This window comes from Clarias gariepinus, chromosome 9 (assembly GCF_024256425.1).
Source record: "Clarias gariepinus isolate MV-2021 ecotype Netherlands chromosome 9, CGAR_prim_01v2, whole genome shotgun sequence".
In the NCBI taxonomy this organism is placed as follows: domain Eukaryota; kingdom Metazoa; phylum Chordata; class Actinopteri; order Siluriformes; family Clariidae; genus Clarias; species Clarias gariepinus.
Genome location: NC_071108.1, coordinates 33,198,270 through 33,267,641, shown reverse-complemented (window position 1 = coordinate 33,267,641; position 69,372 = coordinate 33,198,270). Strand labels below are relative to the sequence as shown.

Sequence of the window (69,372 nt, the reverse complement as noted above, 5' to 3'; positions counted from 1 at the left end):
AAGCAAGAAATGTAAATGTAAGTATAAATAAAAGAATTTTATTATATATATATATATATATATATATAAATAAAAGAAAGGTTTTGTCTGTACATTATATTGTTCATTTATATCTTTACGTTTGATCATTGGAAGACCCAAAACCAGCCTTAGAAAAAGTTATGTCTGTCTATTTCTCGGTCCGAACAGATTTTGTTAGAGCATCACACAAAACCGTCTGGACAGAATTTCATGATGCTTTGGCAGTTCTTAGGTTTTTGCCTGCCCTGTAAATAAAATCAAAATGTTGAGTAGAAGCGCAGTAATGAACAGTTTCGTGCCAGATAATAAACCGCAAGTTATGACAGAATATTGCGCTTCTGTTAAACTGTGGGCGCGTCCTAAAAAAAATTAAATGAAACTTTTGCAGTATTCAGAATTCAGCCTGAAGTTTAACCTGCACCATAAGTGAAATCAAAGTGTTGAGTAAAAGTGATGTTATGAACAGTTATGTGTGGAGACTTCGGTGGAGCTTCTCCCCGCAGGCCATACGGTCTCTTAGTCAGTACACCACACAGTACTGATCCACACATATGGTTTTTACACTCACTCTGGACATACTGGACATTCGTTTACACTAGCGGCCACTGCACAACTACACTTCGTGGTCGTTAGTCAAATCACTCTGTCACAAGCCACTTTAAATAAATCACTTTGAAGCATATTTGCACTGCACAAGAGACTTTAAATATGTGGATTGCATTGAACTTTATTCCACAAAAATGACATAATCTACACCAACTTTGTACAGCTGTTTCTTTTGTTCTATATTTCTTCATATATTTTCTAGATTGTGTATTTTTGTTGTACATTTTTTTAATGTTATTTTATTTTAACTTAAATTTTATATTTTATTTTATTCTTTCCCAGTTAAATTTACCTTTTATTTAATTTTTCATATTTATTTCTTATTCATAATCTTTAAGGTCACGAGCAGTTGTCTAAGCATTCCACTGCATATCGTACTGTGTATGTGACAAATAAAATTTGAATTTTATTTAATAATCCACTTTAAAATAATCTACTATCAATGTAAACAAACACCTGCACCAATAGATATTAATTATTAAAGAAATAGATAGATTAAATTATTAATATTTTTACTGGGATTAGTTCATATTGTCACTTTGGCTGAAATAACAGCGCTGAAGTGGTATAAGTGAATTTCAACACGCTGGAGTGGTTTTAAGACAAAACTTCATCTTTATCCAATCTACTTTTTCCATTTCTCATCTGTGATTCACTCTACGATTACCGAACAGGGAGTGTATTTGTCTGACGGTGAAAGAAAGAAGTACAACTAAGTGTAAACAAGGCGTAAGATACTCAACACACAGACATGTACGTGGGCTTCAACCTGAAATAATAATATCGCTGATTACTTTAAAGATCAATCAAAAAAAAATTCTAAAACCTTTTTTGTTAACCGTCTACCATGCCCATGCTTACCAACACTGGTTATAAATAAATGTATAGATACTGGAAGCACCGGAGTAACATAGCAGCCTTTTTTTTTTTTTTTTTTTTTAAGTGGCTTTGTGCCTTTTTCTTTTCCTTCAGACAGGCGTTGATTCTGTATTCAGCTCATGAAAATAAAAATAATACTTTGTTTACTAACTCTTGTATCAGTATCTATGTTTAGGTTGCTGTGGACTGGATTTGGAGTGTAAGGATGTTGGAGTCCTTCAGCTCTCTCAGGTACGTGATGTCTTCAGCGCAGCGCTTTTCTCCGCAGGAAAACATCTCGGCACATCTAGGATGCTTTGTCTCAGCCGCAGTGTGTGCTTTGTGTTTCTCATGTTTGCTCAGACATGATAATAAAACACAGTAGATTCATGCTGCAGATGTTCCGTCATCCTTACGCAGGTTTCTTCCCAACGGCCTCGTCCCGAATCCCTGAGCAAGCGAGGTGCAGCTGAGAGAAATATACGTAGCGTGTAAAAGTTTTCAGATTAGAGTGGAGAACATGTTGCAGTATAGATTTATTATCGGTCACACTGAGACACTTTAATCCAGATTGCATGCTGTTTTTTAAGGGTGCTGGATGAAAATGAATGAGTGTGAATGAGAGAAGAAAGTGCAATAAAATTAGCATCTTAAAAAAATGAAAGAAAGAGGAGGTTTCAAAGCAGTACAAATGAACAGTGAAATGAATAAAATAACATGGAAATGGAAATCAAATTATAATTATTTAATGTCATGTATAAATACAGAATAATATCCACTGGAATATTGTTTCAGACTTCTTGAAAAACATAAAAATCCCAAACAGCCTTGATGAAGATTTCATGTATTTCACCTTTTCTCTGTTTATTAAAAGATATGCATTTTCTTTTGATCACTGATTTATTTCAATATATATTAAATTTCTAACACACGCACACACACACACAAAAAAAACTTTGATTATGTGGTGTGTGTGAAAATGATGCTATCAGGGAAGAAAAACTCCATACAGGGCATCTGGAAAGCATTTACAGCATTTCACTTTTTCCACATTTTGCCATGTCACAGCCTTATTCCAAAATCATTATTTTCCTCCAAATTCTACAAAAAATACCCAATTTGACAACGTAGAAGACATTTGTTTGAAATCTTTGCAAATGTATTAAAAATAAAAAACCAAGAAAAAAAATCACATATACATAAGTTCTCACAGCTCAAAATTGAGCTGAGGTGCTTCGCTTTCCCTTTCCACTGATCATCCTTGAGATGTTTCTACAACTCGACTTGAGTCCACCAGTGGTAAATTCAGTTGATTGGACAAGATTTGGGAAGACACACACCCGTGAAAGCTGTGAAGTCCAAGGAATTGCCTGTAGACCTCTTAGAGACAGGATTATATCAAGGCACATGTATCCCAATGAGCGAAGTGGCCTCCATCATCTGTAAATGGAAGAAGGTTGGAACCACCAGGACTATTTCTAGAGCGGGCCGCCCAGCCAAAATGAGCGATCGGGGGAGAAAGGCCTTACTTTGAAAGGTCCAGCGTTTCTCTGTGGAGAGAGGAGAACCTTCCAGGAGGACAACTACAGTGGTGTGAAAAACTATTTGCCCCCTTCCTGATTTCTTATTCTTTTGCATGTTTGTCACACAAAATGTTTCTGATCATCAAACACATTTTAACTATTAGTCAAAGATAACACAAGTAAACACAAAATGCAGTTTTGAAATGATGGTTTTTATTATTTAGGGAGAAAAAAATCCAAACCTACATGGCCCTGTGTGAAAAAGTAATTGCCCCCTGAACCTAATAACTGGTTGGGCCACCCTTAGCAGCAATAACTGCAATCAAGCGTTTGCGATAACTTGCAACGAGTCTTTTACAGCGCTCTGGAGGAATTTTGGCCCACTCATCTTTGCAGAATTGTTGTAATTCAGCTTTATTTGAGGGTTTTCTAGCATGAACCGCCTTTTTAAGGTCATGCCACAACATCTCAATAGGATTCAGGTCAGGACTTTGACTAGGCCACTCCAAAGTCTTCATTTTGTTTTTCTTCAGCCATTCAGAGGTGGATTTGCTGGTGTGTTTTGGGTCATTGTCCTGCTGCAGCACCCAAGATCGCTTCAGCTTGAGTTGACGAACAGATGGCCGGACATTCTCCTTCAGGATTTTTTGGTAGACAGTAGAATTCATGGTTCCATCTATCACAGCAAGCCTTCCAGGTCCTGAAGCAGCAAAACAACCCCAGACCATCACACTACCACCACTATATTTTACTGTTGGTATGATGTTCTTTTTCTGAAATGCTGTGTTACTTTTACGCCAGATGTAACGGGACACGCACCTTCCAAAAAGTTCAACTTTTGTCTCGTCGGTCCACAAGGTATTTTCCCAAAAGTCTTGGCAATCATTGAGATGTTTTTTAGCAAAATTGAGACGAGCCTTAATGTTCTTTTTGCTTAAAAGTGGTTTGCGCCTTGGAAATCTGCCATGCAGGCCGTTTTTGCCCAGTCTCTTTCTTATGGTGGAGTCGTGAACACTGACCTTAATTGAGGCAAGTGAGGCCTGCAGTTTTTTAGATGTTGTCCTGGGGTCTTTTGTGGCCTTTCGGATGAGTTGTCTCTGCGCTCTTGGGGTAATTTTGGTCGGCCGGCCACTCCTGGGACGGTTCACCACTGTTCCATGTTTTTGCCATTTGTGGATAATGGCTCTCACTGTGGTTCACTGGAGTCCCAAAGCTTTAGAAATGGCTTTATAACCTTTACCAGACTGATAGATCTCAATTACTTTTGTTCTCATTTGTTCCTGAATTTCTTTGGATCTTGGCATGATGTCTAGCTTTTGAGGTGCTTTTGGTCTACTTCTCTGTGTCAGGTATCTCCTATTTAAGTGATTTCTTGATTGAAACAGGTGTGGCAGTAATCAGGCCTGGGGGTGACTACAGAAATTGAACTCAGGTGTGATAAACCACAGTTAAGTTATTTTTTAACAAGGGGGGGCAATCACTTTTTCACACAGGGCCGTGTAGATTTGGAGTTTTTTTTCTCCCTTAATAACGTAAACCTTTATTTAAAAACTGCATTTTGTGTTCAATTATGTTATCTTTGATTAATAGTTAACGGTTTTTGATAAGCAGAAACATTTAAGTGGGACAAACATGCAAAAGAATAAGAAATCAGGAAGGGGGCAAATAGTTTTTCACACCACTGTATCATGTAGCATCATACTCAAAAAGACTTAAGGCTCTATGGTCTGAGAGTCCTTTAGGTGTGTTTTGGCAAACACCAGGTGACTGTTATGTGATACTGTTACTGAGGAGTGGCTTCCGTCTGGCCACTGTACCATGCAGGCCTGATTGGTAAAGTGCTGCACAGATGGTTGTTCTTCCGGGAAGTTCTCCTCAGAGAAACACTGGAGCTGGAGCTCTTTCAGTCTGACCATTGGGTTTGTGGTCCTCACCTCACCTCCCTGACTCAGTTTGGCCAGTCGGCCCGCTCCAGGAAGAGTCCTGGTGCTTAATGGTGACCCCATCCCACATGACCTTTTTCCATCGCACCAAAGTCTAAATTTTATGACTGAGGCCTTTTTTTCCACACTAAAGATGTTTTTCTTATGGACACACAGCTGTTTAGTCTGAATCCTGTGAGTTTTATCACATTGCGTGTGTACGGACATGTTCTTACTTTCACTATATAAGAGCTCTGGTTTCTCATTTTTGCTTTTTTTGAATGCAACATTATCAAGGGTTTAAAAGATCTCTATGCAGGATATTTTCTGAACATATTTCTTCATTTTTCAGCACTATCCAATGTGTTGGACAATTCTTAACTCAATTCCAGTCATTTTAATTTTTTTGTTGCTGGATGCAGGCCAATAATTTAACCTGTTTAAAATGTAGACTCTTTTTTTGTCAGGCGGTGTACATACTTTTTTTTTTTTTTACAAACTGACTCAATAAATTTTCATCTGTTTCAGACCTTGAAAATGGTTTACATTTTTTAACAGCGGTTTATTTCTTCAAAATTGCTCTGTAGGTGATATGTAGTACACTATTTAAGGTATTTAAAAAAAATTATATCAAGCCATATACTGGAAAGCGATTTATATTTTTAATTCCTGCTGAGCTTGACTTGGTAAAAAAAACATATATATATATTTTAAAATTTTCTAAACTATCTCTATGTACATTACAAAAAAACATGGTCAGAGGAAAGTTTTTTTTTTATATTTTTCATAAATTTGTTTAAATTAAAGCACCAAGACACAGGACTTTTTTATATGCACCAGTTCAATGATGAAAATACTAATTCCCTATCCAAAAATATAATAATAATAATGAATGAATTATTAATGAATAACAAACAAAGAAGCGAAGAAAGAAAGTCTCACAAGTACATATAATGTCTCTAGATGCTCTAGATTGAGATTTTGATGTTTTTTTTAGTCTTGGCTGTGTAACCGTACCCGATTACAAAAAAAATAAATAAATAAATAATATAAAAAAGGTTCTAAATAGAAGTATTTTTAGTTCTTCTTTAGCCTTCAGTAATCTCAGAAGTTCATAGAAGTAAAGTCTACAAGTTCTCAGTGCTGTAGGGTATTTAAAGGGGGAAAAAAAGCTCTTTTAGATGCTTAATGGTTCAAGCTTTCAAAAGGGCTTTTGGCATACTTGGATCTTTTCTTCTGTGAGTACATTTACATTGATTCATTTATTAAACGCTTTTATTCAAAATGTGCAAATAGATAAGTGAAGAATTCATACCCTGAAAGAAAGTGGCATGATGGTCAAGGTGGAGAAAAAAAAGAAACCCTTTTCAAAGACACAAGAAAGAATCTGTAATAAAAGGGACAGTGTTATCTTACATAGAGTTTACGACAGAAACATGTTTAGACTTTTGTGGAAGGAATAAAGGCACGAGGTTGTGCACACCAAACATTTAGTGAGTGAGGAACGAGGACGCTTAATCAGCGAGATTTTCTGCTGCAAGAGCGCATTCAGATCTCAGAGAAGTAGCTGCTCAGAACCTGAATCCCTGGCTTGAAGTACCAGTGTGTACTTGTGGTCCCAGCGTATAAACTCTTCATGCTCTCTAACACACCGAGTCCAGTCCATAAAAATGTTTATGGTCGACAAGGTGATGAGCTCGGAAACGAATGATGAACCATTTTCTGCTGGTTTTAATTTTTGTTTTAGAGGCCAAAGGATCTAGGTTGTAGCCATCATTTAATGGCAACAACATTTGCACAGATTGTTCCAGAATCTCTTGAGGAAATAATACCCAATATTTCAAGAGAAAAGACTTTTGATATTTCCTGACATTGCCTGAGCATCACTTTTCCATTAAATACAGAAAATGGTTCCTCAAAGGCTGGTAATGGTTCTAGCTTCCTCAGATGCCTAAAATGTTCTTAGTGATATCTTAGTGGTTAGCACAGTCACCTTGTACCTCCAGGGTTGAGAATTCAATTCCCGCCTCGGGATCTGTGTATGTTCCCTTTTAAAGGCTACACTCAATGCTGCGTGAAAACGCTATGGGAACATCTTGTCATGTTGCCGGTTGTGAAGCATGTGTGGATCAAACACACCAGATTTTGGCTTATATAACCTCGGTCGGGTGACGTCATCTGATGAGACGCACCTGCAGGTTATAAATAGGAGTGAGCCGAAAACATTCCTCAGGTTCTTTGTCTTCACCGACATTGTGCGCATGTGCATGTCAGCATAAAATACATTTAAAACACATTTAAAAGCAGATAAAAGCGTAAAACTCACCAGAAATAATGGCAGAGTTTATAGCTAGATGTCCCTCTCCTTGTAAAAGTTTCCTTTCAGAGGGCGAAAGCTTCACTGCTTTGAATGTTTGGGTGAGAGCCTCGCTCTCGAAGGACTTAGAGGAGAGTGTGAGCACTGTGGTGATCTTCCGATGAAGTTGCTTCGCGTGCGCCTTGCGTTCTTTAAGGAACCACGAGCCACGCTGCACTCTTGGGGATCACAAGTTGATCTGGCTGAGGCACGAGAGACGAGATCATGAAGTCTCTCCTTCCACTTCACGAGCGCACTTTGGTGCGTGGGTGTACAGAAGAGATTCGTTCTCTTGCTTCTGTAGAAATGGAAGAAGCTACCTCAGAACGCTCCTCTAAAGATGATAGAGAGTATGAGGAGTTGCTTGAAGTTATAACACATGCAGTCGAACGACTGCACATTGATTGGCCACAGGAGCAAGCTCACCCAAAACAATCAAAATTAGTGTCGGGTGGCCAGGAGAGGGCGCCACAATGCCGCTCTCTCCCCTTTTTTGATGACCTCCATAACGAATTATCTTGTTCTTGGAATAAATCTTTCTCATCCCGTATTTATGTACCATCGACTTCATTCTATTCGAACATCGTTGATGCAAAAGCACGAGGTTATGTGGTGATGCCCCAGATAGAAGAGATGCTTGTGAGCTACCTCTCTCCTGGAACATCATCCTCATTAAAGAAGCCAACCCCTCCCTCCAAGCCGTGTAGAACTTCTTCTACCCTAGTAGGGAAGGCGTTACAAGCAGCAGGTCAGGCCGGCGGTTTTGCAGGCGTACCAGGCTGATCTGCTGAATGATTTGAGCACGAATAATTTGGCACTGTAAATCAGGAAGCATTCACAGAATTACGCCGGGCTACTGATTTGTCCCTAAACAAACAGCCCGTGCTATTGGCCGTTCTATGGCCTCCTTGGTGTCCGCTAAGAGACACCTATGGCTAAATCTGACAGGCATCAAGGATAAGGATCGAACATTTCTCCTTGATGCCCTTGTCTCACCCTCCGGCCTATTTGGCGACTAGGGTTTTCGAGAGGCTAGGCTATATGAACAGGCTTTTGGGAAATTTCTCCCACACCGTGCTCAAGAGTCGAGACCGTCGGCCACCCAGCCTCGACCAGATCTGATTCTCACCAGGCGAGAGGCGCAGAAGGGGTAGCGCTAGTAGCCAGGCACCCCCCATAAGGACTGGGGTACGGCTCGCCGCCCTTCACAGGCCGCCTCTAAAAGATCAGATCCCCGCGCCAGGAGTCCTAAAGGCTTACGCACCCAGGACCCTATTTGGCGACTAGGGTTTTCGAGAGGCTAGGCTATATGAACAGGCTTTTGGGAAATTTCTCCCACACCGTGCTCAAGAGTCGAGACCGTCGGCCACCCAGCCTCGACCAGATCTGATTCTCACCAGGCGAGAGGCGCAGAAGGGGTAGCGCTAGTAGCCAGGCACCCCCCATAAGGACTGGGGTACGGCTCGCCGCCCTTCACAGGCCGCCTCTAAAAGATCAGATCCCCGCGCCAGGAGTCCTAAAGGCTTACGCACCCAGGACCCTATTTGGCGACTAGGGTTTTCGAGAGGCTAGGCTATATGAACAGGCTTTTGGGAAATTTCTCCCACACCGTGCTCAAGAGTCGAGACCGTCGGCCACCCAGCCTCGACCAGATCTGATTCTCACCAGGCGAGAGGCGCAGAAGGGGTAGCGCTAGTAGCCAGGCACCCCCCATAAGGACTGGGGTACGGCTCGCCGCCCTTCACAGGCCGCCTCTAAAAGATCAGATCCCCGCGCCAGGAGTCCTAAAGGCTTACGCACCCAGGACCGCGTGAAAGCTACTGCCAGACATATCTCCCTGGGTGTTAAGAACTGTAGATAAAGGCTACAGGATTCAGTTTCCACATCGCCCTCCGCGTTTCAACGGCGTGGACTCCACTTCCATGAAACCGGAAAGTGCGCATCTGCTGACAGAAGTTGCGGGGGAATGGGGCCATGGAACATGTTTCCCTACCAGACAGTGAGTCATGCTACTACATTTGGTATTTCTTGGTTCCAAGAGGAACGGGGGGCTGCGTCTAATTTTTATTTTTTGCGGGCTGTACCGCTATCTAAAATAAATAAATACATTTTCAAAATCTTGACTGTCAAAGTGATTGCTCTCAAATGCTACCAAACGATTGATTTGTGACAATCGATTGAAGGACGCTTACTTTCATATAGAAATATTGCCACAACACAGAAGGTTCCTGAGGTTCGCTTTCGGGGGTGAAGCTTACCAGTATCGGGTCCTTCCATTTGGTCTAGCTCTCTCACCCGCACATATATAAAATGCATGGATGTAGTTCTGGCTCTTACGATTCCAGGGCATCCGTATTTGAATTACATAGACGACTGGCTGGCCCAGTCTCAGTAGCTAGCGCTTCAACATCAGCATGTTGTCCTAGCTCATCTTTGTTTCTAGGATTGAAACCTAAAAATCGAATCCATCCTCAACACCCTTAAGAAAATCAAGCTAGACCAAAAAGTGACCATCACTTTCAGAGATCTTAGCGCTCATGGCAGCTGTATCCACGGTGACACCTTTGGGCCTTTTGCACATGAGAGCATTTCAGTTGTGGCTAAGACAGGGGATTTCACTCTAGGGCCAATCCCCAATAAGGGTTACGCGCCAGGTGCTTTGTACCCTTCCTATGTGGTTCAGACCCCAGTTCCTGACTCTGGGTCCCACTCTTAGTTCGTCCTGCCGTCGCAGATGCTAACAACAGACGCTTCCCTCACGGGCTAGGGTGTGATCTTAGATGACCGTCCAGCCCAAGAGAACTGAAGAGGCTTTCTTTTCGGGTGGCACATCAATTGCCTCAAAATGAGGGCTCTATTTCTGTCCCTAAAGCACTTCCTCCAGCAGTTGAGAGGCTACCTTGTCCTAGTGCGGGTGGACAACACTATGGCAGTCTCATATATTAATCGCCAGGGCGAACTGTGCTCGCGCCGCTAGTTAGCTAGTGCACCAGGTTTCTCTCCCTCAAGGCGAGTTACATCCCAGGGCATATGAATGTGGGAGCAGTTGTACTGTCCAGTCAATCTCTGACACACAGGGAATGGAAACCCCACCCCGAAGTAGGCAGTCAATCTGGGAGAGATTTTATGTAGCAGAGGTGAACCTCTTTGCCTTGTAAGATCAGCAAATGTCCCCCCCCGGGTCTGGACACCTTGGCCCGTACGTGGCCAAGGTTACGCCTTTATGCATTTTTCCTGATAGCTCTGCTCCCAGAAGTCTTGGCGCTCAGGCGCAGGAGACGATATTTGTTACAGTTATAGTCTGGATGTTCATGCTACTCCGGCCTCATGGGTCCCTAAGTTAGCTGCCCAGGCATAGTTCTGAGACCTTCTCGGCCGTGTGCACACACGCTACACAACCTTGGGGTCCAGACACTTGCAGTGCTGTGGCGTTGGTACACTCGTTCCCATAGCGTTTTTACGCAGCATTGAGTGTAGCCTTTAAAAGGGAACATCTCGGGTTACTTTCCTGTAACCCTGTTCCCTGAAAAGGCAGGAATGAGGTTCTGCGTCCCAATGCCGCACTGGCTACGTGACCGGACGTCAGTTCAGACAAATCAAAATGAGGAATGTTTCCGGCTCACTCCTATTTATAACCTGCAGGTGCGTCTCATCAGATGACGTCATCCGACCGAGATTATATAAGCCAAAATTTGCCGTGTTTGATACACACATGCTTCACAACCAGCAACACGACAAGATGTTCCCATAGCGTTTCCACGCAGCATCTCGTTCCCGCCTTTTCAGGGAACAGGGTTACAGCAAAGTAAACCAAGACGTTCTCCTTATGCTTGGGGAGATTCATGTTGGATTCTTCCAAGTACGCTGGTTTCCTCCCACAGTCCAGAGACATTTAGATTAGGTTAACTGGTGTTGCCAAGTTGCCCGTAGTGAGAACGTTGACCGGCGGTCCCACCACAGTAAAATAGGAATAAATGGTAATCACCTTTTACCTCCACAGTCCCTAGATGGAATAGAGAGGTTTCTAGATGGATGAATGGAAACAAATAGTTAGATTCAGGTCAGTTTATGAGTAGGAACCAGTCTAGTTTAGAATTTTCAAAAAAAATAAAAAATGGTACATTTAACAGACACATCTGAGAAAGTTAACTGGAGCTAATATCCATAAGCAAAGCAGGTTCCTTAGAGGCCATGAACTAAACAAATTGATGGTTCATCCCTTTTTCATTTATTTCTTACAATAGCAGGCTTTGGCCTGGTGTCCAAGACCAGATGAAGTATGGAACTATGAAAAAGGGCAGCTGAAAGCTATTGGAGTGGAGTTAATGCTCAAGAGGGAAGAGTATAGCGATATTTGCCTACTCCACCAAACACTGTTTGGAACACTGCATGGCTTTGCTGCAAATCCAAAATAAGAATTTGTCCATATCCTGGTTTACCATAGGACAAACAAATGTTAACATTATTTGGATCAAGAAGCCTATTCACCAACTATACACCAAATAGCCAGTGGGGATGTTGAGGACTTGTCACCCAACTTGAGTTTGAATGAAGGTCCTGACTACACCCAGAACTATGACCATGCAAATAATGCTGTGTACAAGACCCTGACCTGAGCTGAACATACTTTACCCCAATTAATATATTTTCTTGACTCTCAATCATAAGTCAGCCTTGCCCATGCGCTGACTAAAACAGCTGAGTCAGAGAGACCCTTCAGAGTGACTCGTCTCTCTCTCTGTCACTGTCTCTCTCTGTTTATTCTGCCGGATGAGGAGAAAATCAACCAAGCAGAGCTATCACTGTACAAACATTCCACGGCCCGGCCTCTTCTGTTGCTGAAGCTGGACTCAGGAGGTGGATTGATGGGGCTCCGTTCCAGAGGCGTCACTCGATGTGTGTTTGTTTATGTGGAAGTGATAAAGCTGTGCCCAATAACAATGTCCATCGAATCCTGGTTATGGACTGGCTGCAAAGTCATATTTATTACATGTCCAGAATTTGCTGACTGGCCTTCTTGACCTATGGCTAAGTCGAAATGATATCAATTTAGCAAGAGGGGTGGTTTGAAAAACACACATAATTGTATTTTATGAGAAGGTTAAAGGTTGGAGAACTCAAAAGAATGACCTAATAAGTCTTCAGAAATTCTATTTGTGAACTCCTCAGTGGACATTCTTAATTAAACAGCACCTCCTGCCATGTCTTCAGGTTCAAATCTGAAGCCAGGACTATCTAAAATACTCAATAGTAAGATTAATGCCAGTATACTCCTTAAAGACAGGCAAGGGTGCCAGTACTTCACTCTTCAGTTAAAACAATGACGGTAAACTGTGATTTAATGACAGCTGCCCACCGAAACGCAGCCCAGGGTGCCAATACTTTCACCTTTGGTGAGCATAATTGTGAAGAATAGTCGAGGGTGCCAATAGTTTAATCTTCAGTGAGGGCAAATAAAAGAAAAAGATGACTGAATCCCATCTGCACAGCAAAACACAGCAGTTAAGGGTGCCAATACTTTTATTTTAAAGAAGAGCCTCACAGAGAAGAAAGTTAGATGGAAAATTTATGTATATAAAATTAAATGTAAACATAATTAAAACCATGAAAAACAGCTCATGATTAGCCATGAACTCTGCTTTATTTGGTGCATGAACTTGTCGTATATTATGTGCTGTTGTTTGAAGCTCAGACGTAATAAAACACTCTCTACATGCAGCTCATCTTGGACCTTGCCTTGAGCCACAAATTTCATTCCACTTCAATCCTATAAGAGTTTTAATTACAGACACGGTCACAAAGCTTTACAGAATTAATCAGCACACAAGAGGCGACAGGATGACGAGAGAGTCCGTGAAGAAACTTTGAGACTTTAAATGGAACTGATCCTCTTCTGATTAACACTAGATTAAAGAGAGACTAACTAGCGTTAGTACGTGGTGTTGACGCATAAAGAGTTTGTAGAAATAGTTTAAAAAAATCAAAGCTAATAATAATCTGCTTATCTTTAATGTCATATTATTATTTCTGGTTGAAGCCCACGTACATTTCTGTCTGTACGGCAGAACTCTCTGTCTAACTTATTAATACGAAGAAATCACATTCTGTAAGGTTGAGTATCATAACATCGCTTTTACTCAAAATTTTTGACTTCACTTATGGTGCAGGTTAAACTTCAGGCAGGTATTCAAGTACTGCAAAAGATTAATTAAATTCAGTCCATTTAAGATGTGCCCACAGTTTGACGCATGCTCAGTACGCTGTCAAAACTTGTGGTTTATAATCTGTCAGATAACTGCTCATAAACGTTTTTATTTCATTCATGAGGCACGTTTAACTTCAGACAAAAGTTCATTAAATTCTCTTCAGCCAGTTTTGTGTGACGCTGTAACAAAATCTGGCAGAGATTACATAGATACAGAGAGAACCTTTTTCCGAGACTGGTTTCTGGTCCTCCAGATTGGGATTGAGGTTGTAGGGTTTTTTTTTCTGAACTCTGGACTGTTTTCCCTGAGAGTCCAGGAATGTTTGGTGTAGAAGTGTAAATGCTGGAATTTAATCAGGGAACCAGCCAGAGGGACTATTTCTTTCCACAACAATTATCTGGGACAATTTTAAAAAAGAACAAAATTGAACAGTTCTGAGAACAGTTCCAGAAGATGGATTTGCACATCTCTGGTTTTCTAAAATCAGATGCCCTCCTGTGTCAAATGGAGAAAGAACAGAGTCAGGACTGGCCCATAGGTGTTAGCGTTAGGAGCTACAATAGTCAGGAAGTACTTGGGTACAAAAGCACACTTTGTAGATGAAGCTTGAATTTTTATACATTTACTTACATTAATTGCTGAAAATGGAAAAAATCCAACTTTACAGAGACTGACAAGCTATATTTTGCTTTCTAATATGGCAATGATTGCTTAATTGGGACGTGTCTCAAATAAAATATTTACTACTAGCATGGAAATGAGTCACGCTCTCATAAGCACGTTTTTAAAAAAAAATGTACAGCGGCATTTATTGAATTTTGGAATGAACAAAAAGTTTTACGTTACCATAAAGTGCACGGAATGAAGGCGTGAGATCGCGTTTATTAAGTAAATTTCAATTGCAGTCATAAGCACGTATTAATTTTTTTTTACAGTGCCACATGTGAAATTTTGAAAAGAATTAATGATTTTTGTTACCAAGGTTGATTTTTTTATGATATAAGGAAATTTTCCATTTAAATCAATTAATTAATGTAGTATATTTTCTCTTCCTGTGGATTAATTGCAATCAAACAAAGCCTACTGTATATGTCACCTCAAGCTCTCTGAAAACTTCATTAAAATTCATTCAGTAGTTTTTGTGATGTGTGCACAAACAAACAGACAGACAAAAATTCCAGAAACCATCTTGACGTGTTCTATTACTCATCTTATGTCCTCAGATTTTTTTTTTTTTACAAATATCTTCAAATGTACAGAACTTTAGACTTTTATTATATTTCATAATAAATAATTAATAGAGTAGAGGAATAATCCTACAGTAGAGGATTAGGGCTACTATAGAAATGTATTTTAAATCTGAATAATTTCTTAGTATTCTGACATTAATCTCACAATTTTGACTTCAGTCTCAGAATTCTGAATTATAAAAATTTAATGTCAAAACCTGGATGTTAGTCTTATAATTCTGTATTTTGACTTTTTCCTCTGAATTCAGACTTTACTATCATAATCCTGACCTTAATGCCAAAATTCAACGTCAATCTCAGCATTTTGATGTGCCTTTGATGTCAAATGTTGATGATAAAAATATATTTTTTCATAGTAGTCCAAATCATCTACTGTACAATTTAACTATCAGTGAAACAATAAAAATGTCAAAAAAATTGTTTTTGTCTTTCTTCCAAAATTCTGACTTTAAGCTCATAATTCTTTATGACTTTTTTTTCTCGGAAGGAGATTTATGTCAGAATTCTAAGGAAAAAGTCAGAACACAAATTGTTACAGTGGCCCTAATCCTCTACTGTAAAATTACTAGCTTTGTTTTGGCATCTATTTTTATTAGTTGATAAAAATTCCAAACACCATCTTGATGTGGTCTATTACTCATCTCACAAATTTTCACCCCCAATTCTTCAATGTACAGACTTTACACTTTTATTATATGTATACAGTAAATACAGAAAAAAAACACTTGTCTGGCTAATCACTGGTTAGTACTAGTACTGAATTAGAGTATAGAATAGTGCATGTGAGTATGTGATTTGAGACATGATGATAGTTTGGTTAATCAGTTGAGACGTAGTAAGACATGGTGCTTTGCTACCTCCATTACCTACGATGCACACGGCATGTCCACACAGACACAGAAAACGCTCAAGTCACATCACCACTGAGCTCAGGATCTTCTGCACATGTACTGAATACAGTATTTAGGACGAATCACAAGGACAAAAAAATTCCAAGCATGAACCAAGAAGGTCTGTAGAGCTGAGGGAGAGAGACAGAGAGAGACAGAGAGAAAGAGAGAGAGACAGAGGGAGAGAGAGACAGAGAGAAAGAAAAAAAAGGGAGAGAGACAGACAGAGAGAGACAGACGAAGAGAGAGAAAGAGAGAGACAGAGGGAGAGACAGACAGAGAGAGAGACAGACAGAGAGAGAGACAGAGAGAAAGAGAGAGACAGACAGAGAGAGAGAGAGACAGAGGGAGAGACAGAGAGAAAGAAAGAGAGACAGACAGAGAGAAAGACAGAGACAGAGAGAATAGACACAGAGAGACAGAGACAATGGAGGGAAAGAGACGCCATAGAAGCCATAACACTGGAGTTGGCAAGAATTTCAACCCTCTGCTCTTTACAGTCTTTATCACCTGCTGCATTTTTCTCTCAATTTTTTTTCTTCACATACTCTTTTTTTTTTTTTTTTGGAGGGATTGAAGGGGACGTTTCTCACCATTAAAGAAATACTTTAAGTTTTTGAAGTATTTCTGGTGTGAAATGTTCGGTCAAGACGCGACTCAGGATCGAGAACATAACACACGCACACGTGTTTCACAGTTGCATAAGATTCACATTTATTTGGTTTCAAGTCCTAAAACATTCTACACATGCTTTCATAACACGTATGGGTCACATTTTCTTTTCACAGGTAGTTAAAGTAAGAGTTGCGGATGAGAGAGGTTTGAGACGTAGCTTAGGAAAAGCACCTTAGACAGCACACAAGCTCCGTGTGTGTGTGTGCGTGATGTCGGTATGACTACGGGCCGAATCGGTTTCCCTCCATAGGGAGTGAATGATTTGATGATAAGTGAGAAGTGAAACATAGCTGTGTTTAAGTGTTTAAGTATTTTTGTTTTAAAAAAAAAAAAGTGTGACGTATTGCATGATGTTACAGAGCTGTAGTGTTGGTGAAGAAGCTGAGCTTCGTAAAGTTAATTACTTAAATCATCAGCACATCACATAGTTTTATTTAAAGTAGTTTTTAAAAAATGTTTTCCTAGAAGTGGCTTAAATTAGCAAACAAAGCAACTTTATATAGCGCTAAGAAAGTCCTTCAAAGAAATAAAAAAACAGAAAAGGCTAAAACAAAATAAGAAAAATTCATAAAATTCTCATAAACACTGTAAACATGGGAAATGTTTCTAATATTTCTAAAAACTGTTTTTTTATACCATTTTTACCGCTTGTAAACAGCAGTCATAACGTCTTATAACGAAAGTTATAAGTCTGTATTTTGACTTTTTCCTCCAAATTCTGACTTTACTATTATAATTCGGACCTTGATGCCAAAATTTTACGTTTTACGAATCTTTAATGTAAAATGTTAATGACTTTAATGTCAAAATTGAGGGGTTTTTTTTCTTTAAAAATTGTGACTTTATTTTAGAATTCTAACTTTAATGTCTAAATTCTTTTTTCTTTTTTTTTCTGAGCATCAAAATTCTGACTTTTTTCTTAAAATACGATTAAAGTCAGAATTTTAAGGGAAAACCATTGTCACGGTGGGTCAAATCCTCTACTGTAAAATTGAAAGCTTTTTTTTTATTAGTTGTTTTCACGTCATCGGCCACATAAACAGAGACTCTTTAATGTGTTGAAAGTTCCATCTGAACGCACGAACACAGCTTGTGTTTTTACAGCGCGTGTCTATTCCCTGAGACAGCAGCTACACGCAGAACCACTTCATCCGCCTTCGTTTCTTTTTCTTTCTTTTTTCATTTTTATTTTATATAAGCCCCAACATTCACCGTTGTGTCTTGCATTAAGGTTTCAAGTGTGTAAAACTGATAGCACTTTTGATAGTCGTGATGGACCAATCAGCATATACCCGTAACCATCGCATCGAAGAAGAAAAAAAAAAGAAGCTGATTGGCCCAAAAAGTGTCACAGCATAATAATGATTACACGGGTAAACAACGACACAGGAAGAAAAAAACATAATAAAAATAGTACAAAGCTTGTAAACAGCAGTCATTGAAATAATGCCAGCTATGACAAGAATTACATTCTTAATGAAAAGAATTTCACAAACAAAACAGTGTTTACAACAACAAATATAATACTGGTTATTTTAAAGCACGGAGTCATCATTGCACTGAGAAAATGTAGCGTAGAAAACGGAGCGGTGAAACATCTCGAGGAATCGAGCGGACGTTACTGAAGGAAACGCGTGTGCTGGTACAACCGCATAAGAGACACACAAAGAAACGGTCCGATGGTGCCATGAAACCAATAAATAAAGAGGTTGTTTTGTTTTTTTTTATAAATGAAAGTACGCAACATGATGACACACAAAAAAGAGGTAGTTTCAATGTAGAGAAATTGGATCAAAAGGGGGAGAAAACGTACAAACAATAAACAAACACAATCTGTGAGGACAACTCGAAAAAATATCTAAAAGTAAAACTTTCGAAAGAAAAAAAAAAAACGTTTTAGAGGGCAGATACCGGTTTAGCGGTTTAACAGTTTAACGGTTTAACAGTTTAACGCACGAGAGCAGTAAAAGAGGAAAAAAAAGAGAGAGAGAAAAAAAATCATAGGCTTCACTCGGGAGAGCGCGCTTTGTGAGAAAGGCCTTTGGCAGCGGGAAATTCAATGCCGCTAAACAATGCGCCCGTCGCTTATGGAGAACTTTCGAAGCTCTAAATGAATCACAGATGGCCTCTCTTATTGAGTCGTACAAGAGACGTAACATCAATCAACAAAGACGCAGAGGTTACAAAGGGGCTCACAAAGGGTCTTGGTACAGGGGTCTGTATGAAGTGAAGCATCTCTGAATTAAAAAAAAATAAAAATCCCTGAGCTTCAGAGAATCCTCACGAGGTTCATGAACCTACATCTCAACCTCGGCTGCCGGGAGGAATTTGTCGAATAGACCTCTGAGACACGTGTTCGAGAGTTCGACAGCACTTAAAAGCTAAAAGCTGGTGTGTGTGTGTGTATATGTGTGTGTGTGTGTGTGTGTGTGTGTAGTCCAAGATGTTAAAAAAAAAAATTATCTTGTTGAACGGTCCCTTGACAGAGCATCATGTATTCCTCAGCTCAGTCTCAAATTCAAACACACACACACACACACACACACACACACACACACACACACACACACACACACAAACACACACACGAAAGGAAAAAAAAAAGGGAAAAGTTCAGCCTGACCTCTGATAATGAGATGTCAAGACTAAGCCACAGGTCTTCACCCTATAACAAACACCAAAACCAAAAACCAAAAAAACTAACAAAAAAATAAAAGTGTCTACAAGAGTAAACACAGCATAAAGTAAACCCACCTAAAAGTCAAAAATAAAATGACTGAAGTAATGAATGAATCTGCTCTTCCCAAGCAATAAGTGAGAACATCTGGACTGAAGCTCTTCCTAAGCAATAAGTGAGAACATCTGGACTGAAGCTCTTCCCAAGCAATAAGTGAGAACATCTGGACTGAAGCTCTTCCCAAGCAATAAGTGAGAACATCTGGACTGAAGCTCTTCCTATGCAGTAAGTGAGAACATCTGGACTGAAGCTCTTCCTACGCAATAAGTGGGAACATCTGGACTGAAGCTCTTCCTATGCAGTAAGTGAGAACATCTGGACTGAAGCTCTTCCTATGCAGTAAGTGAGAACATCTGGACTGAAGCTCTTCCTACGCAATAAGTGGGAACATCTGGACTGAAGCTCTTCCTAAGCAATAAGTGGGAACATCTGGACTGAAGCTCTTTCTAAGCAATAAGTCTGGACTAAAACACTAAGCGGTGTTGTTACTTTAATCGTGTCTTTTTTTTTTTTCCTCTTTCAATCCTCTTTCTTATATCCCTGATTACTTTTGCTCCATTACCACTGAGGTTTAGCTGGGCCCGAGAGGCCTTGAGACAGAGGACGGGTATCTCCGGGCATCACCTTCGCCCGTCTTCTCTGTGACCCTCTGCTCGTCATTGTCTGCTGCAAAATTATGTAAACATTAGTCTGACTTTTTTATTTCTTTCCTTTTTTTAAACCATTTTTGGAATGTCTCGACTGTTAGCAACAAAACATCAAGGACGCCGCTCCGGCTAACCATCAGGTCTACGTGGCTGATATTTCACATCATCTGACAAACGCTCTGCCATAAAAATAAAAATAAAAAATAAGAAAAGATAAAAGAAAAAAAATATATTTAAAGAAAACAATCCATTCTTTGCTTTATAAAATAAAAAAGTCCCTTAAAGAAAAAAAAAGCTACTACAAACTACAACCTTACTACACCTACATTGTTGTCATATCTGAGCTTGAGTGACACCTTAAAAAAAAAAAGACTTTTTTTTTTTTACCCTGTTTTTAAATATTTTGTCCAGCATGAAAAAGGAGAGCAGGGCTGGTCGAGGACGCTGGTGGGAGACACTGGTGCACTTTCTCTTTAAGAGGTCCTCTTTTTTTAGTTACATTCACTCAGCTGAACAGTTTGCTCACTCCCTGCCAACCTTACATATATGTAAATATATATACACACACACACACACACACGTACATGTATATACATACACAGACATGGGGCGTTCGACTCAAACCAGGAAATTCCGGGTGAATAAAGGCGTAACAGTGGTCGACATTTACAGAAGACTTCAATCAAGCGCAGGTCGGTGATGAGACTCTTAGCCGCGGTAAAACATTTGAACAGTGCAAACGTTTTTTTTTAAAGAAGGTCGTACGTCCGTGAATGATGATGTCACTGACTGGCGAAAGAGACGCATCTGTCTGTGTGATCTGTACACACACTCATTCACCAACACCGCTTGCGCGTTACAGGAACTCGGCTCCGAGCCTTTTCCCACATGTAAGGGAGTTCCTGGGAGGCCAGTGTTTAAGATGTAACTTTCTACCTTGATGAGATCCAAGCACTAGTGCAACACTGTGATGAGTGCAGTAGTGGAGCAGGGGATTATATAGAGACATAAAGGGAGATTTTACGCTCAAAAGATTCCTGGTTTGACTCGAACGCCCCATGTGCATGCCTATGTGCGTATATTATATATATAAACTTGTAAAGCTGTCAGGTGAAAATCTTTCCCTCCTCACGTCACCACTTCCCACTAATGTTTAGAAACTCCACGGAGCAGGCTAGGCAAAGGAAGGCGCGGCCACCGTGCTCTAGCATCAGATTCACTGTTGTCTTGTGATTTCTGACACCATGACACAAGGAAGGATAAAAAGTACGCCACGACGGTAGCCGAATTTCATTCTTCCATGCTTTACAGTGTGTGATGGACATTAGAGAAAGCGAGAGAGAGAGAGAGCGAGAGAGAGAGAGAGCGCTCTACCTGAGATTCTCACACACACACACACACACACACACACACTAAATCACCCATATATCTTTGTACGTCTGTTTCTATCAGCAACCCAAAAAAAAGTGAACTATTTTAAAAACTCCTAACCCTAGCAGTGGGAGAACACATTCTGCAGTCGGACGAGCGAGTGGAAACTCCGCCGCGGAGTTTGTGCATTTTGCGTACGAGCAGCAGCGATCGTGTGCAGTGTACATCAGAATACATTCAGCTCTGTCTGGTAATAAATAGAGAGAGGGGGAAAAAATTTAAACGTATAAAATAGCTGTTCAAATCACATTCATCATTTCTTTCTTTCTTTTTTCTCCTTTTTTTTTTTTTTTTTTTTAATAAACGGAGGTGAAACAACCCGAGTGACACCACAAGACAAAAAAAAAAAAAAAAAAAAAGAAAAGAAAAGAAAAAAACGTCTTCCCCTTGTGCATCGTTAGGAGACGAGAGTCGGGTCTTTCAGTTGGCAGGGGCGGAGCCTTTCGTCACGCTGGGGGAGGAGTTTGACCTGTAGGTGCTCAGGCTGGACTTACAGGAGTGCAGGACCGCCTTGAACAGCAGGGGGAGCTGCTCCAACGGAACGTTCACCAACTTCCCTAAGGGGGGGAAAAAAAAAGACAGAAAGAGAGAGAAGTTTTACAAATATTATCAGGTTTTCACCAGGAGTGTAGCGCAAGAAAAGCACATCCATCATGTAGGAAAAATAACAGCGTTTAGAACGTGGCGCATCATTACTGCACTTTTACACCAGGCTGTATGGCTAGAACATGTCCAGAGGTGACCTTGGGAAACGTGGCTGTATAGTGAATAGTGAATAGATTGTAGTTGAAATTTTGCTGCTTATGACTCAGACACAGTGTGTGTGTGTGTGTGTGTGTGTTGGGGGGGGTTATTACCAGCAATGCAGCGTATTTCAGGAAGACACATCATGATCTCTGGAAAGCGTTTGGGTTGGTGAGGGTATTTGTACTCGGTGTAATCCTGGCACACGTACCAATACCGCTTATTCAACTGCTCCAACTGTGTCACGTTAGTCAAACCTCGAATATCTACACACACACACACACACACACACACACACACAGAGAGAGAGTGGGAACAAGAAAAATGAGAGAAGGAAAGACAGACAAATAGAACAGTGTGTGCACAAGAGAGAGAAAGACAACATAAAGAGATAGAAGGACACAAAACAGAGAATATATATATAGAGAGAGAGAGTGTGGGAGAGAAAGAGAAAGATAAACAATGTAGAGAGAAAAAAAGTTGATTAGCCAACTCTAACAAGTATAAAGCAAGTAACTCTACAATAAATTTACACAGTTCTGTACAACATCTGTTCCCTAATGTATTGTGTTTCCTCTAAAACATACTACAGCACTGTTCCCCTAACGCATTGTGTTTCCTCTATACCGTACTACAGCACTTTCCCATAATGCCTTGTGTTTTTTCTATACCGCACTACAGCAGTGTTCCCCTAACACATTGTGTTTCTCTTTATACTGTACTACAGCACTGTTCCCCTAACACATTGGGTTTCCTCTATACTGTACTACAGCACTGTTCCCCTAACACACTGCGTTTCCTCTATACTGTACTACAGCACTGTTCCCCTAACACACTGCGTTTCCTCTATACTGTACTACAGCACTGTTCCCCTAACACACTGCGTTTCCTCTATACTGTACTACAGCACTGTTCCCCTAACACATTGTGTTTCTCTTTATACTGTACTACAGCACTGTTCCCCTAACACACTGCGTTTCCTCTATACTGTACTACAGCACTGTTCCCCTAACACACTGCGTTTCCTCTATACTGTACTACAGCACTGTTCCCCTAACACATTGTGTTTCTCTCTATACTGTACTACAGCACTGTTCCCCTAACACACTGCGTTTCCTCTATACTGTACTACAGCAGTGTTCCCCTAACACATTGTGTTTCTCTCTATACTGTACTACAGCACTGTTCCCCTAACACACTGCGTTTCCTCTATACTGTACTACAGCACTGTTCCCCTAACACATTGGGTTTCCTCTATACTGTACTACAGCACTGTTCCCCTAACACACTGCGTTTCCTCTATACTGTACTACAGCACTGTTCCCCTAACACACTGCGTTTCCTCTATACTGTACAACAGCACTGTTCCCCTAACACACTGCGTTTCCTCTATACTGTACTACAGCACTGTTCCCCTAACACACTGCGTTTCCTCTATACTGTACTACAGCACTGTTCCCCTAACACATTGTGTTTCCCTCTATACTGTACTACAGCACTGTTCCCCTAACACATTGCGTTTCCTCTATACTGTACTACAGCACTGTTCCCCTAACACATTGCGTTTTCTCTATACTGTACAACAGCACTGTTCCCCTAACACATTGTGTTTCCCTTTATACCCAACTACAGCACTGTTCCCCTAACACACTGCGTTTCCTCTATACTGTACAACAGCACTGTTCCCCTAACACATTGTGTTTCCCTCTATACTGTACTACAGCACTGTTCCCCTAACACATTGCGTTTCCTCTATACTGTACTACAGCACTGTTCCCCTAACACATTGCGTTTCCTCTATACTGTACAACAGCACTGTTCCCCTAACACACTGCGTTTCCTCTATACTGTACTACAGCACTGTTCCCCTAACACATTGTGTTTCCCTTTATACCCAACTACAGCACTGTTCCCCTAACACACTGCGTTTCCTCTATACTGTACAACAGCACTGTTCCCCTAACACACTGCGTTTCCTCTATACTGTACTACAGCACTGTTCCCCTAACACATTGTGTTTCCCTTTATACCCAACTACAGCACTGTTCCCCTAACACACTGCGTTTCCTCTATACTGTACAACAGCACTGTTCCCCTAACACACTGCGTTTCCTCTATACTGTACTACAGCACTGTTCCCCTAACACACTGTGTTTCTCTCTATACTGTACTACAGCACTGTTCCCCTAACACATTGCGTTTCCTCTATACTGTACTACAGCACTGTTCCCCTAACACACTGCGTTTCCTCTATACTGTACAACAGCACTGTTCCCCTAACACACTGCGTTTCCTCTATACTGTACAACAGCACTGTTCCCCTAACACATTGTGTTTCCCTTTATACCCAACTACAGCACTGTTCCCCTAACACACTGCGTTTCCTCTATACTGTACTACAGCACTGTTCCCCTAACACATTGCGTTTCCTCTATACTGTACAACAGCACTGTTCCCCTAACACACTGCGTTTCCTCTATACTGTACTACAGCACTGTTCCCCTAACACATTGTGTTTCCCTTTATACCCAACTACAGCACTGTTCCCCTAACACACTGCGTTTCCTCTATACTGTACAACAGCACTGTTCCCCTAACACACTGCGTTTCCTCTATACTGTACTACAGCACTGTTCCCCTAACACACTGCGTTTCCTCTATACTGTACAACAGCACTGTTCCCCTAACACACTGCGTTTCCTCTATACTGTACTACAGCACTGTTCCCCTAACACACTGCGTTTCCTCTATACTGTACAACAGCACTGTTCCCCTAACACACTGCGTTTCCTCTATACTGTACAACAGCACTGTTCCCCTAACACACTGCGTTTCCTCTATACTGTACTACAGCACTGTTCCCCTAACACACTGCGTTTCCTCTATACTGTACTACAGCACTGTTCCCCTAACACACTGCGTTTCCTCTATACTGTACAACAGCACTGTTCCCCTAACACACTGCGTTTCCTCTATACTGTACTACAGCACTGTTCCCCTAACACACTGCGTTTCCTCTATACTGTACTACAGCACTGTTCCCCTAACACACTGCGTTTCCTCTATACTGTACAACAGCACTGTTCCCCTAACACATTGCGTTTCCTCTATACTGTACAACAGCACTGTTCCCCTAACACACTGCGTTTCCTCTATACTGTACTACAGCACTGTTCCCCTAACACATTGTGTTTCCCTTTATACCCAACTACAGCACTGTTCCCCTAACACATTGCGTTTCCTCTGTAACTCTTGCACAATCCTGTTGCCCTGATGGCTAATGAGCTAATGGCTAATGCTAACGAGCTGCTGCTGGTTACCTTGGTTCAGGAAGTTGATGGCCTTCATGCAGGCATACTCTTCATTGCTGACCTTCAGCTGGTGGAACTTACGGAACAGATAGATTAGCTTCTCCATCACCTCCATGCCATCCTCGCTGAACCTGCACACACACACACTTCACTTTTCAAAATGTTTTAAATAATCTATCCTGTGCAAATTTTGCTGTACGTGCTATAACAGGAGCTAACTTGAAACAACATCAAACAGAATTCGAAACTTGTAAGGTATGACGTCGTTCTTTAATCAATAAAAACTGTCGCTGTAGTAAAAAGAGAATAAAGCACTTTTGAGCGTTCTGTTAGGAGTTTTTCTATTAAAGCATGACACCTGGTATATTGTACTGCACCAAGCCAAATTTGATGCTAATTACACAATTTCCATCACGGCCAGCGGATGGCGCTATAACTACAAACAGCCTCTTTAATCTACTTGTATCACTTTAAATGCTGATTATTCGTCGATACACAGAATGTCTTTTTGTAAAGTGTCCTAAGAAAAGCACCAAACCGGCTTGCTCCATGCTGACGGAGTAACAGCTGAGCCACGCCAATTCATCCTTATTAAGTTGGCTTGAGAAAGCCAACTTACTGATATCCGACTTAAACTTATTATTATTATTATTATTAAGTTGGCTTGAGAAAGCCAACTTACTGATATCCGACTTAAACTTATTATTATTATTATTATTATTATTATTCTGAGACTAAATTTGTAAACTCTATCTCCTCCTAGAGCTTTAACTCCACTAACTCCAAACTCGGCCCAGACCTTCAGACTGATCTCACGGGGTGTGCTATATCTTTTCTAACTGATCGGACTTACTAATTGCCCCGCAGGGGCAATTAACCGCCCCAAAAATCCCATTGACTTAACATTGAGAGAATTTTGACGGTTTGTTGCGCAGAGAGGGAATTTTGTAGAAACGTTAAATTAACCCTATTTGAAGATGTTTGCAGCCTTTGTCAAAAGATACCATGCACAAGGGTATAAGTTTTACCCCCGGGGCAAGAGAGGTCCCCAATTTGCCCCATTGACATATAATGGGGATTTTGGCGATGAACTAGTCCCGCACCATTTATCGTAGACCCATGAGTGAGGTGTCAAAGCGTGCAGAATATTCGGGAATATTTTTTATATGACTTTACTAAGGGGTGGGCGGTTAATTGCCCCCGCAGGGGGCAATTAACCGTCCCATTGACTTATAATGGGGATTTTAGCGAATTATAACTGGTCCCGCACCGTTCATCGTAAACCAACAAATGAGGTGTCAAACCGTGCGCCTTATCCGGGAATGGGGTGCCGTGACCTTTCAAAGGGGTGGGTGGTTAATTGCCCCCGCAGGGGGCAATTAACCACCCACAGACTTAACATTGAGACCAACATTGCCCGAGTCCCATGAGTGAGGTGTTAAACCGTGCGCCTTATTCGGGGATCGGGTGCTGTGACTCTTCTAAGGGGTGGGTGGTTAATTGCCCCCGCAGGGGGCAATTAACCACCCACAGACTTAACATTGAGACCAACATTGCCCGAGTCCCATGAGTGAGGTGTTAAACCGTGCGCCTTATTCGGGGATCGGGTGCTGTGACTCTTCTAAGGGGTGGGTGGTTAATTGCCCCCGCAGGGGGCAATTAACCACCCACAGAATTAACATTAAAACCAACTTTGACCGAAACCCATGAGTAAGGTGTCAAACCATGCGCCTTATTCGGGAATGGGGTGCTGTGACTGTTTGAAGGGGTGGGTGGTTAATTGCCCCCGCAGGGGGCAATTAACCACCCACAGACTTAACATTGAGACCAACATTGCCCGAGTCCCATGAGTGAGGTGTTAAATCGTGCGCCTTATTCGGGGATCGGATGCTGTGACTCTTCTAAGGGGTGGGTGGTTAATTGCCCCCGCAGGGGGCAATTAACCACCCACAGAATTAACATTAAAACCAACTTTGACCGAAACCCATGAGTGAGGTGTCAAACCGTGCGCCTTATTCGGGAATGGGGTGCTGTGACTTTTCTAAGGGGTGGGTGATCAATTGCCCTCGCAGGGGGCAATTAACCCCCCACAGACTTAACATTGAGACTAACTTTGCCCGAGTGCCATGAGTGAGGTGTCAAACCGTGCGCCTTTTTCGGGAATGGTGTGCTATGACTTTTGGTAGGGATCCGTCGCACGGTTTTCCCGAAATTCCCAAATAACCACCCCATTTTCCCCTATTCATTTCAATGGGAAATGGCCCGAAAAAGGGTGAAAACATGGGTCACTTTGAAAGCTTACCGTTCGGCCATAATTCGTCGTAGAAACATCATTCAAAGTTTAAACGGGTCACAAGACTTTGGACCTTTATGGATTGGGTCCATGTTTTGATAACTTTCATGGTTGCTTCTCGAGAGCAGTTTAAGTTTGATGAAAATTTAGATTTTTCACCATGCGTGCCACTGTCAACTGCCATATTCACAGAGTGTGAATCGGAGGGTGTCTTTACACTGTCACCACGTCAATATAATACACTCTACGGGCATAAGGATTCAATATGTCGTAGTCAGGAAGTTCCTGCCACTCACGGTGAAAGAATTTTTGCGATCGGACCTACGGTTCTCGGTTGGGAAGCGTTTGTTTGAGAGCTTAATTATTACAGTTTGCGGTTCTCTGGGTCTGCCACAGAAGAGTGTGCGTGCGCATGCATGACCCATCCTCCACACCACCGACTTGCTAATGCCAATTAGACTCAATCAAACTTCTCTTCTATGTACTATTTCTAACCCATTCAAACTCATCTATCTATCTATCTATCTATCTATCTATCTGTAATCTGATTATTTCTATCTATCTATAGACTTCCCTTCTATGTACTATTTCTAACACATTTTAACTCATTCAAACTTATCTAACTTTTCTAATCTATCTATCATCTGACTATTTTAACTAATCTATCTATCTATCTATCTATCTATCTATCTATCTATCTATCTATCATCTGACTATTTATAACTAATCTATCTATCTATCTATCTATCTATCTATCTATTATCTGACTATTTCTAACTAATCTATCTATCTATCTATGTATCTATCTATCATCTGACTATTTCTAACTAATCTATCTATCTATCTATCTATCTATCTATCTATATATCTATCTATCATCTGACTATTTCTATCTATCTATCTATATATCTATCTATCATCTGACTATTTCTATCTATCTATCTATCTATCTATCTATCTATCTATCTATCTATCTAACTGTAATCTGACTATTTCTATCTATCTATAGACTCAATCATGAATCTATCTATCAATCTATATATCAGTAACTGTCTATCTGTCTGACACTATCTATCTATCTATCTATCTATCTATCTATCTATCTATCTATCTATCTTTCTTTTAAACCTTTTAACCTAAACTGTTTTAACTTTTTTAACTTCTTAAACTATTTTAAACTTTTCACACTTTTAAACTTCCATCTCCGGCTTTCTCAAGCCAACTTAAAGTTTGTCTAAACAAACTTTTGTATCTAGTTATTATTATTATTATTATTATTCTGAGACTAAATTTGTAAACTCTATCTCCTCCTAGAGCTTTAACTCCACTAACTCCAAACTCGGCCCAGACCTTCAGACTGATCTCGCGGGGTGTGCTATATCTTTTCTAACTGATCGGACTTACTAATTGCCCCGCAGGGGCAATTAACCGCCCCAAAAATCCCATTTACTTAACATTGAGAGAATTTTGACGGTTTGTTGCGCAGAGAGGGAATGTGGTAGAAACGTCAAATTAACCCTATTTGAAGATGTTTGCAGCCTTTGTCAAAAGATACCATGCACAAGGGTATAAGTTTTACCCCCGGGGCAAGAGAGGTCCCCAATTTGCCCCATTGACATATAATGGGGATTTTGGCGATGAACTAGTCCCGCACCATTTATCGTAGACCCATGAGTGAGGTGTCAAAGCGTGCAGAATATTCGGGAAGAATTTTTCTATGACTCTCCTAATGGGTGGGCGGTTAATTGCCCCCGCAGGGGGCAATTAACCGTCCCATTGACTTATAATGGGGATTTTAGCGAATTATAACTGGTCCCGCACCGTTCATCGTAAACCAACAAATGAGGTGTCAAACCGTGCGCCTTATTCGGGAATGGGGTGCCGTGACTCTTCTAAGGGGTGGGTGGTTAATTGCCCCCGCAGGGGGCAATTAACCACCCACAGACTTAACATTGAGACCAACATTGACCGAATCCCATGAGTGAGGTGTCAAACCGTGCGCCTTATTCGGGGATCGAGTGCCGTGACTCTTCTAAGGGGTGGGTGGTTAATTGCCCCCGCAGGGGGCAATTAACCACCCACAGACTTAACATTAAAACCAACTTTGACCGAGTCCCATGAGTGAGGTGTCAAACCGTGCGCCCTATTCGGGAATGGGTTGCCGTGACTCTTCTAAGGGGTGGGTGGTTAATTGCCCCCGCAGGGGGCAATTAACCACCCACAGACTTAACACTGAGAACAACTTTGACCGAGTCCCATGAGTGAGGTGTCAAACCGTGCGCCTTATTCGGGAAAGGGGTGCCGTGACTCTTCTAAGGGGTGGGTGGTTAATTGCCCCCGCAGGGGGCAATTAACCACCCACAGACTTAACATTGAGACCAACATTGCCCGAGTCCCATGAGTGAGGTGTTAAATCGTGCGCCTTATTCGGGGATCGGGTGCTGTGACTCTTCTAAGGGGTGGGTGGTTAATTGCCCCGGGGGCAATTAACCACCCACGGACTTAACATTGAGACCAACTTTGACCGAGTCCCATGAGTGAGGTGTCAAACCGTGCGCCTTATTCGGGAATGGGGTGCTGTGACTTTTCTAAGGGGTGGGTGGTCAATTGCCCTCGCAGGGGGCAATTAACCCCCCACAGACTTAACATTGAGACTAACTTTGCCCGAGTGCCATGAGTGAGGTGTCAAACCGTGCGCCTTTTTCGGGAATGGTGTGCTATGACTTTTGGTAGGGATCCGTCGCACGGTTTTCCCGAAATTCCCAAATAACCACCCTATTTTCCCCTATTCATTTCAATGGGAAATGGCCCGAAAAAGGGTGAAAACATGGGTCACTTTGAAAGCTTACCGTTCGGCCATAATTTGTCGTAGGAACATCATTCAAAGTTTAAACGGGTCACAAGACTTTGGACTTTTACGGATTGGGTCCATGTTTTGATAACTTTCACGGTTGCTTCACGAGAGCAGTTTAAGTTTGATGAAAATTTTGATTTTTCACCACGCGTGCCACTGTCAACTGCCATATTCACAGAGTGTGAATCGGAGGGTGTCTTTACACTGTCACCACGTCAATATAATACACTCTACGGGCATGAGGATTCAATATGTCGTAGTAAGGAAGTTCCTGCCACTCACGGTGAAAGATTTTTTGCGATCGGACCTACGGTTCTCGGTTGGGAAGCGTTTGTTTGAGAGCTTAATTATTACAGTTTGCGGTTCTCTGTGTCTGTCACAGAAGAGTGTGCGTGCGCATGCACGACCCATCCCCCACACCACCGACTTGCTAATGCCAATTAGACTCAATCAAACTTCTCTTCTATGTACTATTTCTAACCCATTCAAACTCATTCAATCTATCTATCTATCTATCTATCTATCTATCTATCTATCTGTAATCTGATTATTTCTATCTATCTATAGACTTCCCTTAAATGTACTATTTCTAACACATTTTAACTCATTCAAACTTATCTAACTTTTCTAATCTATCTATCATCTGACTATTTTAACTAATCTATCTATCTATCTATCTATCTATCTATCTATCTATCTATCTATCTATCATCTGACTATTTATAACTAATCTATCTATCTATCTATCTATCTATCTATCTGTAATCTGACTATTTCTATCTATCTATAGACTCAATTATAAATCTATCTATCAATCTATATATCTGTAACTGTCTATCTGTCTGACACTATCTATCTATCTATCTATCTATCTATCTATCTATCTGTCTTTTAAACCTTTTAAACTTAAACTGTTTTAACTTTTTTAACTTTTTTAACTATTTTAAACTTTTCACACTTTTAAACTTCGATCTCCGGCTTTCTCAAGCCAACTTAAAGTTTGTCTAAACAAACTTTTGTATCTAGTTATTATTATTATTATTATTATTATTTCACTGTGCATTAGTTAGAACTCTAAATAAAGCGTCCTGTTCTCCCAAAACATCATTATTTCAACGTTATCAAGCATCACAGCAACCCTCCTTATCTTTGCTATGCTTTTTAATTTATTTGTTCCTGTAATAAGCGCCGCTTATCAGAATCTGATTGCGGGTGGGTTTTAATTACCCCGGCCTCTCTGAGCTCCCCTCCCCGATAGCGGCCCATCAGTTTAATTGAGTGGCTGCTCGGGTAGAGCGGATGTTGCCCTGTTGCAGGACGCCGCTGTAAATCTACACTAGAGATCAAGAGGAAGCTGGACAAGGGTCGACTCGTTTACACACACACACAGAGCGCACACACACACGTGGCACACCAGATGGAGCTTGTATTTCACTCGAGCACACACTGTGCTAGTCACACACTGACGTACGAGTCCAACCCTGGCATGACGCCGAGCTTAACCCTGAAGCGCTACGAGTTCTCTTAAATATTCCAAAACACCTGAGTGTCAGCTCTCGTCTCCGAAACAGATTCGTTTAAATCCTTCGGCGCATGTTAGTTCCACAAACGCTTTCATGTCTTTGTGGTTCATGTCTGAGACAAGAGAAAGACACAACAGCGCTATTCTCTTCTCTCTCCCTCTTTTGTCTCATCGCACTGCCTCCTACACACTTTCTCACACACACACACACAAACCTATTTCCCCTTCATTACACTCGATCCCGGATGCCTGAGGATACCTGAAGCGTGGAGAAAAGGCCCGCCTGTAATGATTCATAGTCGCTAAGGTCTGCAGACGTTCCTGCCCTTCACTCTAATGAGATCAAACCTGGCGCGCACGCGTTCACTCCTGTAGCTCCCGAACCTCGTAAAAAAAAATAATAATCTTTTCGAGAGACGCTGGACGCTCGATAATTAAAAGTGATAACCTGGTCCAAATAATAGCGCTGATATAGGCGTGAACTTTCCTGTAAATTCTGTCTATAGACTCACCCCTGCAGCTCGTGGTCGGACGGCGTGTACTTGTCGGTGACGTTCGCGAGGTCTCCCAGGATCTGCGCGCTGTAGACGGTCAGGCAGGCGAGCAGGATGAGCTCCTGCCACGTGGCGCTCAGCAGGCGCGTGTAGTCCTCGATGGAGAGCTCGCAGAAGAACGGCAGCTTCTTGATCCACGAGATCTGGCGGAAGAGCAGCTCGTCGGCCAGGCGGCACAGCAGGGCGAACAGCTCCACCTGCGTCACGCGGTACCTGAAACGCACATCACAAAAGTAACACTTAGTTAGACAGTTTCCGCGGCCTCGGCCGTTTTCAGTCCTGCATGACCGGATCAGTGTGGCATCGACGCCAACAAGACGCAATGCTTTGGAGAATCAGCCACTCTAGGCTTCTGATTCTGATTGAATCATTTGCATTCAGAGGCGGCTTTTAACCGTCAGCCACCTTACATGACTTATACAAAAACACTATAATAATCACACGGGCCAGATGACACTATCCACTGCTCCAGCTCACCCGTCCTCGATGAGCATCGGGGTGCCCAGTGGTGCCAGTTCCTCTGCTGCCACCAGCTGGCTGATGAGGGTATGACTCTGTGGATAGAGACTGCGAGGCTGTGCCGCGTAGCTGAACAGGTGAGGCAGGAACTGGTAGTGCTGGGCCACGGCGCTGCCGATGTACTGCTCCCTGAGAGCCGCCGTGTAGCCATTCAGCTCCGCTGAGCGACTGGAGGAAGAGAGAGAGAGAGAGAGAGAGAGACAAAGGAGGAGAGATTACTTAGAGTGTGACGATGATATAAAAATACTGAAATGTTTGGAGGGTTTAAATGGTGTGTGGAATACCAATATGGACAGGAATAAAATAATTTTAATAATACAGGACAAAAGGCATTTCTGTTTTCGTGATAAGATTATATTATGACATCTATCTGCTGTATAGAATATCATAATTGTATTATAATCGATGAGTAGGTTCAAATCCGAGTCGAAGGTGTACCTAATAAACTGTCTGATTTCGAAGTCATCACGCGCGGTCTTAAATTCTACAACAAAGATACGATGTGAATTCTGCGAGCAGTGACGGAATCGGAGGCGCGCGTTATCAGGACCGCGCCGGTTTTATCGCGCGTCACAACTGCGGCGCACGAAGGACAGGAGACAAAAGGCACGTGTCAAAGGCACGTCTGATCCGTGGGTGCGGAGCGGCGGCTTTGACAGGCTTGAAATGCTTACTTGGAGGAGAGCGTGGATGCGGGAGAAGGTTGGTTGCCATCGGAGACGCCGTTGCCAGGGGAACTGTGATCGCTGTCGCCATTGTTGCCCCAGGTGTGCTCTGCCATGTTGGCCTCATCCTTAAATTCCTGACCAGACATGATCCGCTCGATCTCCTCGTCCGAGATCTGGAAAGAGAGAGAGAGAGAGAGAGAAAGAGAGAGACGCATAGAGATTAAAAGAGAGAAATTGGGGCAGAGGAAAAAGGGGAGCACAGGGGAGAGTTGGACAGAGCGTTGTGAAACCGATGAGACACAGAAAGAGAGAGAATGAGAGACACTGACAAAAAAAAGAGGAAGAGTGGCAGGAAAAAATATTTTTAAAAAGTGTGAGATGGCATAAGAGAGCGTAAACGTGTAAAGGAGAATGAGTGAGAGAAATATCTTTCTATGTTTCCTAAAGAAACTTTTCAATTGTTTGTTGCTTACAAAGAGAAATTAGCATTTTTGTTAAAACGATGAGTGTGTCTGGCTTTGACACGCGCTCTGCTCATCCGTAGCTCAGCCTCTTACAGGGGTTCAGGTGTGTGAGTGTGTGTGGTGATGACGCGTGTGTGCAGGGTCAAACTGCCCCGCCGTGGGCCGCCTCCGTGGCTCACAGAGGGCTTTACAGAGCCGCAACAAAGCTGAGCTTTCATCACACGGCGCACACACATGGTGCGCGGCTCTGAATGGTGTCTAAGGCTTAATGACTGCACTCTGTGCAACTAATGCGGCCCCAACATACACACGGGTGGGAAGGGAAAAAAAGAGAGAGCGAGAGAGCGAGAGAGAGACGCCGCTCGAACGCGCATACGCGTTTTCGCCATTCAGAGCCGGCTATTTGTCAGCCCACACGCGGGGTTTGATAATAGCGCGTGACCCGCGCTTAGCGCAGACCGCGGTCCTGATAATTAGCCGTTTCAAGAATCACAAAAGAGCGTTTTGCTCGATATGAGAATTAAGCGCTCTCTCCGAAGGCGCTCGTGCGCATGCAGGGAAAATAAAGCTACCCAAACACAGCGATATGATGAGGCTAATGGAGAGTGAATGAGAAGAATGACAAGAAGGTGCATTCAGACGAGCTGTGGCCTTGAAGCGAAGACATTCCGCTAATGAAATTAACGTATTTAGACTGCGAGGGCGTCGCGTCCTAACTCGCTCTGACACGATTGTTGACGGCACGTCGCCATGCATGCATGTCCGTATCGCGCAACGTGTAGAGACATGGGAAGTAAAACGGGGGAACGGAGGAGGGACGGGACTCGGATGAAAAAAAAAAAACCGTTGTTACCTGAACAGGCCCGATGCTTTTGTTCCTTCCGCCCGGCATGCCGTCCTCTCTGATCGCTACAAAAAAAATCACACACACAACACAATCGTCCACAGGTTAGAAACAGCTGGGATCATATAATAAGTAACACTTTTCTCCACCATCTCGTGTATGGAAGCCCTCACAAAGCAGCGCTTTCTTAAAAGGAATTAACATATGCTTTGTCCTTAAACTTTATATCCTAACACCCACATCTTCTCCCGCACCGCGAGCCGTAAAAGAGATAAACCACAACATGCACCATCGGCGTTATGTAACGCGCACAGGTCAAATATAGCCGCGCGTCTCTATCGTTTCTAATCTTCATTCTTACGCACCACAGAGTACACAGGTTAAGGCAAAAATGCCTTAATGGCAAATGTATTTTTGTAGAAGTCTTATCATTTATAAATACATTTTTTAAAAAAATGTTTTTCCGAAGGACAATGAACAGACACACTGTTTGAAGGACGCTCCGTGAATAGAGTGGTAAAAAAGGTTAATGAAAAGAATGTGGAGGAAGCCAGTGTCGCCTGAATCGAGCTCGAATCTTACAGTCTTTGTCATCGATATCAGTATTTTTAATCATTTGGGTGCATTTTTAACTCGGGACTGAACGGAGCCTCACGGGGGTGTGACTGCATGAACTGTCCACTAGGTGGAGATGCACGTCCAGCTGAAATACACGCAGACCCTTATCACTCTTTATTTATGAGCTCTTTTCCAATGAAGGAACCGGACTCGAGACGCAGGGTCACATTTGGACAAAAGACGAGCGGTTTTTAAATCCTAAACACAGGTCACATTTTTGGCTTTTCCCGGGTCTCATCTCAGCTCGCTCAGGTGTGTTTAGGGCAAAAATGTGACCATTGAAAGAAGGGGGGTGGGGGGGGGGGGGGGGGGTGTTTGCAGATCAGCCTGGGAAACTGCTCTGAGCAAATACCACAGCCACACCCGACCTCCTGTACTGTTAAACCACAGACAAGACAGATATTTGAGCCTAACGCTTTTCGATTCCACCCTCTGTTCACACTCTTTTTTTTTGTCTTGTTCCTGTAAAATCTGTATATAAAACACTTTACTCATCACATTTATTATTATTATTATACAATATCTTTATTTATTTATTTTTTACTTTATTTCACATCAATCCATAAGCCACTCCTCAGTACAGCATGTGTCTGGGATTTCGTATACGCGAGATCTCAAATTAAATAAGACAAAAAAATTTAGATTTACACAATCATGGCAGCTTTTTAGAACTAACTCTTAATCAGCTGCATCGTGCAACAGTTACAAATATTTCAAAGGAGTATTGATATATTTGATAAAGAAATTTAACTATATATTTTTGTACTTTTTAGAACTGAATCTTAAACACTTTTTTTCAACCTAAAATTTATTTATTTATTTTTTTACTTCTACAATTTTTTTTTGCGTTTTCCCTTTACAAATATACACACACATATATACATATAGCCTATATACTTGTAGTTAAAACTTGTTTTTAACTGGCAAAATCAGCTGCATCGTCCCGTTTCCAAATCTCTCCAAGACACTGATATATTTAATAGAATTTTAAAAACTTTCTACATTTGTAGACCTGAATCTTAACTTTTTTCTTAATAACCATGTTTAAAAAAAGCCATGTTCTCTCTCTATATATATATATATTAATACAAGAGACCATAATTCTCAAGAAAATCTAAGTTATTTCAAGAAATTTTAAGAAATTACAAAATTCACATTTGAAGTAACAATAAAACACTTATCACTTGTGTTATAAGTAAATTATGCTAAAACAGGTACATTAGTACATTAAATCAAAAGTAGTTTAACAGCATTTGGCTGCCGCCCCTCCCCCTCCCCCTTCCCCCAGGGTGGACGATGTGTCCAATATATCACACTGCGATACCAAGATTTCTCGAAACATTAAGATGCTGGTTGACGATGTCGGTTCTAACGTTGGTGTTGGGATACGCCGTTCAAATCACAGCGATCGTGAAGATCCCTAAAAAATATTTTTTATAATAAATTCTAATGATCATTTTTGTTAAATAAAAGAATCACCCTCTTGTGCCACCTGCGGCTGATTGGTGGTTGTATATTGCCTAAAATATTCCACAGTATGAACAAAATGACAATTTAAATGACTGCGTTTCAGTCAGCTTTGTAACTCCGAGTCTCAGTGGACAGATTGTAGACTCTCTCTCTCACACACACACACACACACATTGGCTCATGTCTCACCTTTTCTGTTCATGCCCATCTGTAGACACTTGAGCAGGCGGCAGTACTGGCAGCGGTTGCGCTGCTTGCGCGACATCTCGCAGTTCTTGTCGCGGCTGCAGCGGTACACGCGCTTGTTGCAGATGCTGCGCTTGAAGAAGCCCTTGCAGCCCTCGCAGGAAATAATGCCATAGTGCAGTCCGGTGGCGCGGTCTCCGCAGATGAGGCAGGAGCGCTGCTCAGCCTGGTCATCTACTATGCAGACACACACACACACACACACACAGAGGAGAGAAATAGGGTTAGTACTCTATCTGAAGCCATGGAGCCACAGAGGTCACATACACACCTCCACACACACACACACACACACTGCTAAATCATAGTGAAGCAGGAGCGCACTTTAGTCCCCAGTGGAATCTTTTACAAACACCCTAATGAGCCAAATGTGAGAGGGAACGAGAAGGTTTAATCCCGGCGGCCTTCAGCAGCTAGAGCATGATACATGCACGGAGGGAAATGATTTAAAAATTGAAAACTTTTGAAACATTTTACATTCATGGAATATTTTCCTCAATTTAAAAAGGAAATTTTTTTTTTAAAAAAAAGAGTTTTTTCCCAGGGGGAAGAAGCAGTCTTTCAGCGAGCGAGGCCGTGAGCAGATGGGCGAGCGGTGTGGATGCTCTGCGCGGCGTGTTGCCGAGGGGGGAACGTGCCGGCTGCTCTCGGCCGCCGCGTCGCGGCTGACTGGGCAGGAATGGGGTTCGAACCCAGAGCGGCGGAAACACGAGCCCTGCATCGCTATCGCTCTCTTCATCCTTCAATGAGATCGCTTACCGAGCGCTTTCGGCGGCCTGCTGGAGCCTCGACCGCCTGCGGAGTCCCGGGGTGCGGCGCGGATGCACACGTCACTCGGGAGAAGACGTTACTTTGAAGACGTATGATTAGGGGAAAGGAATTATAGAGACGGTAATCAGTGACTCGGTTAGAGAGGCGTTACAGAGATCTCAGAGAGGGAAGAGAAATCCAGACGTTAAACATGATAAAAGAGAGAGAGAGAGAGAGAGAGAGAGAGAAAGAGAAGGAAAAAAGCTGCAGAGTTGCTGGAGAATGCAGCGGGGTCAACTGCCGGGGCTGGGGGGCTATTAACGAAGAGTTCAAGTCATAAAAGCAGGGTCATGGCCCAAAGCCTTTTCTCCTTCCGTATGAGAGGGAGTTCCTCGGTCCTGTCGTTACAGCGGAGTCAAGAACAGGCCATTCAACCCATCTGACATGCCATTTTACTCTTGTATGAGACAGTACGATTACAGTGGCTCTGAAAAGCCCCGCTGCGGAGCTCTCCCTTTTGTAAGCGCGCGGGCCTTCTTGGGGTCAGCAGTGCACCGAAGGTTGCGCGCCCGGGTGCGAGTGCCGCACAGCGTCTCGGGGAGTCTTCCCTCCCCTCTCCGCGGACTTTGTTTAGTCTGATAGCAAACAAGACTAAAAAAAAATATATATAAAAAAAACCCAAAGCGTGAGGAATTTCGCTACCTGCGAAGAAACCATTAAGGATTAATCTCTGCTGCTCCGTCTCGCTGATGAATGAACGAGCTCGGGGAAGGAGAGGGGAAGGAAAAAAAAGGCTTTTCAGTGTATTACCATGTGAATGTGGATGTGTGGGGCTTTGAGATGCCCGAGGCAAAAGAGAGAGAGAGAGAGAGAGAGAAGGCACTGTACCGGCCCTGCAGGAGCCGCCGGGATCCGGCCACACAAAGAATGATGGATTAGGCTTATGCTGCTGCTCAGTAGGGCTTTCCTTTTTTCATTTACAGGCACATCAACTCCCGCGTGGAAATAGAAACAGTTGCGAATAAGGCGCGCTGCCGCATGAGGCTTTACATATGCGACACGTATTTCTAAAGGCGTCCATGCGGCAGCTTGATCGCTGTATCACAAATTAACGTTCCACTTGAAATCACTCATCTGCTCCAGTTAGACTTAGACGCTAAAACGTTCACACAGATACGGATTCTTGATGTCGGATAAATACAACTGGAAAACGGTTACATTTTTCCTCCAGAGGTCACCAGTGATCACACACAAGCCACAGATCTGAGCTGGTAATGCTAGACGCGGTTAGAGTAAGCTAGTCTCAGTCTGTAAAGCTAATGCGCGGAGAAATGAAAAAGATTTAAAAAATTTTTTTTTTTTTTTATAGCAAAGTAGTGAATCCACAATGTGTGTGATTTGAAATCAGACATGGATTCGGTTAACCAGTAGCGTTAAGGAGAAAATATTACTTAGTCCCGGTTTGATTCGAACACAAACATACACACACTGGGGCGTTTAAATCAAACCGGGACTAAGAAATCAGAGTGACTAAGAATGTTTTGCTGTGTATATTAAGTCATTTAGGGTTTTTAGTGCTATTTGCATAAGTATTCACACCCCCGCCGGTTTCTTGGATGCAACTGTTTTTATGATTGCATAAGTATTGACCTCCTTTACTTAAAGAAAGAAGAAAAAAAAAGACTTAACACAGGTTGCAACTTATAGGATGGGAGGATGGGATCCATCACAGAGAACGAGAGATGGAAAGAAGAGGAAGAGGTTTCTTTTATCGTTTTTCATTCATTTGAACAAAATTAGTTGAAGTTGAGAAGGGAGCGTTCCTGCACTGCTGTACTTTTCCACTCGTTCCTCTACACCTCTGATCTTATTTCTCTTTATACACTTACGCTGTTTAACCATAATCTTAACGATTTCACCTGGAAAATATGAACATACTTTTAAGAAAATGATTTACAAGCTGTTTTTTTTTTCCCCAGGACTGACAAAGTCAAAGATTGGGTCAATACACATACACACACACACACACACACACACACACACACACACACAGGGCGTGTTCGAGTCAAACCGGGTCAAAATGTTTCCTTTCTCAGTAGAGCTAATTGCATAAGTATTCACTCCCCCAACAGTTCCTCGGATAACTGTTTATGCAACCGTAGTGATTGCATAAGTATTCACCCCCTTCGCTTAAAAAAGCCCAGCACTGTACATGGTTGTGTTAAGTCTCGTAAGTTAAGTCCACCCAAACGTGTAACATACGTGTTATAAACGCTGTTTGAAGAGCCCGTGTTACTCTCATTGTCATTACAAGGAGTCCAAATGCTTTACAGTAACATTGACTTCCCTCCTCGGCAGCCCATTTGCTCGGCTCTTACAGCGCGAGTACTGTTATGCAGGATGCATTCGTGATCGTAAATAACCGGCCGGCCTACGTGAAATGGCCGACTTCCTAGAGCGGGAGAGCGGCGCCCTCGACGCCGGCTTCCTTTATTCACGCGTCGGGCCTCTTTGATTGGCCAAATTTGTCGCCCCTCTCTTTCAAGTGCATGGCCACCATATAAACCTGGAGTTCCCTCACACCTTCACCCACTTGATCCCACAGCGTCACCTCATGAGGCCCGCCTCCGTCTCAGGCTGGCCAGCCACACTCACACACACACACATACTCACATATCTAAAAAGTGAGTGGAGTTTAAAAGTGGACTTATATTTCATTTATAAGATTAATCTCGTGCTTTTTTTGTAATTAGCAGAAACAAAACACACACACACGATCACAAACAAACAACAGGTTTTTGCACAAGGATAGGAGGGGGTTGCAAAAGGCAGCATTCAGCCTCATCTTGAACCCTTCGCCTTGGGCTGTATATCCCACCCTATACACACACGCACACACACACACACACACACACACGCACACACACACACACGCACACACACACGCACACACACGCACACACACACGCACACACACACGCACACACACACAAACCCACTGCTTAGACCCCCTACTGGTTCTATTAAATTGTGCATTGTTAGGCCTGGTTTCATTTCAAACTTCAGCAGGAGTGGGAGTTGCCAGATCAGCACTTTTTACACACTGCTGTTGCACGACAGCTGTTCGTGTTTCCGACACACACACACACACACACACACACACACACGGTACTGTATATATACTACACACTTTACATGTTGCTTTTTCAAATCAGAAGCTCCTTATAGATACTCATTATTATATTAATTATATTATTTTATATTATTATATGTGAAATTCACACTTTTATCCTGAAGTGGCAGCAGATTCACACAGAGCGGCTTTATTTTAACCGTAAATAAGCTTAAACGTAATTTAACAATAAAAGCAAGACCTGTTTTTTGGTTTGTTTATAAACATAAATTGGAATAACACTATAACATTCTAGCTTTGATATGAGCTGCATAATTGTAATTAACATCAAAGCTGTTATTACTATTGTGCGCTTCATTAAAAAAAAAAAACAAAAAAAAACTGAACTTCTGCTGGTGTGATGTGTTCGACCTTGCACCCTTAAACCTTTTCTGACTTACTAATAACTGAAATTTGCATTACGTTTATAAACATATAAATAAACCTAATACTAATAGAGCTGGGAGGAGGAGGACGATACCATTGTTATTACTGACGGGGGGAGAGCTTATGCTAATGCACATTCGCCGCAGAGGATGGGAAGACCCGATGTAGGAGCGCGGCTAGAAAATGGAGGATGGGATCTATCACAGTGAGAGATAGAAAGGTGAGAGAGGGTTGTTGTTTTTTTCCATTTGAATAAAAAAACTTGTTTAAAGTTGAGAATGGAGCATTTCAGCGCTGCTGTACTTTTCCACTTGTTTATCGTCTTTTTTACTTTAATATGTTAAAACACACGCTTTTAAGAAAAATTATTCCATTGAAGTGTAATGTCTTTAAAGCTTTTGAGCTACAATCTTTTATTATTATTATTTATTTTTCAGACTGACCCAAAGCTGAGGATTCCATAATAAAGCCAGCCCCCCCCCCCCCCACACCCCCCTCTCCCCTCCGCCGTCTCAGCTTCTTCCATTAGCATTTGTTAATGAAGTCAGCTGGCTTTTGTTTTTTTTGTGCTTGCATACAGTGCTGTGAAAAAAAGTATTTGCCCCCCCCCAATCCCCAACCCCCTCAAACCCCCTGCCAGAGTCCGTCACATTTACAGCATTTGGCAGATGACCTTATCCAGAGCGACTTACATTTTTATCTCATTACACGTCTGAGCAGTTGAAAGTTGAGGGCCTCGCTCAAGGGCCCAACATGGGTAACTTGGTGGTGGTGATGGGGTTTGAAACCGGGACTTCTCTGATCAACAGTCCAATGGCGTAACCACTAAGCTACCCCTGGTATCGGCTTGTCCATGGATCCAGACTTTTATATAGTGAATGTGTGTTAAAAAGAGAGCACCACGTTTAATAAGAAAGCATCGCTACACATGCGCATGAATCCGAAACCTTATAGAAATAAATAAATAAATAAATAAACTTTCCAAGATGAAGATTTTTTCCAAATGACTAATCCATTCTAACCAGCTTTTCCAAAATGAGGACAAATACTTTTGCACAGCACTGCGGGTCGGTCGTTTAAAACATTCGGCTTATGTCAGGTGGCCTGGGTGTTTGAAAAGCCTGCTCTTATTTACACACAAACTGGGCTTAGATTTCTTTAACAGTGAACAGCTGTAACGTAGCTCTTTAGCTTAAACATTGCAGTTTATCTTTACCAGGTCACGGCCGAACCAGAACCAGAACCTGAGTCTTTCTGCCCAGGAGCGTGTTCCACGAGCCAGGGTTTTTTTTTCTGCCTGTTTGGACTTTTTTTTGTAGCTATTACAATCATGATCAATTCTCGGAATACGTGCAAACATCGCAAGATCGCCCTCGACTCTCATTGATCAGCAATCACACAGATAACCCTGGGTTTAATCCTCCAGACCGTCCTGCTAAACCTCTCTCGGTCTTATCTCCAGCACGAGCTCTGTGCTGCCATGCTACACGCTTTGATCTGCCGTCTTGGAATTTCTAAGTTTTTTTGTTTTTGGTCTATAGGATAAAGAAAGATAGAGATGGATAGATACAGAGAAAGAAAGAGATAGTAGAGGTTTATATATGAAGGCCAAAGTCTGGACGTTTTCTACAAACAAGCACAATTCCAAGGTTTTGGAGGGCTGGTGTGAAATGTGATGCGTGTGTGTGATTTTAATACACAACAACAGCGCTCCAGGCGGTGATACAGGAGGCGAAAATGTAATCCCAGGGTAGAAATATTACCCTAAACCGTCTCGGTTTAAGTGGTCTGGGAAGCTCGGGAACAACGTCGTCACGCAGGAGACCGCAGAGATCACAGCTGTTAACTTTATATAACATGAAAACCTACATGAAGCCCTTATTGGGTATGTGCAGTGTCTGTTCCCTATGTGCCACCGGAACGGCTCCGTCACCCTCGGGCCAGGACTCCACGAGACCTCTAAAGGTGTGTGCTGTGGTATCCGGCACCGGGACGTTAGCAGCAGATCCTTTAAGTGCTGTAATTGGCGGGGCGGGGCCTGTGTGGAATGGACTTGTTTGTCCGGCGCATTCCGTGGACGCTCGATCGGATTGACATCTGGGGAATTCGGAAAGGCAGATCAACAACCTTGAACATTTTGCCACGTACAGCAGTGTTTGGTTTGGTCCGCATGGGCATGGGAGAGACACGGGTGAGACACGGGTGAGACACGGGTGAGACACGGGTGAGACATGGGTGCCGTGATCCGGTCTCCAGTTTACTGGGACATCAGTGTTTATCCGTGTTGTATCATATACATACCAAGTATCATGATTTGATATATTTGCCATATCGCTCATCCTTACTCTCTCATGTACTTGTATCATCATTCTTTAGTTATCGCAACCATCATCAGCCAAAATAAGCAGATTCTATGATTACAAACTTTTAAATAAAATTAAAAACCCTGTTGAAGGGTGCCAATAATTAAAACAGCCCTATTTCCCTAAAACGCGCCTCACATGCGAATGAGAAGACCATAACACACATCTCTCTACACACACACACAGGCACTGTTTCCTGGTGAAGGGGATGCGTGGACACGTGTAGTTCTTTATGGAATGTGTGTGTGTGTGTGTGTGTGTGTGTGTGTGTGACGTTACGCCAAAATCGCGTGTCTGATTACGACTCGAGCTGTAGCGACAGAAGACTTTTAGAATTTTTTCGCTCTACAGGGATATCAGATGTGTGGGGATTACATTTCAAAAAGTGTGTGTGTGTGTGTGTGTGTGTGTTTTAGCATGAATGTATAAACAGTCATCAGTGTACACGGCTGTGCTATTTCTCTTGCTCTACAGACCTCCTCTACAACTATTGATCCACACACACACACACAAACAAGTTTAAGTCCCTTCCCCCACAAGTATGCACACACACACACACACACACACACACTGAAATCAGCCTACACAGTAGCTCCTCGCCCCCCGGTCCACCCAAAGATATGATGACTTCCTCAACGGAGGAGTGACGGATGAAATGGAAAAATAAAAAAGAGGAAACAGAGAGAGAGAGAGAGAGAGAGAGAGAGAGAGAGAGACCCTGAGAGATCTTCATCTCCTCCCTCCTGATGGGAACAATAACACAGGAGTAGGGCCGGGGCAAGCACGCTCAATAGGATTAGCAGCGGAGGTGGGGCTTTGTACAGTAGGGGATCTTAAACACACACACACACACACACACACTATGCATTTTTCGCTCAGATCATATTCAACACAGATGGACTCCTTTTTACCCTCATTTACATTTAAACTTCACGTTCTCCTAAAAAACGACCAATAAAACAAACGATCCACACTTTTTTTGTTTGTTGTTTGTTGTTGATGCATTATTCCGCTCCAGACTCCTCCGAGCGCTCACTAACAACCGCACCTCAGCGAGAGGACCTCCGATTAGATTGCGCTACAATTCCAGGCTGAACGGATGAAAGAAAAACAAAACAAAGCCAGGGGGGGCACACTTCACACCTCGCGGCGTCACGTGACGATATCGCCGCATCGATCCCCACCGCGGGCGGGCCGCCGGGACCGAATTAGCATAGGACTAACGCCGGCACTTCGGCGAACGGCTAATATCACGTTAATGATTAAAGCGAGCTCGCGCCTGGGTTGTGAAAGGCGGAGAGAGTTAAAAAAAAAAAAAAAAAAAAAGTGAGAGATCCAAACACCCAACAAAATGTACCAAAAACAAACAAACAAACAAACAAGCAAACAAATGAATTCGTTAATTCAAAAAACATAATAATAAGACGAGATGGGATTTGCCACATAAAACTTAAACATTAACATATACACGAAGGATCATGTAGTTGTTGAGACAGCTTGCTCGGTTGTGTTTATTTCGTTTTCGTTATTTGTGTTTTCTTCTCCTTCTTGTCGTTCCTGAGCCGAGCAAATGTTACGACGCTGGTTTTATAATCAGCTGAGGAGGAACTGAAGTCAAAGTGATAAAACCCGGGAGGAATGAGGGGTGAAGTTTGGGCTACAGTAGGAGGGGAGGGTGTGTGTGTGTGTGTGTGTGTGTGTGTGTGTGTCGGGGGTGCTTTTCTTTCCAGCCAGATGAACGCCAGGTCCCGCTGACCCCCGCTCCTCATTCCTCAATGCCTGAACAAAGCTGCACTGAAAACCTTTTCCAGATGGGATGCAGCCTGCATACCACACCACAAACACGCAAACACACACACACACTTAACACATCATGTGTGTTGCATCACGGAACACGGGGAGAGCGTCACACGTAAACACTACAACCTTCCCGTTAGCGGCGTTAGAACTCATCTACGTCAGACGTTTGCTCAGCTTTCTACATAGAGAGAGAGAGCCAGCTGTTTACATTTCCACTGTTACGTAATACCCTCTTCACCATCTCTCACACACACACTCACACACACACACACACACACACAGTGTACCAGGCCTGTAACAGCTGATCATCATGACTGTAACACTGATTATTCATATGAATAAAATCACACCTTTAAATATTTCCACTCGCTGTTATCTACACACCAGAAACACACACACACACACACACACACACACACTAGATCCAACATGAACAAAAATCAAGAGCAAGAGCAGCACAAGCTTAGATGTTCTTTCCCTTTTTTTTTTTTTCCCGCTCACCTTCCCATGAATCCATCTCATGTCTCTCCTGCCATCCAGTCATAAGTGTATCCTCATCGGGAAGGGCTTAGGCCTCATGACGCTCCCTCTCTCTCTCTCTCTGTCCTCTCCTCTCGCCTTCCTCTCACTCTCTCTTTCTCTCTCTCTCACTCCTCTGCTCTGCTGTCCTGTCCTCTCTCTTCTCAGCTCCGTCTCCCTCTGATCCTCCTCCTTCTGGTTGAGCCTGCTGGTCACTTTCAGCCTGGTCACATGACCACCGAGTTCAGGCCCCAGGGGTCACGGCATGGCCAGAGGGCCAATGACGTTGTGGGGGGTTATCTAAGTGGAACTGATAGTCCCCCCCCCCCTCCTCCTCCCTGCTGTGGAACAATACAAGCCTCCTCCCTTTTTTTTTTTTTTTTTTTTTCTCTCTTGAAGTGCACAATCATTCGGAGGTGACACACAAAAACAACAACAAAAAAAGACGTTTCTCTCCCTGATCACTGCATCACTGCCGATCTCATCATCATCATCATCATCATGATTAAAAACGCTCACTTTTTTACTTGGCATGCTGGTGGAAATTCTTGCTAATGATCACCCCCCCCCCCATCCTCATCTTCATCCTCATCTTCATCCTCCTCCTCCTCCTACTCTTCCCCACTGCTAGGCGGCCACACATAAGAAGCTTTTCACATTCAAATGCAACAGGAGAGTCAGAAAGGGGAGGAGGAGGAGGAGGAGGAGGAGGAGAGGAGCTGAGCTGGACTTTGTCATGTAGAGGTGGAGAAGAAGGGGAGGGGGGGGGAAGGGGGGGAGGGAGGGTGGAGTAGGAGTCGAGTATGAATGAAGGCAGCAGAGGTTCAAGTTTCTGCTGCAGCTGTCCACCCGTGCCTGAGTTTAACCCTCCAGCTACGCCTGACACCCAAGACGAGCGAGTTTAATTACCGCACACAGAGAGAGAGAGAGAGAGAGAGAGAGAGGGAAAAAGAGAGAGAGAAGGAGAGAGAGAGAGAGAGCGCAGGGTCTTCCTGCAAGCTGTGCACAAGTTTCTCCCACAAGAAAGAAAAAATTAAATTAAATCCCGAAACACATTAGACATGTTAAACGGCCAAAACACAGTACTGGTGCTGATTTTATTCATTTTATCAGGTTTTACATGTAATCCAGAGAAAGAAGCTCCTTATGAAGTTTATGCAACATGGAAGCCACCACTCTCACTTCCCTAAAAATGTCAAGTTGCTAACTTCAGCCGTTTCGGAGAGATGATTTTATGTGAGCCCCATTTTTCAGCGTTATGCAGTCTCGCCTCACCTGATAATCATTTAAAATACAATTTATTCAGATTTGTTTATGAGTTTTTATTGTAAAATTAGCAGAAGCTTCTAGAATCATATCATGTGAAAAATTGGTGCTTAAATTGGTTTTCGGTAAAAGCTTAAAAAGGCAAAAATAAATAAATAAATAAAAATCTGTAGTGTCCGTAACCCTGTCAAATTCATGTTGCGATATCTTAACAATTTTGCATTTTAGAATCTGAATGTGAAATCGAAATCGGCCGAGTTTCACCTGAATGACAGTTAAAACCGTTGGAAGATTTGAATTCAAAAAAGTAACAAACACTACAGACATAAAAGACATAAAAGGCCACGGAACTGTATTTAGCAAATGTGTTTCTTTTTATCTGATAACAATATAAAGGTTTATGCATATTTACAACAAAAAAAAAATGAAGCATCAGGAAATAAGGAGCATTGAGTAATATGAGAAATGGTGTTATATGATCCTATCTGAAAATGTACTTTTTCACAGCGGTGAGACACTTTTTAGCACCGATAAAATGTTCTGGCTTGAAGTAAGCATATACTGTCACCCATGCAGCAAGCTACAAGTCACCCTGACACACGCTGCTAACACACACTCTTACAGAATGGCTTCCCATGAGTCAGTGAGGTGTGACATCATAGTAATTTAGCGCAAAAATCATCAACACAGGACCTAGGATTACCTTCAAGGGGTGTTCGAGTCAAACCAGGACTTTTAATTGTGTTTAGTTATGAGAGTAAAAACAACTTTCTCTATTTCTCTATATGATCCGCTGCTACACTAATGCACTGATCTCAGTTTTTCACTAGTGCTTGGACACTATCAGGGTAGAAATTATTATTTTTTTTTAATCAAACTGCCTGCCTCACGTCAGAAACCCCGGCCTCCCAGGAACTCCTTTAACCGCCCAAACGTGGAACTGCCAGTACAATTCCTGTTAAGTGCGAGGGGTTGGTGAATGTGCGTACTGGAAGTCTTGTACGTTTCCCTTTATTTTTACCACTTGCTCCTCTTTAGAATATCAGACACCAAGTGATACATATAGTTAAACATCCCAGTGCTGTTACTGTATATTATCACCACCCCTGGAACGCCTTCCATCCGTTTAGATTCCTCGCTCAGAACTATCCACATTTCATTAGCTTTTTACATTCACTTTACACAAAGACTAAATCGCTTTATAGTAAAAGACACGCCACAGCCTTGACCATATTTTTAGCCATTCTGAAAAATAAAGAAGAAAAAAAAAATCAATATCCACTGAGTGTCCAGTGTTCTTGTGTACACGGAGTGAAAGAAGTGCGACGTCAACAAACTAAAACCAAAACAAAACTCTTTTTTTTTAGCAGCAGGAACTGCTTTCTAAATGACATGCTGCAGAACTTGGACTCAAGTTTAACAGACTAAACAAAAACTTGTACTGTGTGTGTGTGTGTGTGTGTGTGTGTGTGTGTGTGTGTGTGTGTGTGCGCAGAAACATGCTGATTAAGGCACATTACTGTACTGGTATATTGTTGAAACTTCACAAAGTCACCACTAGATGGTAAAATGATAGATGATGGTGTGTGTGTGTGTGTGTGTGTGTGTGTGTGTGTGTGTGTGTGTTCATTACACTTGAGTATTTTATGTCCGGGATTAATCCTTTTACCCTAGGAGTACTCCCTCCCGCCTTTAATAAAGCCCCGGTTTCAGGTCACAATAAGACCCGAGCTGTTAATCATTGCTAGCGAGGTTAGCTCTATCGTTATTGAAGGGTGGGGGAGGGGTACTTACTATTAATCAGCCTGAAGTTGATTGTTTTTTAACGAGCCATTTTATTCTTTACTGAACACTATTTTTTTAAATAAAAGCACTGAATCAGTTCATGGTTGTTTAAATGTCAGAGAGAGTATTATTGTTATTACCAGAGACACAAACACTTGTGGTTGGACATTTCATTTCCTAAAATCTTAAAATCATGAAGCTGTAAAATCCGTCCATGATTTACCGCCCGATACTCCGCCGGGCTGAAGAAATCGCTACACGATTAACATGATTTTTGCTATGAATCACTATGGGTAATTACCGATTGTTAGTACCGTGGCGTAGCTAATAAAGCACTTAAACAAAGCTAAAGTGAAACACATGCAAACAGCTCGACGATACACTTCGAGATCTATAATAAATAAGATACGACTCTTGGTAACAAACAAGTCAATGAGCTGTGACGTCATAGTGATTTGTAGCAAAAATCATTCAACACAGGACCTAGTGTTAACGTCAAGAGGTGTTCGAGTCAAACCGGGATTTTTGACAGTACAGTAAAAACTCCCTTTTTTTTCCTCTATATAATCCTGTGCTACACTTTTACATCGAAATCTCCGGCCTCCCAGGAACTCCTTTAATAGCCCAATCATGTGGAAATGTCATGGAACTGGAAGTGGTGTTGGTGAATGATTGTGCCGTGTTTCTTCCAAAAAGGCGACAAGGATCTGACTGAATGTCCAATGAGCTGAGTCGGGATCATCGTTCACGCGCGTACGAGCTGCAAAGCATTTACACCAACATTACGCCTTCATTCAGCATAAAGTTTATCACAAGTCCCAGTTTGACTTGAACGCCCTCCTTTTTTATTTTTTTTATTGTAGCTCTCATTAATGCATTTCTTTTTATCTTTTCTCATCCAACCAGAGAAACAGACAAGACGTTCTCCCTACTGAATCTCTCAAAACAACATGATCATCTGATGCTCCTATTTACACACACTGTGTATCATGTCGATGCTGTAAGTAAAGCGGGCGCTTCCGAATCCTGCATCCTGTCCGTCGGGAATTATGGATCAAGGATTACTAAGCGGATTAATTCATGCGCTCAGCTGAACGACGATCGTAATGAACACAAAAACTCTGTTCCATAACCATATTATATAAACACACAGTCACAGTGCATTAAAACACACTACAAGCCACCGGACAGATAGGAACCGACGGCACTGCAGTTTCTGGCTCTTTTCTGAGGGATGACAAAATGGGAAGGACAAATAAATGTATATCTGGGACATTATTATATTAGGGCAGGATGATAAGCATGCGCGAGTCGTTCCAAAGTGCTTCCCTAAGATTCTATTAAATGTTTGATTATTATTACTTGATTATATTCATGTTAAAGCCATAAGCTAAGCATCATGTACAGCGGTACCTTGGCATATGAATTTTATGAGTTCTTAAGGTGAAATTTTGTATTGTGAATCACATTGTCCCATAGGAAATAATGTAAATGCAGATAATCCGTTCCAGCCACCCGGAAATAATACCAGTATTACCAATTTCCAAAACTTTAATCACATTTTTGCAAATGAAAACAATCAGAACATTTATAAAAGACATGTAAATGAAGTGAAATATGAAATAAATAGACATTAAACCTCACTTAACCTTAATTTATGATTCCTCTTGGCACGGGCTGCTTTAAAAAACAAAACTGAAAGCGGCTCTATTTTCTTCTTGCTACCGTATTTGCTAACATTCTTGAGACACATGGTGCTACGTCTTTACTAAATCTTGCACAAAACGCAAAAAAAACAAAAAAACTTTGTAAACTCGTTTTGCTTGGCTTTCCACTGATGCAAACGAGTTCTGAGCGGTATATTTGCTCATACGCCGAAAATGCTCCATATGCCGAGGCAAATTTCTTCCAAAACTCTAGGTGTACCACTGTAATGTCTCAACTGAGCGGAGACTTCCTGTTACTGTCTCTCTTCAAACACAAGGAGGTGACCTGCGATCCTTAGCTGCTCTAACGATCTCTAATTTGCCGGCGCTTTATGTGACGATACGGGGTCGTGCACAATCGCGACAGATCCGCGAGCTTCTCCCGCTAAATCAGGACTCGACCGTGACGGCGGTGATTTAAACAATCTCTAACGTGACCTTGCCTAATCTCCGAGCTCCTGTCGCCGCGGTTAGGAATGTCCGCCGTCCCGTTTCATTCCTCTCTGTCTAGTGTGAAAAGACTTTCAAGCTAATTAGTCTGTTTGGAGTAATTAATCTTATTAGAATATTAACCCTGAGAGACTAGGGGTAGGGGGGAAGGGAGTATAGAGGCGCACGCAGAGGAGTAATGAAGGTGACGAGATATCCGTGTGTGTGTGTGTGTGGATAAACAACATTGTGAAACACAAGGTGTGTAGTATGTAAAACACGTGTACGTTAGATGAGGGAGGAATCTGGGGACGTACGTCACCCTTGACCTTGTGTATCCGCCCCGCCCCGCCGGCCCCCTGCTCGCCGCCGCAAGGATGAATGGCGTAATCAGGCGCTTTGACCTCGAGGTCAAAGATGACAGAAGTACACAGAGTTTCCTCTGTGTGTGTGTGTGTTTAGGGCAGGGTCAGCGCTGGGTTATCTGCACACATCGCTGAGCTCATCAGCATTATGGCTTTGTGTAGAGATGATCAAACATACTGTAAACACACCATTTACACACACACACACACACACACACACACAAGGACGGACTGTTTAGGGTTATTTATCACAATGTAATGATTAGATTTGACACACAAAGACATACAAGGAAAAAGTAAATACACCCCCATAGTTTTATTATTAAATGCAAGCAAGTAAAAAAAAAAAAAACTTCTCGCGGTTGCCATGACGACGATTCATATCTTTCCTTTCAGGTTGAAACAGACGATTCCTTGGAATAGAGATTTCCGGATTATTTCAATCAGAAGACGGCAGACAGTCTGAAGTTCACTACACGGCTGGGAAACTACATTAGCCCCATCAGTAACTGCCTCCACCTGGACCTTCTGAAACACCTGGTTGAAGTTCTGCCAGGAAGAACAACCCTCTCTTTCTAGGCCTAGGCCAGGTGATGTGTTTAAAGCAGCTGAAGGAAAGTGTTAATTTTGTATTAATAGCCAAACCTCGTAAAAATTAGTGCTGTCGAACCGATTAATCATAGATGCGCGATTAATCGCGATTAATCACAATTTTAGAATACAGTGGAGCAATATGTTTCAGTGTCGTTTATGTACCAGTGCCTCCTAGAGGACACGCTCACGTTACGCTCAAGCATAAACACTTCTCCACGCACGTGACGTGCACGCACAGACACACGCCTGGAGAGAAAGACAAGGAAAGACAGAGACACTCAAAAAGACAAAAAAAAATATTAAAAGTGTTACATACACAATGACAAGAGAGAGAGAGAGAGAGAGAGAAAGAGAGAGAGAGTAAGAAAGAGTTACATACAGAAGAAAGAAAGGCATGGACAGAGGTAGAGATAAAGACACAGACAAAAACAGGGAAAGTGAAAGAAAGAAAGAGACAAAAAGCGAGCAGTTAAATATCAAAGCACAGAGTCATAAACACAGAGAAAGAGAGAGTAAGAGAAGGACATAGAAACGGTCAGAGATGGAGAAAAAGATGCACACAGGAAGACGGAAAGAAAAAGAGGCAAAGAGAGAGACAAACACAAAGAGACAGAGAAAGAAAAAGAGCCACACAAAATGAGAGGAAGAGAGAGAGAAAAATGAATGAAACAAAGTGAAGAAGAGTAAAAAAAAGAAAGGAGAGATAAAAAGAAAAAGAGAAAAAATAAGAGAGAACAAGGAGAAAATTGAATTTACAAAAAAAAACTTTTATTTACAGTTTTACTTACAGTTATTCTTTGGGATTATTTTTTGCTAAAAACATAAGGAATAAATAAATAAATAAACAACTGTAATAAATAATTGTAAAAAATTAATGTATTATAAAAAGTCTAAAACAAGGAATGAGTAAGACGGAGCTCATTTACAATTAAAGTGCTTTATTAAAACACCAATTACTCTCGAATGTAGCAAGAGTGTCTGTTTTCTTATAAAAGATAATGAACTCTTTGATTTTACTACGACACTATAATTTACTTTTTGTTTAATTTGTTTTTTTGGTTAATACCCATTTTTGCTCGGCCCACAGTCTAGTTCCGCAGTTGACTTTTTTCTTTAGTTTTTTTGGGGTATATTTTACCCCTAAGATAAAAGACTCCATATTGAAATCAATAAATTCGGCTTTTAAAAGATTAAAAAGTGGTTGCAGTCTGGAGCACTCTGCTAAAGCATGAAGGATGGTAACGAGGAGAGAGGAAAAGAACGAGAGAGAGAGAGAGAGAGAGATACTGGGACAGATTAAGAGATTAATATGTGCATAATGTTTATACATGTTTATAAATTCAGATTTAAAAATAGTTATAACAATAAATGATTATTCATGATGTAATCGATGATTTCGAACTGCTTTGGCAACAATGTTATTTTCTTCTGTTAACATTCCCGCCTTTAAAGCCCTTCTGAACGGAACAATGCCACACTGCACTGCTACAACATGACCAGCAGAGGGCAGCAGAAACACAAGATTTGAGCGAAATCGGTCACTAAACAAAGAGAAGACATGAGAAAAGTAAAAAGGACATCTGGCTCTACAGATGTTCTTTCATTACTGCGGCTAACAAATGGACAAACAGTGTTTTACTGAGTAAAAATAAACGACACGAGCTCGAAAGCTCCTCTATGTGATATAAATACTCTCACTCTTCGTCTCCTTTAACCGCTCGATAATCCTGTTTAGACTTTCTGCCGCGATATTCAGCTAGGAAATCGGATCGCTGTACGATACTGGATATTCATACTCGTAATTCATATTCATAATGCATATTCACTTTGAATTCGCTCGCAGGTTTAATCTGTACGACAATCGATAACAAAAACTGCGAGAGCTGCAAGTTTCCATAGGGCGACCAGAAACTAGCGTGTGACAGTTAAAGGAAGAACAGAGAGTGTCACACACCTACACACACCCACACTCCCACACCTACACAAACACACACATACATACACACTCTGAGAAACTGAGGAGTCAGAACTGAACATTAACATGAAAGCTGCAAAGTGCAAAAAGCCGCCCGTGTATAAATAATACACTCGACAAGCGACAGAGAGGAGAATAATGCAAAAATAATAGAGTGGCATTAAGTACAGCTTTCTGTTCAGTCATGTGAATGCCTGTCATCATTTCCCCGTCAGCTGTGTGTGTGTGTGTGTGTATGTGTGTGTGTTCATCATCATGAGAAGAACAGGGAAGTACAAAAACACCACCAACATAACCGAGCAAAAATACATGACTCATCCGAGACGCAAAACAAGCCGCGCGTGAATCAGACGAAACTCATCTGACGACCTTTGGAATCATCAGAATCATCAAAAAAAACTAAGAAATTGCCCTGAGTCACTGCTAGATGTCAAGATAAGTGCGATGGCGGCCTGCGCTCTGGACCTCGGCGTCTAATTTTCACCGTAACGATTTAAAGCGAGCAGCTCTGTAGGACGGATCTCTAACTCGCGCTCTATTTTCATTTCAGCGAGCAGAGAGAAGGCGCCCTGGGGTCCGTCGCTATAAATCTGTCACTGTGGAGAACACACACACACACACACACACAGAGAGAGACTCGAAAACACTCTCACAAAGCTTCATCGCTGTGACTTAGCATCGGAATTCAGAGAAATGGGCCACCGCGCGCTCCGGGATTAGTCAAGAGCTTGTGGTCTTCCTTTTTCCTAATCGCTTCAGCACTGTTCTGCAGAACTGAAAAAAAGCAGATCATACACGCGGCGTTAATGATGTAACCCGACTTAACCCTCATAACCACTTACGCCGTTTCCCCTCGAGGTCGAGTCGATTAGAGTCTAGAGTTAATCATCCGAGCTACTGTAACGGTGCTGATCCACTTGACGGGTGAAATAGGCTTGAGCGCACAATTCTTTAGCTACAAATCATTTATTCATTAACAAACCAAAGTGCTCAAGTGATAGCAGGTGTTATAATTTGGTTGCCCAGAAAAAAAAAAGAAGAAAAAAAAAACTCTGGACGAGATCCCGTGTAAGAAACATTAGAGCTGGGAATCAGAGACGGCTGTTGATTCGACTGAATTCAATTCAATAAAACCTACAGCTGCTTGAGACAAATTAAAAATCAACAAACAAGAGACATGATTCCTAAAATATCAAAAGTATTAAAACTATTTGCTTAACATTAAAACACTGTGTAACTTCTTGTGGTTGATGGTTTAAATTTCATAATCAGTGTTGGTGGATGTTATTTTTTAAAGTAATTAATTACATTTTACTTTTTAAAATTACTGTCTTTAAAAAGTAATCAGTTACATTACAGCTTTACATTAGGGTTCCATCTTTCTGCGCGTCGGCCCTCGCATAGTCAAACCACATAGGTGAGATAGGGGTATAACAGCAGGAATAACAGAGGGGGGCGGGTTATCGGGGGCGGGGCTTGTAGGGCGACTTTCACACACACACACACACACACACACACACACACACACACACACACACACACACACACACACTAACGGATTGGGAGTGACTGCTGTCTGGCTCTTGGATTACATAAATTGTTTGAATAACGGATTACATATTTAAAAATATAGCTAAATAACTGAGGACTTAAATAGCGCGGACATAACGTGTTAGATTACTTGTTACATCAAAAAAGTAATCCAAGTACTCTAACGCATTACTTTGTAATAAGTTACAGCCAACACTGGTCATGATCACATTTTTCACCATGCAATATTTATTTTTTCACCTCCACACTCCAGTCCATTAGGGGGCAGTAATGCACCAACTGCCCAATGAATTCAAAAGAAGAAGAGCATACTGTACTAATCTCAGTAAGAAAAACAAGCGAAAGTACTTAACAGACAATAAAGGTAATTTCTGTTCATCATTTTAAAAGTTCGAATCTTTTAAAAGTTCGATAGAGCTGACTGGCCAATCTCTGTCAGAGGGGGAGGGGTGGGAGCCACTCTAGCGCTCTGACATCAGTCACGGCTCTACAGCCAATCACATGTGTCTGTGAGCTCGCGCGAGCGGAAGGAGTGGATAGTGCTGTCCTTCGAGTGCGTTACGCCGCTTCCTGTTCGAAAAGATGCAAATGTGGGAGTGGCCTAATAATGGGTGGGAATCTGATATGAGCAAATTAGGAACAAAATCAGGTAAAAAATAAATAAATAAATAAATAAATAAATAAAAACTTACATTGATTCATTGAAAAAATTTGACGTACAAAAGCTGGTTTAAAACCGCGTGATCAATTTCATGGCATGGCTCTAGCGAGCATTGTCCTCGTCACGTGTTCTTGTTAAACCTCAACACAAACGTTACGTACTTGTAATAAAGAAAAATCTAACTTTATTAAATATGCATTGATGCAAGGGAAATTAATGATCTGTTAGCTTCGAGATGCAACATATTGTTCATTATTTTAAAAAAAAGCCAAGATATCTCAGATTTTTTAAACGGCTAGCAGCCTCTGCAAATACTGAAAATGTCCCAACATTATTGCTTCCTTTTTCTTTTGACTTTATGAGCGTTTGGTGCGTTATATTGCCACCTACTGGACTGGAGTATAGAGCAGACGATTTAAATAATCAGGAGGAGAGTTACACCGAGTTTAAATGCTTATTAGATACTCGTAGTAGTTTTTAACACTTAAACAATAGAAATATAGCAAACCGAATGAAAAAAAAAAGATTTATTCATGTGATCTGACGTGTAGGAAAGGAGTCTCCAGTGTCAGCACTGTAAGAACGTCTTCACGAGCGAAGAGAAAAACAAAACAGGATTGACTGCAGAAATCAGGAACGCAACAAAGGCAACTAGTTACTAGAAAGCAGAAGTTTCTGTGAATAAAACCACCGTTAATTATCTTTCTCTAACAGATAAATAAAAAGGGGTTTTATTCCTCGGAGACGGTGAGATGAAGATGTCATGGTGTGCGGACGAAGCAGTTCACCCGGGATTGCAAAAGGACTTTCAGTCCGAAAGTGTTGTTTGTGTGATTTGGCCAGCTGCACGATGTTCCTCATTTCACCTTCATTAGAAATTAAAGAAGGAGAAGTTCACATGATATAAAGTCACCATTTTTTCCATTCACAGGATGCCCCAGCGTGCGCTCTCTCTCTCTCCTTCTCTCTCTCTCTCTCTCTCTCAACCCTGTGCGTGATTATTGCGCACCACTAGGATTTCGTCCCAGAGCTTGGCTCCGTGTGTGCGTTAGTTATGGCGTCCTGTGCTCGCCGTCCCGCAGCTAGGCGGCTTGGCTGGGTGTTTGCTTGACTCGGAAGTAGCCGCGCATTAAAGCGAGCATGTGAATAAATAAATGACTGACATGATAATACGCTTCCTGTTGTACAGGTGCTCCTGATTCTTGGCGAGCTCTCGTAGCGCGTCTGCCAGCGCGTCAGCCCGCTTGCACGTCTCAGAGAGAGAGAGAGAGAGAGAGACGCCAGCAGACAGGAGTGTTACGGCGAACGGGATCAGACACGTTATGATTTGTCGCTACATGTCTGCCTCGATAAGCAAACAGCGGATTGTGTACTTTACGCACTCCATTCATCACGCTTAATCGAAGACACCTTGAGTAAACAATTTGCTAATTAAATTTAAAAGAAATACAGGAGGAAATGAAATCAACACACTTTCTCCTCTGACCTTTCAGGCTTGGCACTCGACCCACGACGCTAAACAAAAAAAATGAATAAATAAAATGAGGAAAGATTAATGATACCGGGTTAACACCGCGCACACACTGCATGACTAAATGCTAATTACTGCCTGAAATGAGCACATGTTGTACGGTGCGTAGCGCCATGGAGTGTAGCACACGGAGTGCTTTTTCTCTTGCTCACTCGCGAGAACGCTGTAGATCTGCATTCTTCACTGGGAAAATGAAGACCAAAAATTCTAGCTAACACTCTAATTACCACTATTATTTTTAAGTGTTCCATATAATTTATATATTTCATATTATTTAATACACATTTTACTTCTCTTTTACTGTAACTGGTTATTAGTATAATTTAAAAAGTATCAAGTTAGGGGGCATCAAACACTTAAGGCTGTGGGTCACTGATCGGAAGGTCGGGGGTTCGAGTCCGACACCACCAAGTTGCCACTGTTGAGTCCTTGAGCAAGGCCCATAACCTCCTATCTGCTCCAGGGGGCGCTGTGTCCTGGCTGACCCGGCGCTCTGACCCTCCAGCTTCCGAACTGGGATATGCGAAAAAAAAAAAATCCTTTCACAGTGCTGAACGATTAATGTGACAAATAATTGAATAATCTAATCTGACTTTTGAACATTCCATATAACTTATACAATTGATACACTTTACATTATATGTTGTAAATAATTCTCTTTTATTGTAACTGTAAAAAAGATCAAAGAAGATTATATGGAATTTTCAAAAATGTATTAATTAGATTAATCAAACTATTCAATTAATGAATTAATTAAAACGATACGTTTTCAGAAGTCATACTTAATATCTTTTTATTTTTGTCAGTTCCATATAATTTATACATTTGATCTACTTTTATTTTATTGTAATTGTATATTTGTATATTTTTTGTGCAATTTTCCTCTTCCTACCTTTTTATTCCCTTTTAGGTCAATTTAAATTAAAAATTTGTATTTACTAAACGATAAAACTTTCTTTCTTTGATCGAAATGCGAAAGTCAATTAACAATCTTAGCTCTAGACTAGCTTTGGTTTCTCAGGTTGCTCCTGAGGTGTGTGTGTGTGTGTGTGTGTGTGTGTGTGTGTGTGTGTGTAGGGTCAAGGGTTTTCACTCAAGCATCAAGTCTGTGAAGTCCATCTAACAGCAGGCTCAGTCCTGTCCTGGGATTTGAACTCATCCCCCGTCCTGTCTTCTGCTCTGATGCGTAACCGTGGTTTTGAAAATCAAAAGAATTTAGAAACGATGTCGTTTTTACGATTTCACGCGGCTGACTCGTCTACTATGTGATCATAAAACCTCTACGCCTTCACGTTAAAGTGCACGCAGAGTGCATTTACATAAGAACACTGTGATATTCCTGGATTACCGATTTATCTTTTATCATCAGCGCGGCGATGTTCTCCACTTCAGCTCGAGGCAAAACTGCTCTAATACTTCCAACAATAATCATAAAAATAAAACCATGGCTAAATGATTATAAAGTCTTCAAGGTTCCACTTTTCCTTTTTTTTTTTTTTTTCAATTACCCTTTAGCAAAGGCAGGCCAGCTGATGAAATGTTTAACCGACGTCCAAAAAAAAAAGTCCGTCCTCCTGCGTGTGGAGGCTTCAAATGTCAAACAGTGTTCGACCTGGATGAGATCGTTGACATTTTACACCGAAGAATAACGACTCGGAGAACGGCTGCTGTAACGCTAATAAGAACGCGATTTATGTCTGATGAATAAAAGCATAAAGCATTTTTATCTCATAAGAGAGAGAGAGACAGTTTAGGGCAGATCGGAAGAGATCAAGAGCTCTATATATTGGTGGTGACCTCGATACAAACCTCCAGCAATCTTTCTCTTTCCCTCATCATCCCCTGTCCTCGCTAGCACCCCCCCTCCCCTCCCCTCCACCCCCTCGTTCCCTCTCCTCCTTTTTCTGTCCAGCCCTCTTCTACTTGCTCCAAAACTGTCAGATCGCGTTAGTGCATTTCACGCTCGCCGCCCGTGGTAAAAACAGCCGTGAACATCGCCGCGCGCCGCGATTCTCCTGCTCCACTTCCCTCCCCTGTGCGCGATGTTAAAAACCCCCTCGCTAGTTTATTCATGACGCAGACTGTGGCCCCAGTAAAGGCTGCGCAACTGAAGTGAAAAGGAGATTGCGACTGACGAAGGCCTGACTTTTTTTAAATGACCCTGTGTTCAGCCGTGAGCTGTTTAGCTTTGAATAGGGCACAGAGCCGCAGCCACGCAGGAATGAGATCAGAAATGCTAATGCATGCAGCTTGTACTGCATAATGGACTGCGTTGTGTCTTTCTCTAATAAACCCGGTGGTGTTTGGGTGTAATTGTGTAGCGGCTCAAACAAATCCCTCGACGCGGTCCAATTTCGATCTGACCTTTCGTTTATAAGAATGAAACTTACAGCAAGAATGTTCTTCAAGATTTAGATACATAACAACATATAAGCTATTATACTGTACTTCTTTTAGAAATAGTTTGAAGGGTGTTTTCACTAGTGCTGTCAATCGATTAAAATTTTTAATCTAGTTATTCACAGTAATAGACTGATTAATCGCGATTAATCGCAATATTAAGATTGCAATATTGTTTGACATTGTTTAAAATGTGGTTAGGGGAAACATTATGCAGTTTTATTTCAATATCTCAAACATTAACGCTTAACAAAATCTTTAGAATGGAAAACTCCTTGCAGCAGTACTCATATCGCGAGCTGTGTCTGCTCCTATAGTATTGACCATGTCCGTTTTCTCTTTTTTAACTTCGTTAGCGCAATTAGCTAGCACGTGCTTTCCGCAAAATGTTTCCCTTTTGTTTTTTTTATACGACCAGAGTGAATGAGTACAATTACCATTTGTCGTTGATTAGACATGCTGTTACACCCAGGTAGTGATGAGTCGTCCATGAACGATTCATTCTTTTTGAACAAGTCTTTAACGTGACTCAAAAGAACGACTATCCCGGAGACTGATTCGTTTATTTCCTACTGGGCGAACCATCACAAAAACTCCGTAGGTTATAAACAGGAAACAGAAATGAGTAGTTACCTTTAAGTCTTTGGTCCGAGTCGTTTGTTCTTTTGTCATGTGACTCCCATAGACGCTATGCAGTGCAATAGATTCAAAAGAACGAACGACTCGGACCAGAAGATATAAGAGATGAGCTACTCATTTTGTTTATTATAATATGTCCTTAGCAGCACTGTTATATTTTCATTACTAGAACTATAGACAAACTTTTTGTATGTAGTCGTATTGGGGGGTCTGTTTATTAAAAATTTAACATTTTATTTTTATTTCTGATCAAAAGAACGAAATGAACTAAATGACTCAAAAAAAGATTGAGAAGAACTGATGAAACATATGATTAGTTTGCTTTAAAAGAAAAAAAAAAGAATTTCTAGATTAATCACGTTAACGCGTTAATATCGACGACGCTAGTTTGTAAACACGGCCCAAATACCGCAAGCTTGTTTTGGCAGCGGGGCTCAGTCTGAATCCTTTTTGATCGCTGCATGATTCCATACGTTACTGTGCACACATGCAAAGTGTTAGTTGAGTACATGTTTTTACTTATTTATTTATTATCTGCTTAATTCAAAGATGTTCCTTCAGTACCAACTCAAAGCAGCGCAGAACAGTCCATGAAGACGTAAAAACGAGGAGCTGTTGTCATTAGATAATTTCCTAGCCATGCAGATAAACAAGGAACTTTTCCTTTTTTTTATTTGCCGATGTTCTTAGAGAAAGAATCTAGGTGAAAAAGTGAACTTTCAAAAAGCATATAATGGTTTAAAAAAAAAAAAAAAAGAAAAAAGTACATCACTATTTTCCAAAACACTCTCACGATCCATTTTTTGTAAATATCCATACACATTTATATTTTTATCAGATGAAAAGAAACACATTTGCTCAATACAATTTCACGCCCTTTTATTTCTGTACTGTAATTCTTTCTTTTCACATGGAAAAACATAAATCTAAAAAAAGTGTATTATTCTAAAATGGAAAATTGTTAAGATATTGCAACCTGAACTTGACATGGTTACGGACACTACAGATCTTTTTACAGGTCATATGCTTTTAGAAGCTTATAGCAATTTGACTATCAATCTTCAAAGAAATATAAATAATTTGCATTGTAAATGATTATTATATAAAGCAAGTCAGTATAAAGCTGAAAAGTTGCCCTTTTTGGGGTTCAATTAAAATCATCTCCCTAAGACAGCTGAAATTAGCAACTTGAATTTTTTGGGGGAAAGCGTGATTGGTCACTTAAATGTTGCATGTTAAATGTGTGGCACACACATTTCTGTATTATATGTATAACACTAATGTGTTTTGGCCGATAGATCTATAGAATGTCTGTAGCATTACGATTTCCCTTCACTGGAACTCGAACCTGTCCCGGCATGACCATGCCCTTATGTAAAAAGTGAGCTCCGTTTTGTTTGTGTTAAGGTTGGAGAGTCCTGACTGAACTCATCCCCGCTTAACATCTTTGAGATGACCTGGAACTGGAGCCTCCTCGGCATTTGAGAATGAAAGGGGGGAATAAATCAAAAACAGGATGTGCACACTGTATCTAGGAGTCAGGTGTCCGCAAACTTTTGGCCATAGTGGATATTGTTCTAATCTCATTTTGGGTAAATAAAAGTGTAATTAATGTCAACGAGGAGGCGATTGTGATGATGATGAAGAGAGAACTGCTTGTCAGGTCATGAGTTAATTAACTTAATTAAATTAATATTTATCTCTAAACACCTTCCTCTATTCACTCCCCAGAAGCTGACTGCATTTTCGTTTTTATGATAACCGTAAATACATGTTTACAGTGTTTCCTGGGCAAAGGCATACGCTTGAATTCGCCCAACAACGTTTATTCGTCCTCATGTGAATTAAACGCGTCATATGCTCATCCACATGCCGGATAAACAGCTGCGCAGTGTCCTATATTCTCCTGAATCTCTTCCATCATTCCACAGCTGTCTAGAAACACGAGCTAGAGAGTTCAAGAACAGTCTATACGTCTAATCTAACAGTGTGATATTTTTGTCACCCTGAACTAAAAATACTTAGTCGCAGTTCTTCTTTAGCAACTCCGGTCTCCTTTTAAACCCATGTGGGTTTCCTCAGTTTTAACACTAAGAGTCAGCATCAATCTGAGAAAACAATAGAGAAAAGAGAGAGAGAGAGAGAGAGAGAGAGAGAGAGAGAAAGGCCTTGTGAAGCGTCTCTTTTCATGTCTGCTCTTGCAGCGTAGAGCTTTGATCCGGCAGAGGAGGGGTAGGGGCTCCGTCTCTCTGATCTGGCCTGCTAAATGACAGGCTGGTTGTCTAAGGCTGAGGGTGGAGCGCTAATGATACTGCGCCCATGTACCCGACGTGACTATTAGAGACCCGCTGGTGCTGGCGAAGGGCTCCACACAGAGCCTGTTATTAAGCGCAGAGGCATCCTGTAATCAAAACATGGCCTGAGCTGCTTCTGACCTTCTTCTAAAGTGGTGCAGCGCTGTTAGAGAGGCCACTGCTGCCTGGTTAAAGAGCCGGTCACTTAAACTGAGCTGGGCGGAGAGCAGATCCTGCCAGGGAACATAAATAGGCATTTTACTCGGGGAAAATAACGCTAATCAGACAACTGGATTCTAGGCTAAAAATAACTAAATTAGATGAAGGGATGACTGACAGGCTGGAGGATAAAGAAATAAACGGATGGGGGAAATGTGCAGACGGGATGGAATTTCACAGATGGGTGGGACAAATTACTGATTTGACTGGCGGATAGATGAATGTGTGATTAAGCAGAAGGCAAGATGGATTAATGGATGCATTGAATAGATGGATGGATGTATTGGATGGATGTATTGGATGGATGGATGGATGGATGGATGGATGTATTGAATGTATGATGGGTGGATGGATGGATGTATTGGATGTATGATGGGTGGATGGATGGATGTATTGGATGTATGATGGGTGGATGGATGGATGTATTGGATGTATGATGGATGGATGTGTTGGATGTATGTATTAGATGTATGTATTGGATGTATGATGGATGGATGGATGGATGGATGGGTGAATGTATGGATGTATGATGGATGGATGGATGGATGGATGGATTGATGGATGAATGGATGTGTTGGGTGAATGAATCGGACATATGGGTTGAGAGATGTATGGAAAGATCATTGAAGATAGCATGGATTAATAGAAAGTTTGATGGAAAGAGTGAATGAACAAATAGATAAATAGACTGGATAGATAAATACATTGAATTGATGAATCAAAGACAGATGGATGGACAGATTAATTATTAAAAAGATGGACTGGATGTAAAAATTTATTAGATTAATGACTGGAGTGATTAATAGAAAATAGAGGGGTGGAGAACATGAGAATACACAGACTGCGTTGATGAATGGATTAAAATAGACAGATAGATGAGTGGGACAGATGACCGACTTGGACTGACAGAAGGATTGATGGACAGATGGCTTGAACGAATGGATGAATAAACAAAAAGAGATTGTTTGGATGTATGGTTAAATAAAAGCAGGATGACTAGGCGGTGTACTTGGATAAAAAGATAAACAGACTACATAGATGAAGGGATGACTGACAGATGGAGGAAATGTGCTGACTGGATGGAATGTTATATACAAGTGCGACAGATGACTGATTTGGACTTGTATTGGACAAATTGGCAGAAGGATGGATAAATGAATGCATGATTAAGCCAAAGGACTGGATTAATTCATGGATGGATGGATGGATGGATGGATGAAAAACAGATGTATGGATTGAGAGAAGGTGGATGGAAAGATGGATGAATACATTGAAATGATGAATCAAAGACAGATGGATGGACAAATTAGTTATTGGAAAGATGAACTGGATAGACAAATTGATTAGACGTGGAGTGATTGATAAGTGAAGGTGCAGGGGTACTGAGAATGCACAGACTGCACTGATAAATGGATTAAAACACACAAAGGATGGATAGATGGATAGACGGACATGTGATTAGGCAGAAGTATGGATGGACGGACGGATGGATGGATGAATAACCAAAAGCAGTTGTAATTATTTGGATGTATGGATGGACAGAATTATAAATAAAGATTGATATAAGCAAGATTCCTGGACAGAGTACTTAGATAAAGAGATAAATAGACTACATAGATGAGTATTGGACTAATGACTCAAAGACAGATGGATAGACAAAAGGGTTGATGGACTGGATAGAAAGATGGATTGGATGAATGACTGGAGTGATTCACAGAAAAAGCCAGGGTACGGAGCATGCACAGACTGGATGACTGTTGAGGGACTGAATTACACAAACGAATGAGACATGACTGATTTTAACCGTTGGATGGATAAAGGTGATTAGGCAGAATGATGGAGGGATTGATAGATGAGTTGATGAGTGGATGGACAAAAAGATATATGGACCTATTGATAGATAGAAGGACGGATAAAGAGAAAGATGGATGCTGACTGTAATGGACTGATGAATCAAAGACAGATTGATGAAGAGAAGAGATTAAATGATTACTGCGCAGCATTCTGTTTCACAACAATTTTCTATTTGTGTTATAAATCTTCTATGTTCGTCCCTTGCTAAAAGCTAGCGAGGACAGACTTGAGGTTGATCCCTGATCAGTACAGATCCCTCCCGACTGTGGGCACGAATGCGAACGGTGGATTCATTTATTTCAGCCAGCATAGTGCGAGAGTTTTGTGGCTCGCTCCTGATATTTCCGTGTGCCCAAAGTATTTTTCTGCTGTGCACATATTTTTTATTTTCACTCACTTAACCGCGCTCTCACCCGTCATTACTCTGTGCTCGCTAGGGGTTGCCAGATAACACTGAATCATGCTTAGGTTTCTGAATCTCGGCATACTCCGTTAAAACGGGCAAAACTCATACTGTAGCTAATTATATATGCACAGTGTGTTTCAATAAAATCGGCACAGAATGTATTTCATCTGCCAAAGTATCCCACTGTTACTATTTTTATTATTAATATAATTATAAAATAGTAACAGAAAAAAAAAAGAATTAGATACGGGCCTCCGAGTGGCGCAGTGGTAACGTGCTCGCCTATCATCGGGAGATTACGACTTTGATTCCCGGGTGACCTAAAGGGATGAGAGGTACTTAGTGCTCCCACATTAATCACTGCAGCACTGTGAGCTCACGCAAGCGGATAGCACTGTCCTCCGAGTGTGTTACTCCGCCCCCAACGGTGCGTGAGCGAGCAGTTCGAAAAGATGCGGTCGGCTGGCTTAACGTATTTCGGAGGAAACACGTGATAGTCTTCGGCCCTCCCCGCTGAGTGGTAGTAGTAGCCTTTAATGTGGGAGCCCCCTAGTGACGGGGAGGAATTGGACAAAACTAACTTAGGAAGAAAATCGGGGAAATATTTTGAAATTAAAATCTTTTAATGATCTTAACTGTCATTCAGATGAAACTTGGCCCATTTAGATTTCACATGAAAAGACATGAACCTGAAAAAGTGTATTATTCTAAAATGTCAAATTGTTAAGATATTGCGACATGAATTTAACATGGTTACGGACACTACAGGTTTTTTGGAAGAAAAAAAATCCTAATTTTGCGATCCAATTTTTGCACCCCCAAACTCACTCTCAGCCAGGCTGTGGCATCTCTCCGTCTCAATTCAATAAATGCATGAAGTTTCCCAAGTCAATGAACAATCATGATCTCAGTATTGACCAAAATAATCATGATGATAATCTCTCCAAGAACCACGAAAAGGTGTGGTTAACCGGCGTCACGTGTCTCGAACGAAGCATGCGTTCCCTTTCATCTGTCTCGGCTGGAAGATATTAACCGAACGCTGTACGGAGCGTCGAAACAATGACGCGTCATGCGTAAGAGCTGACTTCATTCCATTCTCATTCCTCAGGGTGCTGGAACGCAGCGAATCCTCCTACGACATAATCGCCACAAATCTGCCTGTCTGTACAAAGGTGTGGGTTTCTTCATAACCCGAGGAGTGTGTGGTGTAAAGTAACTGCCAAATAGTGTGATTTATGTGACAGTCATACTGCAGTCACATATGAGCTTGTTGTAGATCACACCTTAGCAAGAGAAGAAGAGTTCATGTAGGACAGGACAGGCCAGATTAGTGGTAATTAAAGTGCGTGCTTCTTATGTACTCGCGGCAAACCAAACAGCACACAATAACAGGTAAGAGCTCTGGATCTTTGTTTCATATGTAAATGGGCTCCTCAAAAGCCCTTTTAAAAAAATAAAAATAAATTAAGGCACTAGACAATATAGCCCCAAGGACTGACAAGAAACTGTGAGTGGCACGTGAGACACCAGCACAGCCCCGGCCCATGTAGGAACAAGAGCTAATGGAATTCTCAAGAGCCCTGACGTTCATTAATATTTATTAAATGCATGTCAAAGGGATGCAGAATAGGCTTGACTCATTTATATTAATAACTGTATTACATACAGTGTGGGTGAAAAGTAACTAGGCTTTCAAAACTGGCAATAAAATCCACATTTTTAATACAAATGTACTGAAACAAATCATACATGTACTTTACTGCATAGGAAGATGAAAGCAAATCTTTGAATTTCAACGTAGGAACCGGTGGCATCAACCAGTCTTCTGAAGGAGGTGGTTCGGGATATTGCTGAGAACCTCCTGTCTTTGTCCTGTACACCTCGTCTTTTGTGTAGACCCACAGAAAAAGAAAAAAAAAGAATCACATGGAGTGAGATCTGGACTTCATGGAGGCCGTTATGAGTTTGGAGTCATCCCAGTCAACGTCCTGGAGAACGCTGGTCTGACCATGCGCGCACGGAAAGAGCAAGATGGGGTGGTGCACCATGAGGTTTGTGCTCCAGTGATACTACAAGTTCTACAGCCTTTAAATATTACGTAGTTCATGTTCACTCACCATGTATACTGTATATACGGTTACATTACATGGGTTATAGATCAGTTACTAAGGATTTGTCTTCCTTATTGTTATTGGACAGTTAGTGCGTTGGCCATTGAGTTTTTGGTCATTTATTCCACTGGTCATGGAGTTACTGGTCTTTTAGTACTTTTTGATTATTAAATTAATGATCATTTAGTGAACTGGGCATTGAGTTATTGTCATTGCTGATGAGTTACTGGTTATTTACATGATTGATCATTATTTGCCCAGTTTAGTGCACTGGTCATTCAGTGCATCTATCCTTGAGCTATTGGTCATTTAGGGCATTTTCATCATCGGCACTGATCAGGGAGTTCTTGATCGCCATTGATAGTTATTGGACATTCATTATTGGAAAGTTAGGGCATTTGTCATTGGTTATTTAGTTATTGGTCATTTAGAGAGATGGTCATTAAAGTGATTATTATTAGGTCGCTGGTCATTGAGTTCATGATCTGAGTTATCAGACGTTTAATGTATTGTTGTTGAGGTATTGTTCATTAAATGATTAAAAATGTAATGGATTGGTTATTTAGTGCATTGATCATTGAGTTATTGGTCATTTAGTGCATTGATCATTGGGTTATTGGTCATGTAGTACATTGATTGATTTATTGGGCATGTAGTGCATTTGATTTACTGGTCATTAAGTCCATTCATCGAGTTATTGGTCATTTAGTGAATTAGTCGTTACCTTACTGGCCATTTAGTGCATTAATCATTGACATACTGGTCATATAATCCACTGATCATTGAATCATTGGCCATTTAGGGCACGGGGCATTGAGTTAAGAGTGAGAAGTACAGAATTAATAGAGAAAAAATAAATGCACATCAGTATTCAGCATCAGTATTCAAATCTCACACACACCTAAAGATGTAAACGCTATTCAGACAGGTGTGAGGGGTTTAGGCGTGCACAGAGGAGTTTGCCAAAAGCAGAGGCAAGCCTGAGCTGGGCACGATTCTAGACTCTTTATACGTTCATAATATCGGCTTGAACAAAATTATTTGTCATTACTTGAGCAACTAAAAGTAAGTTAGAAATTAATTGAATTTGATTTCTTTCTTTTAAGCCATTGATTTAAAACAGAAAATATTTTTTTAGAAAATCGCAGTAACTATTGACCTTTGGACAATTTAAAGGTGATCAGTAATGACTGACATAAGGTTCAGTATAAGTTTTATAAAGAACACACAGTAACGACAGATGATAATTACATCTTCATTAAATACTTGAATATTTCCTGAATGAGTTTCAACTTGCCAGTTGCAAGCGTCACATTAATCCGTGTTGAAGAGGCAACTGTCTGCACAAAAAGACAAAAAGTCT

At 41.6% G+C, this 69,372-nt stretch overlaps 1 protein-coding gene across 2 annotated transcripts; it reads right to left on the bottom strand.

Annotated features, from left to right (window-relative positions):
* Positions 1–21,542: 21,542 nt before the first annotated feature.
* On the bottom strand, positions 21,543–46,299 carry nr6a1a (nuclear receptor subfamily 6, group A, member 1a). 2 transcript variants are annotated; one of them, XM_053504621.1, is made up of 9 exons: positions 46,203–46,299; positions 37,173–37,406; positions 34,905–34,960; positions 33,594–33,760; positions 32,878–33,087; positions 32,359–32,613; positions 25,187–25,308; positions 21,980–22,132; positions 21,543–21,679 (listed from the first exon to the last, which is right to left on the bottom strand). In XM_053504621.1, exons 1-9 carry the CDS (start codon positions 46,243–46,245, stop codon positions 21,543–21,545), a joined length of 1,377 nt encoding a protein of 458 aa, XP_053360596.1. In that variant the 5' UTR covers positions 46,246–46,299. The 2 variants fall into 2 exon arrangements, with proteins under 2 accessions (XP_053360596.1, XP_053360597.1); XM_053504622.1 differs by having other exon boundaries at positions 37,173–37,403; positions 46,203–46,294.
* Positions 46,300–69,372: the final 23,073 nt, after the last annotated feature.

Coding starts and splice junctions, on each gene's coding strand:
- nr6a1a (XM_053504621.1), bottom strand. CDS start 46,245: ATGACTGGATGGCAGGAGAGACATGAGATGGATTCATGGGAAG. Junction 33,088..33,593: donor GCATCCACGCTCTCCTCCAA/GTAAGCATTTCA, acceptor CTCTTCCTCCAG/TCGCTCAGCGGAGCTGAATG. Junction 22,133..25,186: donor CATCAACTTCCTGAACCAAG/GTAACCAGCAGC, acceptor GTGTGTGTGTAG/ATATTCGAGGTTTGACTAAC.